Source organism: Hevea brasiliensis, chromosome 7, assembly GCF_030052815.1.
Source record: "Hevea brasiliensis isolate MT/VB/25A 57/8 chromosome 7, ASM3005281v1, whole genome shotgun sequence".
Taxonomy (NCBI): domain Eukaryota; kingdom Viridiplantae; phylum Streptophyta; class Magnoliopsida; order Malpighiales; family Euphorbiaceae; genus Hevea; species Hevea brasiliensis.
Genome location: NC_079499.1, coordinates 95,774,171 through 95,846,259, shown reverse-complemented (window position 1 = coordinate 95,846,259; position 72,089 = coordinate 95,774,171). Strand labels below are relative to the sequence as shown.

At 36.1% G+C, this 72,089-nt stretch overlaps 2 protein-coding genes across 4 annotated transcripts; one reads left to right on the top strand and one right to left on the bottom strand.

Annotated features, from left to right (window-relative positions):
* Positions 1-27,833: 27,833 nt before the first annotated feature.
* On the top strand, positions 27,834-32,394 carry LOC110665135 (protein CONSERVED IN THE GREEN LINEAGE AND DIATOMS 27, chloroplastic). Of its 2 annotated transcripts, none has more exons than XM_021825138.2 (7): positions 27,834-28,242; positions 28,507-28,659; positions 28,991-29,068; positions 30,183-30,278; positions 31,413-31,448; positions 31,865-32,046; positions 32,130-32,394. In XM_021825138.2, the coding sequence occupies exons 1-7, from the start codon at positions 28,009-28,011 to the stop codon at positions 32,164-32,166; spliced, it is 816 nt and encodes a 271-aa protein (XP_021680830.2). In that variant the 5' UTR covers positions 27,834-28,008; the 3' UTR covers positions 32,167-32,394. The 2 variants fall into 2 exon arrangements, with proteins under 2 accessions (XP_021680830.2, XP_021680828.2); XM_021825136.2 differs by having other exon boundaries at positions 32,125-32,394.
* Positions 32,395-32,922: 528 nt separating this feature from the next.
* On the bottom strand, positions 32,923-41,749 carry LOC110665136 (uncharacterized). Of its 2 annotated transcripts, none has more exons than XM_021825139.2 (5): positions 41,294-41,747; positions 39,802-40,695; positions 38,917-39,002; positions 38,333-38,473; positions 32,923-34,432 (listed from the first exon to the last, which is right to left on the bottom strand). In XM_021825139.2, exons 1-5 carry the CDS (start codon positions 41,597-41,599, stop codon positions 34,288-34,290), a joined length of 1,572 nt encoding a protein of 523 aa, XP_021680831.2. In that variant the 5' UTR covers positions 41,600-41,747; the 3' UTR covers positions 32,923-34,287. The 2 variants fall into 2 exon arrangements, with proteins under 2 accessions (XP_021680831.2, XP_021680832.2); XM_021825140.2 differs by lacking the exon at positions 32,923-34,432 and adding an exon at positions 34,465-34,671 and having other exon boundaries at positions 41,294-41,749.
* Positions 41,750-72,089: the final 30,340 nt, after the last annotated feature.

Below are 72,089 nucleotides of genomic sequence, written 5' to 3'. Positions count from 1 at the left end.
GAACTTCTTCTGCCGACTGACTCGAGGATGCCATGTTAAAAATGATGCTTATCCTTTTACAGACCTTAATTTGGTGATGCCTGCGGGAAAAACTTGTTAGCATGATAAATTCAGGTAATCTTGAATTATACTATTGGCAGAGTGACACCTGCACATTTATCAAAGTAGGAAAATGTGTAGGTTTTCTTAACAGTATGATTCAAGATTACCCTTAAAAATAAGAACAAAATAAAATAAACAGAATAGGGTAAGAGTAAGTATGCCCCTTTTGTCCTAAAGTAAAGGAAAGTCCTAATACCGGCTGGGTGCTACCTAATCGGGTAGTTCTATCTTATAAGGTAGCTTACTACGGCTTTCAGCTATTGCGATAGTTTAGCTCAAGGTCTAATTTTCTAAAAGCCACAGGTTCCCAAATTGCCCCTACTGTAACAGTAGAGCCCCATTCTATAACCATGATATTATCGGGAAAATTCCACAAGTATCACAGTGGATAGAACGAGTTTCAATCTGAGCAGAAGCCTTCACGAATACTAACGGGATAAAACCCACGGGTACCGCTACATGACCCCCTCCTACTTTCCTAAAAGGGTAAGAAAGCCCGGGTATAGGGCCGAAGTGTGTGAGGACATCGTGTGAGTGTTCAGTGTGTGAAGGGACACCTTTACCTCTTCCCAATTCAGGGGGATTTTATTCTTCCCATTTTTCCTTTTTCCTTTTTTTCCGAAACGAAGGGCACTGTAGGGAATAAAACAAGCAAAACAAGCAAAACAAGCGGAATAGTTAGTAGGAATAAACAAAAATTAACACATAAAATATTGCCGGGTGAGCCCACCTAACTATAATTTGATTGAAAAATTAAATCTACTTTTGGACCTCTAGACCGGGGTTAAATCCCAAATGTCCCCAGCGGAGTCGCCAAGCTGTCGCAAGGGATTTTGCGGTCGCCTGAACGAACCCTCACCGAAGTGGAAAAGAGTGAGGAGTCGCCACTTTAATTTTGAGGGAAATTAAAGAAAACCGTTTATGAAGATAAATTGAAATGAAACCACTTCAAGACAGAGATTCTAGGTTCGGGGTCCGTAAACGGGTGGGGAAGGTGTTAAGCACCCCACCACGTCCCTCAATAAGGGCAAGTAGATTTAACTTCGCGTTTTTCATAAATTAGTTAGGGGGGGGGGGCTTGGATGGAAAATGTTAATCCTTTTGATAAAGGAATATTTGATTTTTTACTAAATTTGGATTACCCAGATACATAAGTAAATGAGACAACCTTAGTGAACTGACGTCGCATATCATTTTTGATTTTGGGATTATTTTGCGTACAGGTTAACATTTGGTGTGAGAATCGGATAAGAACTCTCATCCGATCTCTTTTAAATATTTATTAAAATTCTGGGTGGAGATCGGGTAAGAACCCTCCTCCGATCTCTTTTGAAGTATTTAAAATTTAGGATTGAGAATCGGATAAGAACTCTCCTCCGATCTCTTTTAAATATCTATTGGAATTTTAAGTTGAGAATCGGATAAGAACTCTCCTCCGATCTCTTTTAAATACTTATTAAAATTTTGAGCTGAGAATCGGATAAGAACTCTCCTCCGATCTCTGTTAAATATTTATTAAAATTTTGAGTTGAGACCGGATAAGAACTCTCCTCTGATCTCTGTTAAATATTTATTAAAATTTTGAGTTGAGACTGGATAAAAACCCTCCTCTGATCTTTTTAATACTTTGATGGGTATAGGATAAGGACTTTTCCGACCTCCTAAAATTTTACATATCGTGGGAGCCTAAGGTCAAGGGTTTTGGCATTCAAAGATTCCGAGGGCCAGAAAGAAGGTTCTTTTTAACCCTTTGACACCTCATAATTAGACAGGGGACCTTAAACCGAACTCCATAGACCTCCTATGTGGTTGCCATGCCAATAACTTTCGACGGGCAATTCTCGATCTATTTTCTTTATTTAACTGAGATTCGGTTTTATTTCGCTTTATGGCGTTTAACCCAATCACATTTCGTACTAGCCTAGTAATTCAACTTATCCATTTCCCTGACTTATTGCCCAGACCTTTTATTATTTTAAAGGAGCGCTTAAGATACAGTTGTTTACAGTTTATCCAACTACTTGCAGGTTGCTCGGGGCTAGAACTCTTGTATTTAGAGGTAACAAGGAATGATAAAAGAACGAACTGATCAACTCAAGAATGAACTCGGGAATAACTTTCTTCGTGAAATGTAAACTTGGTAAAAATTATAAACGTAAAAGCAATAGAAGTACGTGAAATGAAAAGAACACTCGATAAAGCTACGATATAAATACTTACCTGTAGGGAGCCAAATCTACTGAACCGACAACGAAACCACCAGACGTGATAGGACGGCGAGCTGATAGCCCGATGACTAAAGTTCACCGTGAAATGAAGGATACTTTGCTAAAATGAAGATGACAAAGATAGCGAGAGTATCACAGGATAATGAACAGCCTCAAAATGGAGTTTCAGTATTCAAAAATCCCCTTTTGCAAGAAAATACTTTAGAAAACTAGTTTCAAAAGTCTTTCCACTAGCAGAGTAACAAGCTGAATTAATTTTCAGAGTTCTTCCACTATAATTACCACCTCTTCAATATTTTTTTGTCCGTCCCTTGAACAGTTTTTCATGCAGGTATTTATAGGGACCGGGTGCTTCCCCCTGAAGGGTCAGGATCTATCTTGAGGGAGATGGAGGGTCAGGATTTCAAAGGACATGATCGGATGCTTGAGAATTAAAGCGAATCAAAATGAACGGCCGAGATCATTCTCAGGATACCTGTCCTTTTCTTCTTCTGATCTGACGGTCCAAAACTTTGTTGACCTGGGCGATCCGAGGGCTGGCAATAAAAGGCGCCGGTCTTGTCGTCTTCCTCTTTGATCCAAAGGCTCCGGACTCGTCCTTGCAAGTGATACCAATGGTGGAGATTGGGATGTACAGGACTGTCATGACATACTCTGGCATCTGTCAGCATTGTGGGCGATTCTCAGGCGTGCGGTGGAGATTTCGTCTGCGATGCTTTAACTACCTTGGCTCTGATTCTGACGACGGTTATTGGGATTTGTCTTAATCTCTTTGCCTTCCGATCTTCCCTCTTTCTGATCTCTTTTACATGCTCCTTTTCCGATCTTTCATGCTGGTCTTCCATCTTCCGATCTATTATTCCGATCTTTTCCTTACTCAGGTCCGGTCCGGTCAAAGCATTAATTTCCCCTCGATTCCCGAAGCGTCCGCTTCGTTTTCTGCTTAGCAATAAATGCCTGGTTCTCCCCTATATATACCCCTAACATAAGAAACTTCCCTCATTCGGTTTTCCTCTCTTCCTTCTTACTTTCCCGTTCTAACTGTTCCGGCAATAGTTCCGGCCATGATTGTGGCTTTTGATCCCTTTCCGATGGACTTCCTTATTCCCCGATTGAAAATTTATGATCCCGGTGAATGGGAAATTATGATAACTGCACTTAATGACCGTGAGAGAACCGGACTAACTTACCAATATGGATTGAGGACCTCGATCTTATTGACCTCGAATCGTTCGACTGATACAAACGGCGAACTGATTTCGGGCGAGAAGACTGCTAATATTCCCCTCAACACCGGTGACTGCCCCTTGGTGTTCATCTGGCTCCTTTCCGCACTGGGTGTTCCGACAGCAGCTCGGTTTTGACCGGTAACATTGATGACGACGTCTCTCATCTTCATGGGAGTCATAGTCACCCCATCTGAGCTGTACATCTATCCGATGTCAACAGCCGGTCTCCTGGTCAAACACATCTTTTGATTCAGCCACGAGACTAGGCTTTGACATAGGCCTTTTAGATAGGATGTTCCACCGGTCTCTAGAGATCGCCCAAAGGATGTAATCTTTTAATGTAATCCGATCTCTAGAGATCGCCCAAATGATGTAGTCAGACCTTTAATGTAATCCGATCCCTAGAGATCGCCCAAATGATGTAATCCGATCTTTTGGAAATAAAAATTTTATTTTGTCAATTATCATCTTATTATTATTGCATTGATTATTTTCCGATCTCTGATGTGTTTATCCGATCTGGTTCCTAACTGAACAACCCTTAACTGATCCGCAATTCGAAATATTTATCTTAATATGCCGATCTCTAATTAGCCGTTCTCTTTATGGAATTTGGAGTGTTTGAGAGACGTGTCAGAACAGCTGGCGAATCCCGTTAACCGATGCATTGCCTGGGACATCGTGAGCATTAAATGCTCGGACGAGTATAAATAGGGGTAGGGTTTAGCCAGTTTCTTACTTATGCCATTTTCTGTCTCTCGCAAGCAATTCCAAAACTCTCCCAGTTTTCAAGCTCTTCCGACTCCGTTCAAGCTCCGGTAAGGGTTTTAATCCTTCTTTTAGCTTTAAGTTCTTTGTTTTCCTTAAAAATGAGCGGCGCCAAAGGTCAGAGAGCGGCAAGCCCACCTTCCGTCCATGTTTCATGGTCGTCTGATGAAGTAGAGGTGGTTGGGCCAAGCGCACGACCAGAACCTTCTAGGGTCTCCGTTCCAGCTCAGGGGCGAATCGCACCATCGAGGCTTGTACCTTCCTCAGGGAGGGAGAATCTTCCTATGGACGAGCTGCCATCGATCTTGCAAGAAACCGATCTGCAGTCATTTAGCCAGGAGTACAACATTGAGCCTGATTCATATGAACTTATCCGGTGTCACGACGATCACCGAGCCGATCACTTCTTTGAAGAGAATGACATGGTTATGGTATACGAGGAACAGTTAAAGGCCGGTCTTCGGTTCCCTCTGGACGACTTCTTCAAAGAGGTCCTAAAATATCACCGAGTGTGCATTGCCCAAATTCACCCTAACTCGTGGCGGATCTTGGTAGCCTTCCGAGGCCTGTGCCGAGCTAAGGGAATCAGACCTACGGCTAAGGTGTTCGCCGAACTGCACAGGCTAACTCGCCGAAAGGACAACGAGCACTGGTTCTTTCAGGCGAAGCCTCATTGTAGGCTCTTTACCGATCTGCCCTCCTCCCTTAAGAATTGGAAGAACCGCTTCTTCATTCTGAGGAGCAGAGATCCGAAATGCTTTGAGGACTTCCCCCATAGCTGGTGGCACCAGGGGCCCTTGATTCCGAGGCGTATTACCCTGAACAAGGAGGAAGGCCTAATAGTGATGGAATTGAAGAATCAAGCTGCCACTCAAAAGTACTCCTGTTTAGATGCGGTGACTGCAGAGCTGCATCATTGGACGATGGAGTTGATCACGGGCGAAAATCGCGGGCTTCAGCTCTCTGATCTAGGCATTGGTATTTTCTATTTCTCAGATTTTTGGACCTTAGCGATCTCACTGACCTCTTTTTTGTGCAGGTATGGCGGGTGGTGAGGGTTCCAAGAAGCGGAAGAAAGAAAGAGAGATTTCCCGGAAGATAAAAGAGATGAAGCATTCGGAACTGCTTCGAACACCCAGCCATGAACCTGGGGAGATACAAAGAGGCCCACCTCGATCTTCGGGACCACCGATCGCAGAAGCTGTCCGATCTCCTCCTCGACGAGAAGAGCCGCCTCAACCTCCTCCAACTGCTCCAAGCACAGAAGGAGGTCCTTTTCAACCTTCTGCGAGGCCCCCTTCTCGTGACGCTCAAGTGCTGATTGCTTCCTTGGAGAAGAACCGGACTGTTCGGGAGAACCCAGGTTTTGCCAAAGTCTTGGGGTCTTCTATTTGCCTTCGGGAGGATCGGGAAAGACTGTCTCCGGACAATCTTGACGACATCCTGACCCGATCCATGAGTCTGAATGTAGAGTGCCTGGTGAACCAGCACATAGTCCGGGAAAAGGCTCACTGCCTGGGTAAGGAGGTCGAGAAGAAGAGTCAAGAAGTGGCATCCCTCCGATTCCAACTCTCATCCGCTCAAAACTATATATCCGAGATCGAGGGGCAGATGAAACTTTATGAGGATAAGCTAGCCGAGCAGAGTCATGTTCTGGCCGAAAGGGATCATGCTCTTGGAGAAGTCCAGGTGCTCCGGGCCAACGAAGCTGCTCAGGTCACTCACCTTATTGAGGAGCTTAAGGCAAAAGATGAAGAGATGGTGACAGGAATAGCCGGTGCTTATGTGAATGCTCATAAGGATCTCTTGGCCGAGCTCTGGAAGCGTTACCCAGAGGAGGACTTCTCTTGGATGGCCGACCTGGCTCCCGGAGGCGAGGGTGAGGATAGTGAGGAGGAGGCTGAGGGTGAGGGAGAAGACGGACAAAATGTAGACCAGGCTGGGGGTGATCCTCCAGCTGAATAACTTGTACAAATTTTTGAAATGAAATGAAATGGAATGCCTCTTTTTGTTCGATGAATGGTTGTGATCGGAAAATTTCTAAATTATTAAACACTTGATTATTTGAGCATCTTGAAATAACTGAAAGTGATTATCAACCCAAGTGTGAGAGATCGGAAAACGCAATGAACATAAGATCAACGCTAAACGGAACTTGATTAAAATTGGAAATTTGGCTTGAACATTTAAGATCGGAATCATCTTTAAACCGGAACGGAGCCTTTAATTATTCTTCAACTTTTTGAAAGGGAGATCGGCAATAAAACTGGCAAGAAAAGATTGTCAGTTCAATTTCATTTGTCCAAAGAGATCCAGAATATACTTGACTGGTCCGGAGATTCGACAATGGGTTTGAGAGATCGGTGAGTGATTTAATAGACTGGTAAGGCTTTGACTGATGAGAGGACTTAGCATTGGTTCAATTCTTTGTGAGGAGAGATCGGAAATGTGACTGTCTATTAAAGAGAGATCGGAAATGTGATTAGCTGTCAAAGGGAGACTTAGTTCTGGGGATCGGTTTCAAAGTTTTATTGATTTTGGAGATCGACCAAAATATGGTGTCGACATTACTATTCACCTCATTGGTCAACAAAAATGTTGACTTTTGGATAGACAATATGTACATTGACTTTGGCACTCCCAATACACCACATTTTACATTTAAAACTTGTTAGAATTGGTCACCATTACCATTTCTAACTTAAAACCAAGAGGGCAGAAAATTTCAGTTTTTGAAGCATAAGTTTACTGTTCCATTAAGCACTGTTGCAGTGGGAATTTGAAGAAATAACAAACATGAAAGTTGTTCCTTATTTTGTCTAGTTGAATTTCGTTTTTTGAATCACTCCATTTGGAGTTTTGTAGCTCCAGATATGGCCCAAAAACCACAGCTGGCCGGATTTCCAAAACTGCAGAATTACCAAATCTATAGTACCATGAACAATGACTGTGATTGCATGTTTGAATAGGTTCTGGCCATAATTTGGGGTAGGTTTCTTCATGAAAGTTGTTTTTCTATGTCTTAACTTGTTGCTGTAAAAATTTCAGGTCAATTGACAATATCTACAGTAAGTTATGGCCAAATGAACAGTTACTGTTCATTTGGTCATTCTGCAGTCTTTGTGCGAGTATCCGGATTGGGGCCAACTTCTGGTCCTCTTGCTTTGGTCTTTTGGGCATGGTTTCTTCAGCAAAAATGTGCCATTATAAGCCTAGTTTCATGTCCAATTGGACCAATACAGCCAAAGATATGGCAGTCCAAGTGGACTGAAATCTCAGCCACTCTGCTGCTGTCCTTAGGCAGCCTACACATTCACTTTTCCATGCTATATTTCAGTCCAAATTGTGGTCAACTTACCTAAAATGGTCACTAATTGACCATTAAAATGTTCTCTAACAATTTCCTAAGCCAAGTCAAATTTTCACTTCTCAAAACCCTAATTTCCATTTCCATTTCACACTAGTTACCCTAGTTAACTAGCTAAGTCATTATCCACATAATTATGTACTTCAAACATGATCTCTAGTCCACTTTAAGTCCATCAAAACTATCAAACCCATTCCTTCCATAGGGCTGCCAAAATCCATAGTATGTATACACATAATTTTTTTTCATTTTAGTTACAAATTCTTACTTAATTCAAGCTACTAACATGGAAAATAAAGGTTTTAAGTAGATAGGTGCACTAACCTCACTTAAGAGCTTTTCAAAAGCTCAAATTCTTCACTTTCTTCTCTTCTTCTTACTATCAATCTTCTTCTCAAGGTGAAATAATTAATTTTTGTACTTAGAGGGTAGGGAAATATGGTGGAAATGATGGAAATCTAAAGCTTGAAAAAGCTTTAATGGAGGGTGGCTATGGGAATGGGTTTCGGCTGGCTTTTGGGGAGGGAGATGGCTGCTGTATTTTTGGTTATTTTGGTCTTCATTTAGTCTCTTTTATTAGTTGGTCAAATGGTTGCTTAATTGTGATTGGTGGAAAATTTTAAATGACATCACAATGATGTCATAAATTGCATATATTGTATTTTTCTTTTCTTTCCTCCACTACTCATTTCCAATTTAATTTCTAGTAATGTTTATTCATATTTTATGTCATATTAATTATTTACTCAACTGGACAAGTCGGCCAAAAATCACCTCTGAAGGCGAAATGACCAAAATGCCCTCCGTTTGGCTTAACGGGTCAAAATTGTCTGTACCGATTGAAAAATTTTTCTAGGTATTTTCTTGGCATTCTAATGCCATAGGAACCTCAATGACCCTTCTCTGGAGTACCAAAATTATTTTATGAATTTTTCCCCGGGTCTAGGGCTCCTCGTTAAGCTGCAACTTTCCTGCAGTTACCCATCGCTAGAACAGCTCGTTTAACTTGGTTGTATTTTTTTTAAAAAATTTTTAACAAATTTTTGATATTAATAATTGAATTAATTATGGTCCTCCCGTTACTTTAAATATTTTTCCGGATATTCTAACTGTCCGGACCGACACTGGTCACCGGAACAGCAGGATGTACGGAGTAGTTACCGGGAGGGTGTTACAACTCTTCCCCTCTAATTTAAATTTCGTCCTCGAAATTTACCTGATGCAAACAGTTGAGGGAACTGTTGCCTCATCATCTCTTCACTTTCCCAAGTTGCCTCTTCGGTGTTGTGGTGCCTCCATAGCACTTTCATCAGTGGAATCTGCTTGTTCCTCAACTCTTTCACTTCCCGAGCCAGGATCCGTAGAGGTTCTTCTTCATACGTCAAATCCGGTTGTATTTCAATTTCTTCCCTGGAGATGACATGTGAAGGATCTGAGCGGTATCTTCTGAGCATGGATACGTGAAACACATTGTGGATCTTGTCCAGCTCTGGAGGTAAAGCTAGCCTATAGGCCACTGGACCCACACGTTCAATGACTTCATATGGGCCAATGAACCTAGGGCTTAACTTATCTTTCCTTCCAAACCTCAATACCTTCTTCCACGATGACACCTTGAGGAACACTTTGTCGCCAACTGCATATTCTATTTCTTTTCTCTTCAGATCGGCATAAGATTTACATGCATGCGAGGCAACCTTCAGATTGGCTTTGATTAGTTTCACTTTCTCCTCGATCTGTTTCACAGTGTCAGCCCTACCGATTTGTCTTCGCCCAATTCAGTCGGCCTGCTGAGTTCTACATTTTCTCCCATACAGTGCTTCATATGGAGCCATTTGGATACTAGCTTGGTAGCTATTGTTGTATGCAAATTCTGCCAGTGGGAGGTATCTATCCCAACTTCCCTCAAACTCAATGACACAACTCCTCAGCATATCCTCAAGGACCTGACATATATTTCATGTTATTATTATCATTTCAATTCAATATGTGTATTTGTTTAATTTGTTTCAATTGTTTACCTGGATTACTCTTTCAGATTGCCCATCCGTCTGAGGATGGAAGACTGTGCTAAAGTGGAGTTGTGTACCCAAGGATTCATGCAACTTCTTCCAAAATCTCGATGTAAACCTTGGGTCCCGATCAGATATGATGGAAAGTGGAATTCCATGCAGTCTAACTATCTCACTGATATACAATTCTGCTAACTTCTCCAGTGAGTAGTCAGTCCTAACTGGCAGAAAGTGTGCTAACTTTGTCAATCTATCAACTATCACCCATACTGCATCGTGTTTCTTCTGGGTGAGAGGTAGACCACTTACAAAATCCATGGTGACCTGATCCCATTTCCATTCAGGTATGCGTATGAAAGTCGAGCAATCTCGATGGAACTTGATGTTCTGCCTTGACTTGCTGACATGTCAAGCATTTAGTCACATAGTAAGATATGTCGTTCTTCATAACAGGCCACCAATATCAAAGCTTGGATCATGATACATCTTTGTACTTCCTGGGTGCATAGCATATACACTGGTGTGTGCCTCTTTTAGAATACTGGCCTTCAATTCCCCATTATCTGGTACACACAGTCTTCCTTTGTAATACAAACACCCATCTGCTTTCACCTCATGGCCAGTTGCTTTTCCCTCTGGGATTTTGCTCATAATAGCCAGTAACTTTTCATCTACTTTTTGCCCATCTAAAATCTACTGTAGCAGGTTTGGCCTCACTTGCAACTCAGCCAAAATAGCTCCATCTCGAATCAAAGATAGACGGGCATTCAATAATCTCAAAGCTGTGATGGACTTTCTGCTCAAAACATCAGCAACTACATTTGCCTTCCCAGGATGGTAGTCAATCACACAATCATAATCCTTCAGGAACTCAATCCATCGCCTCTGTCTAAGGTTGAGCTCCCTCTGAGTTGGCAAATATTTCAGGCTTTTGTGGTCTGTGTAAATGTAGCACTTTTCACCATACAAGTAATGCCACCATATCTTCAGTGCGAAGATAATTGCTGCAAGCTCTAGATCATGGGTAAAGTAATTCTGTTCATGTGGCCTTAGCTGCTTGGAAGCATAAGCGACCACCTTTCCCTCTTGCATCAATACACACCCTAGCCCATTATGTGAGGCATCACTGTAGACCACAAAGTCTTTTCTCGACCTTGGTGTGTGCTGCTGGTGCCTCTGTCAACATAGCCTTCAACTTCTCAAAACTGGTCTGACACTTGTCATTCCAGTCAAATCTGACATTCTTGTGTAACAACTTGGTCATTGGAGTAGCTATTAAGGAAAATCCCTTCACAAATCTCCTGTAATACCCAGCTAGCCCCAAGAAGCTTCTGACCTCGGTTGTATTCCTGGGAGGCTTCCATTCCATTACTGCTTCTATTTTCTTGGGATCCACCCTAATCCCATCGGCTGACACTATGTGTCCAAGGAATGCAATCTCATTTAACCAGAAGTCACACTTGGACAACTTAGCATACAGCTTCTTTTCTTTCAGAGTTTGCAGAATAATCCTCAAATGCTCATCATGTTCTTCACTGGTCTTGGAATACACCAAAATATCGTCAATAAAGACCACTACGAACCGATCTAGGTATGGATGGAAGATACGGTTCATAAAGTCCATAAATGCTGCTAGTGCATTTGTTAGGCCAAAGGGCATCACCAGAAACTCATAATGCCCATACCGGGTCCTGAATGCAGTCTTGGGCACATCTACATCCTTCACCCTGATCTGAGATCAATCTTAGAAAATACTCCTGCTCCCTTCAACTGATCAAACAGATCATCAATTCTAGGCAACGGATATTTGTTCTTCACAGTCACTTTATTCAACTGCCGGTAATCAATACAAAGCCTCAAAGTCCCATCCTTCTTTTTCACAAACAGCACTGGAGCTCCCCATGGTGACACACTGGGGCGTATGAACCCCTTATCAAGCAACTCTTGCAACTGAGTTTTCAACTCCCTCAATTCAGTGGGTGCCATCCTATAAGGAGCAATGGAAATGGGTCTTTGTACCGCGGTGTCTCAATAGCAAATTCAACTTCCCTTTCTGGCGGCAAACCAGGCAATTCTTCAGGAAATACTTCTGGGAAGTCTCTCACTGTGGGTATATCACTCAGGTTTGGCTTAGCCTGCCTAGTATCCATCACATGTGCTAGGTAGGCTTCACAGCCTTTTCTCATCATTCTTCTTGCAACTGTGGCTGAGATGACATTGGACAAGAAATCTGTCCTTTCACCCACAACAGTGATCTCATTACCCTCAGGAGTTTTCAAAGAAATTCTCTTCAATTTGCAATCAACCATTGCCTGATGGCGTGACAACTAGTCCATTCCCAAAATCACGTCAAACTCGTGGAAGGGCAACTCAATCAGGTCTGCCAAGAATTCATACCCCTGAATCCTTAACGGGCAACCCTTGTATACTTTGTTCACCACTACACTGTGGCCCAATGGATTAGTGACCAGAATGTCTTGGTCACTCTCCCCTACTAGTATCCCCCTTTCTACGGGTAGGTTGATGCAGGTGTATGAGTGAGTGGATCCTGGATCCACCAATGCATGCACAAGTGTAGTGTAGAGGGAGAACGTACCCCTGATGACGTCCAGGGCATCTTGCTCCTCCTGAGCTCTAATAGCATAGGCTCTTGCTGGTGGTCTGCTATCAGGCCTCTCTGCTAGCTCAGATGCAGGCCTCTGTAATGGTCCTCTGACCTCGGACTTGCGATTTTCTACCCCTGCGTAGTGCGAGGCAGTGCATGCGCTTGTGTTGGAGCGATTGTAATAGTTACGTGTGGGCGGTTCCTTAGCGATGCTCATCGACCCATATCTTAGCGAGCACGATTACTCTCCAACACTCCCCTTATGCCATTTCAGCGGTGTGGACATGCGAGAAGATGCGGCTGGTCCCTGAACCCCATCCTGAGAGCGCCCACCGATGGTGTGGATGACCTCTCCTAGGGGTGAGCGTGGCACAGGCCCTTGAGATCGACCACGACCTTATGGCTAACCGAACTCGTGCGGTGGACCTCGAACTTCTTCCAGTGCAGGAGATGAGCTAGACGACCAGTCCTCTTCTGCTGTCTCTCCTTCAGTCCGCTCACTTATTCTTACTTTTTCAACCCTTATTGCAGCTTCCACTAACTTGCTAAATGCAGTGATTCCCAAGGCGGTGAGCTGAATCTTTATGTTGTCATTTAGTCCTCTTGAATCTCTTGCACCTTTCGACTTCATTAGGGACTATCTCCTTCCATAGCGGCTTAATCGTACAAATTCCTTTTCATACTCACCACCGATACTGTCTCGCCTCAGTTAATAAACTCTCTTCTTCTCTCTTCCGTATACAAGACCACATATTTCTTCTTGAATTCTGAGAGAAAGAAGTCCCAAGTTATAGCTTCTGGCTGCACTTCACTGGATACCGTGTCCCACCATTCATAGGCATCATCTTGCAACAAAGATATGGCAGCCTCTAAGTTTTGCTCCGGGGTGCAGTGGAGATGTTTTAGAACTCTGCCCGTTCTGTTCAACCAATTCTCGGCTGCAACAGAGTCATCTTCTCTCTTACCGAAAAAGTCCACTGCTCCAAACTTTCTTAGCCTTTCCAGGTGTGATTTCTGCTATGGAGCTGGTGGTGGTGGTGGTGGTGCTGGCATTACTCCAGCCATTTGTCTAAAGAAATCGGCCATTTGCTGGAACATGGCCTGTGGAGGCTGAGCAGCTCGCTTGAGCCGGTGGAGTAGGTTCTCCCTACCCCAGCCTCACCGCTGCAGGTGGAGCATGACTCTCCACTTCCTCCTCGACTGCTCTCTGTGATGAAGGGTCCATATCCTATTCAAAATAAGAAAGATAAACAGATCTGCATTAGTGTCACCTCGACTCTTACAAATGCAATGCATGGCATGGACTCAATCTAGGCCCAGAAACGCCTAAACCGTGCTCTGATACCACTAAATGTGACACCCCTTACCCGGCTACAGTGTATCCGAGTAAGCTATGTCACACGGTGTACCGGCACACTCTATTTTACCTTAATTAATTTTTTTTTTCAAAGTTTTGAATATAGTTTGTGAAATATGGTTCATTTATTGAAATTATAATTTATTTGAGGTTCCGAAAAATTTTAAAGAAAATCCGGCAGAGTACTGGCTAAAAATGGAGAAAACAGTTCTTCGGAACCTGTTAAAAACACTTCCAAATAATTTTCAAACAATCCTAACTTTAATTCATCAACAAAATCTCAATATCAAGATATCCACAACATTTCTCAATTTCAGTTCTCAATAACCATTTCATTTCTCAAACATCCATTTCTTATAATACTCATATACAAACAATAAATAAATGCTCAAATTTTGCATTCATAGCCATAACTTTCATTATTTACATGAACATCAGAATACATTACATAAGTTCAAATACATATGAGAAAGTAAAAATTAGCTACAAAATATCAAAATGACACCTAGTGTCCTACCAATGCACTGCAGAAGTTGAGGTGACACGGACATCGTGCGTAATCGCGGACAGACTCACCCGGTTATGCCTCACTGGGCTCACGATCTGTATCTCCAGTACCTACGCGTGGCAAAAGCAACGCGCTAAGCAATAATGCTTAGTGGTGCAATAGTATAATAAAAGAAAATAGCAAAAAAAATAAGTATGTATAGAATGTGTATGATTTCTTTGTTTGGTATTGGTGTATCCATTATTTCATTATCTTTGTCCACTTTCATTCATTTGGTTGCCCAAGTAACCTACACTAGATGACTGGACTGGATAACGGGTAAACTGGCACTGGGTATCAAGTACCTTGGGCCGTCACACCATCGGTCACATATGCATCTCCTGGTGTGCAAATGCAGCCTAACAAGCTGTGATAACATCAGGCACAAGGCCAAAGCTCAATACAAGGTCAGAATGGCTAAAAGCCATAAAATCACAGAATGGCAAATTGCCATGTGCAGTACTGCTAACTGAACCCTATTGGCATGCCAAACTATCCAAACCAATCTTGTTAGGTATACTAGGGCATTTGAAACTTTTAAATTCTTCAATTTGTGAATTTCAAGTTTTGGTGTTACTATTCACCTCATTAGTCAACAAAAATGTTGACTTTTGGATAGACAATATGTACATTGACTTTGGCACTCCCAATATACCACATTTTACATTTAAAACTTGTTAGAATTGGTCACCATTACCATTTCTAACTTAAAACCAAGAGGGCAGAAAATTTCAGTTTTTGAAGCATAAGTTTACTGTTCCATTAAGCACTGTTGCAGTGGGAATTTGAAGAAATGAAAAACATGAAAGTTGTTCCTTATTTTGTCTAGTTGAATTTCTTTTTTTGAATCACTCCATTTGGAGTTTTGTAGCTCCAGATATGGCCCAAAAACCACAGCTGGCCGGATTTCCAAAACTGCAGAATTACCAAATCTACAGTACCATGAACAGTGACTGTGATTGCATATTTGAATAGGTTCTGGCCATAATTTGGGGTAGGTTTCTTCATGAAAGTTGTTTACTATGTCTTAACTTGTTGCTGTAAAAATTTTAGTTCAATTGACCATATCTATAGTAAGTTATGGCCAAATGAACAGTTACTGTTCATTTGGTCATTTCTGCAGGTGCTGTTGCAGGGTATCCGGATTGGGGCCAACTTCTGGTCCTCTTGCTTTGGTCTTTTGGGCATGGTTTCTTCAGCAAAAATGTGCCATTATAAGCCTAGTTTCATGTCCAATTGGACCAATACAGCCAAAGATATGGCAGTCCAAGTGGACTGAAATCTCAGCCACTGGCTTTGTCCCAGCCTACACATTCACTTTTCCATGCTATATTTCAGTCCAAATTGTGGTCAACTTACCTAAAATGGTCACTAATTGACCATTAAAATGTTCTCTAACAATTTCCTAAGCCAAGTCAAATTTTCACTTCTCAAAACCCTAATTTCCATTTCCATTTCACACTAGTTACCCTAGTTAACTAGCTAAGTCATTATTCACATAATTATGTACTTCAAACATGATCTCTAGTCCACTTTAAGTCCATCAAAACTATCAAACCCATTCCTTCCATAGGGATGCCGAAATCCATAGTATGTATACACATAATTTTTTTTCATTTTAGTTACAAATTCTTACTTAATTCAAGTTACTAACATGGAAAATAAAGGTTTTAAGTAGATAGGTGCACTAACCTCACTTAAGAGCTTTTCAAAAGCTCAAATTCTTCACTTTCTTCTCTTCTTCTTACTATCAATCTTCTTCTCAAGGTGAAATAATTAATTTTTGTACTTAGAGGGTAGGGAAATATGGTGGAAATGATGGAAATCTAAAGCTTGAAAAAGCTTTAATGGAGGGTGGCTATGGGAATGGGTTTCGGCTGGCTTTTGGGGAGGGAGATGGCTGCTGTATTTTTGGTTATTTTGGTCTTCATTTAGTCTCTTTTATTAGTTGGTCAAATGGTTGCTTAATTGTGATTGGTGGAAAATTTTAAATGACATCACAATGATGTCATAAATTGCATATATTGTATTTTTCTTTTCTTTCCTCCACTACTCATTTCCAATTTAATTTCTAGTAATGTTTATTCATATTTTATGTCATATTAATTATTTACTCAACTGGACAAGTCGGCCAAAAATCACCTCTGAAGGCGAAATGACCAAAATGCCCTCCGTTTGGCTTAACAAGTCAAAATTGTCTGTACCGATTGAAAAATTTTTCTAGGTATTTTCTTGGCATTCTAATGCCATAGGAACCTCAATGACCCTTCTCTGGAGTCTCAAAAATTATTTTATGAATTTTTCCCCGGGTTTAGGGCTCCTCGTTGCGAGAACCGCAACTTCCCTCTGGTTACCCATCGCTAGGGCACCGGCTCATTTAACTTGGTTGTATTTTATTTCTAAAATTTTTACCAAATTTTTCTTATTAATATTTGAGTTAATTATGGTCCCTCACTTTAGTTTAAATATTTTTCCGGACATTCTAGTTGTCCGGACCGACATTGGTCACCGGAACAGCAGGATGTACGGAGTAGTGACCGGGAGGGTGTTACAAGAACCCTAGATTAAATCAAGAACGATTACACTAACCTCTTGATGCACTGCAGCGTGTCTGCGCCTTTGAGATTTGTCTTCAGGACACTAGATGTTGTCTCTCTAGTTTGTCTACACCAAGAACACCTATGGCAGCCCTTGAACAGCTTCTAAAGCTTTATCTATTAATTAGAAATTCAAGTTCTGCCTTTTAAGAGATTAGAGATGTAAACAGGACACTAGAAACAATTTCTAGTGTTCTTAATTCAAGAGATTGATGGCTAATCTCTTTGAATTGATGAGAGATGAAGAAGAATAGATGGAGAACCTCAAAATGGCGTGACAAAGGAGAGGAGTGGCTGCTGGTTATTTTTCTTTTTCATAACAACACTTATATAGCTAGGTTAACACATTAAACCCTTGCCACATGTCACCCTTTGATTAGCTCTAGTTTTAAGTGACCCAATCACATTGTGCCAAGTGTTAAACCTATATTTAATCTTGATTTTAATCATCTTACATGATTAAAAAAAACATTTGGCAAGCTTATGTGTAATCCCATGTGTCACCATCTCATGGTGCCACGTGTCACACTGTGAAATAACCAAAATGCCCCTGTGTCTTAATTTTGAGTTCTTAACCCAAAATAATTATTTTTCTTCTTCTAATTTATATCAAATATAAATTAATTAATTAATCTCTATTAATTAATTTCTCGTTAATTAAATTCATATTTAAACACTTTAAATATAAATTTTACTTATACTATACATCCAATAATCTAGATTTGGTTTCAAATCATGCTAGAGACTTTGCAATTTAATTGCAAACCAAACCTATTTAATTAATCAATTAAACTCTTTAATTAATTAATTAAATTATATTTAAATAGGTGATAACTTGTGTATGTGTGTGACTTACTAGGCTCATCACTAATTGGCAATGAGACATGATATCAACTCTTAATATCATCAGAACTCTTTCTTACCATAAATGATTTCTCTAAATCATTTTATGAACCTCATAGACCATGGTTAACACCTAGCATTGTATGCCATGGCCACCCAATTAGTAATAAGGTTTACCTAAATGAACCTATAATCATATGTTACCATGCACTAGAATCTCTCTGTTACAAAATCCCAACTCAAGCTGGAGTCATGGTTTATGTCAAACTCCATTTTCTATGAATATTATGTTCTCTTTTAATTTCAGTTTTTGATTAAAAAGATTTTCTTATCAGAAACTCTTTTCTGAATAAATCTATCTGTCTTGGCCAGGAACTTGAAACATCAAGAACAATTAAATGAACATAGGATTTTATCTCTATTTACTTAGAGGAATAGATTCCATCTTGATCAACACCTACCTCCATATATAACTAGTAGGAGCCAACAGATGCCCATATACCCATACACAGTACAAGTATGAAAGCGGTATCAAACTCAAACTACCTATATACAAGATAAGCTGTTATCTCGTGTCTAAAGATTATATGCACTGATATGATTTATGACAAAACATTGACAAAAGTAAACTCCATGTGCTTGTCATAAGTATCACTGGTTCGGCCTACTTATCATTTATAAGTGCCTATCATGTTTGTCATATGGCATGAGACTCATCATTCCATCTTATTTATATCTCATATAAATAACTTGGTAACAAACATGAATACAATCTTTTTGGATAAGTCATGTCCTTATTATGAAGTATCCTCGATTGTGAACCTATTTATGATACTTTGTGCTAGAAATATTATCACTCATATTCTTAACAACTTAAGAATAATATTTCTAACAAAATATCAATGGACCTTTTCTATTACACATAAATATATTATGTAAACGGAAAAGTGGAAATGCCTTTTATTAATAAAAATATATACAAGATACATACTAAATGATATGCTCTAGGGCATACTACTAACAGGTTGGAGTCCGATCGTTACAATTGAATCACTAGAGGTGCCTTTTGGTGGAATGGCCTGGAGAGTTGGAAGAACTCTAGGGTTAAACATGCTCACTTGAGAGAAATCCTAGGATGGGTGACCTCCTGGGAAGTTCTCCATTCCACCTATAGGACAAAACCATGAGGCTTATGGTCAAAGTGGAAAATTCCTCTAGTGGTTGGAGTCCAATCGTTACAATTGGTATCAGAGCCGCTCGCGTGTCCTCTTAGGTGATGGTGGGGCAAACCTCAGCGAAGACGCTGAGTCCCGAAAGGGGGGGAGAAAGGTCCCTTAAGTAAATCCCACATCGGCAAAGCACGGAGATGGTCTTGGGCTCAAAAAGTAATGATATATAAAATGGGGGAACTAATCACTAGAGGCGACTTTTGGTGGAATGGCCTGGAGAGTTAGAAGAACTCCAGGGTTAAGCATGCTCGCTTGAGAGAAATCCTAGGATGGGTGACCTCCTGGGAAGTTCTCTATTCCACCTATGGGACAAAACCGTGAGGCTCATGGCCAAAGCGGACAATTCCTCTAGTGGTTGGAGTCCGATCGTTACAGGAGTCTTGTTTATCTCATAGTTACTCGACCTGATATTTTATATGCTGTTCATCTGGTCAGCTAGTTTATGTCTGCTCCTCGCTCAACTCATTTCTCTGCAGTACTTCGAATCCTTCGTTATATCAAAGGCACTCTTTTTCATGGTTTGCACTTTTCCGCTACCTCCTCCCTACTATTATTTGGCTACTCTAATGCTGATTGGGCTGGTGATCTGACAGATCGTCGCTCTACAACTAGTTATTGTTTCTTCTTGGGTAATTCTCTTATCTCTTGGAGTAGCAAAAAGCAAACTGTTGTTGCACATTCTAGCACAGAATTTGAATATTGTGCTCTTGCTGATGCTACATCTGAATTACTTTGGTTACAATGGTTATTAACTAATTTGGGTGTCACTCATTCTTCTACCACAATGCTTCATTGTGATAATAGAAGTGCCATACAGATTTCTCATAATGATGTATTTCATGAGCGTACCAAACACATCAAAATTGATTATCATTTTGTACGTCATCATGTTGCTCATGGCACCATATGTTTGATTTCTGTCTCCTCTGTCAGCCAAACCGCTGATATATTCACCAAAATGCATCCTCCTGCTCACTTTCAGAATCTCTTAAGCAAACTCAAGTTGGCACCTGTGTTATCACCTTGAGTTTGAGGGGGGGGGGGGTGTTAGTATAATTACAGCAATTAGCATGATTATAGGAGATTTATGTAGCATAATTACAGCAATTATTATTCTTGTCTAAATTAGCTCATATTCTCATATATAAATAGATGTAATATCTCTATAAATAAGACACAGACAAATACACAATCCTTTTCTTCATTACTTGTATTCTTTTTTCTAACATAAAGAAACTGGTGAGAGCAACTTAGAAACTTGTATTGGATGGGAGTGATTTGGCTAGCTAGGCGTGGCATGTTCTAGTGTGATGGGAGGGTGCGATGTTTTGAGGAGTCTACCGACTTGCATGCCACTGGTTAACCCAAGGCTATGAGAGATTGAAATGCTTTGGACCTCTATGTGTTATGCCCACTTTCGCTTCCAATGGACATTTTGTTTGACTTTGAGGTCCAGCGGTAGGCTAGGTGTTTTGATCCAAAAGTTGTAAGTACAGATACATGCTCCATTCTATTGTAAATCTTATCTATAGGAAATTTACTATGAAAATAATTAGTTGGCTAACGACTTAAATTTTATTAGCGTGTCAGATATTGAGTGTAGAGAAGCAACAATTCTTGCCAAGCACAAGGGATTCCAGCATGTCATTTTCGAAGGAGATTCTTAGGCTGTTATTGACAACATTAAGGGCGGACCCAGTCCTCAAGACATTCAAGGCATCATTCATGACATTTCCTGTATGGCCAGCTCCTTTCAGTATTCTGCCTTCCAGTTTGTTAAAGGAGAAGGAAATAGGGCAGCCCATACTTTAGCAGTTAAAGTCATTAAGGATGAATCCTTTTTATTGAATCCCTTAGACCAATATTACTTTGTAATATCAGCCTTACCTTCTTAAGGCTTTTATGAATTCATCTTTCGAAAAAAAAAAAAAACCTTATTATTATGCTCTATAACTTCTAAATCAAACAGAAAGAAAACTAATTACACTTAATGTAACTTCACCTTGAAATCTTCATTCAACTTAAAATAAATGTATATTGAAATGAGAAAATTGTATCTACTAGAATGAAACCGAAAATTGATTGCTAGAACAGAACATACAATGCTTGAAAAATTAAATAAGGCTTTTGGAATTAAAATTGACAGAATAAGTGAAAGATAAATTGACTGAATTGAGTCTATATTGTTAATGTTGATTGGTTGAGGGTAGGGGTGTACGAAGAAACTACCAAACCGATCAACCTAATCAAATCTAAATCGAAATTAGGGGTTTTATACATTTAAATATTGATTATAATTTGAAAATAATTATAAACTGAATTTTTAATTTGAGTTTCGGATTAACATAATAAAAATTTAACTCAAATCTAATCAAACCGAATGTGTGTATCTATATTATTTATTTCTTTTATTTTTACTGAAATTTCTTTTAAGCTTATCCCCGGGAAGGCTTTGGATTCCACACTCCCCTACTTTTCCACATTTTGTACATAGCAGTGATTATCTGACTCTTGGCTCCTTCACTTCCCACTCCCAGCAATTGTTTCCTGTTAGCTAACTTTTTCTTATCTCTAAATAACTACCAATTAATTTATTAAATTATTTTAGGCCTTCTAACTTAATTAATAAAATAGAATTAATTTAAAAATAATTAAATTAATCATTGGCTTAAAATTGATTTTTAATATCAATAAAGTGCAAACAGATGCAAATTTACTTTTTTTTTAAAATAATTTTTTTATTTAATTTTAATTAAAAATTGAACTCAAAATCTTACGATACTGAAAATAATTCCATTAATTTAAACTAAAACCCATTAATTAAAAAAGAAATCATTCTAAATGTCATTAAAACAAGAAAAGCAAGTTTGGAAAATCTGTTTAGCTTATTTAAAACTTTTATGATTAAAATATGTTAAATTCAATTTTTAATGATCTCTAATAAATATATTTAAAATAATGTTTTTTTCTTACTATCTTAAATAACCATGTCAAATAGATTATAATTAATATATACTTAAGAGAATATGCATAATTAGTGACTCCATGAAGTATGATATAGCGGTAGTCATAATTGTATAAGCTATTGAGGCTCTATTTGGTTTAACTATTGGGTGCATATGATAACTTATAGTTAATAGCTGTTGTTATTAGCTGATAATTGATAATTGATAGTAACTGATTGATATTAAGTATTTGGTAAAATTATGTTAGCTGCTGCTGTTAATATGTAAAATGACCAATAAGGGTATGTATCATGTAATTTATTTTATTATTAAAATAATTATATAATTATTAATTTATTATTTCAACAAATTTATTTTATTATCGAAATATATAAATAAAAATTAAATAATTTAAAGTAAAATATATTTGAAACTATAGTAAATAATATTTATTTAAAAAAATTAATAATCATTGTTTGCCAACATTAAACTATGAGCAATTTGATCACGTAAGGCATTCATTTGAAGTGCTCTACTTTCTTGACTACTTTCTTCCGCTTGAATGTTATCTACATCACCAAATACATCTGGTGGTATAAAATTTGGATTTTATCCAATCGCTCAAATGCTGGATCAGCCAATGCTTTTCTTCGAATGTAATTATGTAATGCCATGGACACAACTGCTATATCTCTTTGTACATGAAATGAATAAGAATGTATTGTTCGCAATATCTTCCATCTTGCCTTTCAAACTCCAAAAGTTCGCTCAATGCAACATCTTAAAGATGAATGCCAACACTTAAAAATTTCTTTGAGTCCTCTTGATCTTCCACCACGTTGAAAATCAAGTAAATGATATATAACCCCTTTATAAGGTGCAAGATATCCTTCCATCTGTTGATATCCAGCATTTACTACATAATATTTTCCTATATATGAAATAAATTTTACTAAAAAAACAAATCACTAATGTATAATAGTACAAGGTTTGTATGTATATATTTGTGTACATCTATGTACTTGCCTTTTCATGACCAATTGGAAAAGGTAATGAAAAAAATAAAAATAAATATGCATTTACCTGGTGGTGGTTTAGGGAAGTTTAATTTTTTTTTTTTATTGATAGCATAGGCACCCCTTTTCTACTAATAAATCAAATCAAAATTTCTTCTTGAACACAAGTAGACAAATGAGTTCTATCAATTGCTCTATTGCAGTCCTATTTTTAAAATGTTTAGATTTTAAAATTAAAATAGTTAATGATTTTTAATGATATTTGTAATATAGTAAACACATAAAGATAAGAAAGAAATTTGAAAAATATACCTTGAAATGAGGTATATATCTGTCATCATTCAGTATCTCAAGAGGAATATTACTGAACGTGGGGTCTGTCGGTTTTATCATATCAATTGACAAGCACAACATTACTTTTAATACTTCATGAAAGTTCCTACTGACAGTTTCTCCTGAATGCTGAACTTGCCTATTTAAAGCTCCCAAAGTGAGAACATATAAAAACATGCCTACTTTTTCCAAAATAGTTATCTTTTTTAGAATATTTTAATTTTATAATGATGCTCTAAGTCTAGACAAAGTTTTATTAATTTGTCTTTATCTATTCTGAATAAATTAACACATCTTCCCTAATTACCTCTCATTATTTCATGTAACCATACAAATCCTGTATGGAATGAATCCATACAAGGTTCTTTATGAATATAAGACAAGTAATAGCTACATATAATATCAATTGTATATGTGGTTGTCTGCCAAACTTCATCATCATCGTCATCACAAATCATTCGCTGAACAATATCCATTTCTATCAAGAAAAAAATAAAAACAAATAAACCTCAAATATAAATTAATATAAAATGCTAAATATTTTAACTTTAAATGTTCATGATTACACTAAAACTTTATTACAATGCCAAACTTGATAATTAAGAGTTCAAACAAGTAATGAAAAATAAGAAAAATAGCAAATACAAGTAATGGCATCTACTAAGTAGAAGACATCCATATACCATTTGTCCATAATGAGAAATGAAATTGCAACTATTTCCACTTTATTTCTATATCTTCGAGAGTATTGTACATCTCTCTTTTTGACTTTTGATCAAGTAACAGTATGCATAAAAAATGAATATCGCTTCCTTTCTCTACAACTATCAAAGTTAATACATCTTTCATAACTTCTTCAATAGAACAACCTAGGCGATCTCCCAAAAGACTACACATAGTTGCAGTCTTAGATTCCATGGTCTCTTTTGTAGTCATCTGTGTAGCACGTGAAACCTTTTTGCCCTTGTTATCTTTTTTTTTTCTTTATTGCAGGGTTATTAGTCAACTCTCTCCTCTTTTGTTTTCGCAAGTTATGTTGACTATTATCATTTTTTGTATTCTCTAAACCCACATTTTCACCTACTGCTTGACTGAATGAACCTCCAGATCCAAAACCAAGATTCATCATTTCATATAAATCATCATCAAAATTAGACTCTGCATTAATATTCTCCTCAATATGATCTACGGTATTAAATTGTTGCTTCTCCTAAGTTTCATTAGGTAAAACTCCAAATCATGGTGCATATGCAAATTCTCCAGTAGCCATAGTTTCTAAAAATAATTCTAAATATTTTTCATAAAGTCCTTTCTCTCAAAAGCTTGCAAATTTTGAATTTTCCTAATACATATAAAAATCAAAACACTAATGTCAATAAATAATTAAATGCCTATTTGTTTAATGAAGCCTTGAAAGCTAGTTCTTTCTTTATTTAACTTACCTTAATTTTTTCGTTCCACCACTCCTCAAGAGTAGCAACTGTGCCTTTATGGGATCCCATCCTAATCCTATTTCATTCCCTTTTAATGTTTTCCACATCTTCTATTGATCTTTCAACCAATCCCACTTGTGCCTTAATTGCTCTTTAGTATACTCTACACCAACTTCCTTCAATTCATTTAGTAACCATGTATGTCTTTTGTCACCCCATCCACCACCATTTCTCTTGCCCAAATTAGTGCCTTGAATACAAATTTTAACAAACAAATTAAATTGTTCACTGCTCCATGCAATCCTTCCAACGCCCTTATTTTTTGTAGCCATATCAACTTGTAAAGATGAATGCTATTAACTCCAAGTAAAAATAACATTCAAGTAAATAAAAGTATGCAAGAGTATTAAACATAAACTCCCATTTTGAGATTAATTCAAGAAAAAAAGCATGAAAGTAAGTTTCCTATATTTGTAAGAATTCAAGCTTTTGAAAGGCAAATAAAATTAAAAATAATAATCTAGACCTTCAGTATTGCATGAGTTTATCATGAGATAACTAATAATAACGCTTTCCATAATCTCCAAATTCCAGTGATAAGCATCAAATAATTCCTAGTACTATAGTTAATTTCAGCATTAAAATTGATCATGAGAATTGGAAATTGACTTGTTTAGTTAATAAAGGAACTGTACAACCAACTTCTATTACAAATTGACCTCTTGAAAAAATACCAAGAAACATGAAATCACCATATTCTCGACTTTAGTTTGGATGTTAATGTTTTTTTTTTCACTGAAATCACCATATTTTGATAAAATAATTTCAGTTACATATTTTAGTAAATTGATTTTTTAAAACATATACTGGTAAATATCCAGTTTAATGATTATGTAGAGGCAACATATAATGACTTCTTTCAATATATTCATATGTGGAGCAGTAGATAATAATATAAGAGAATATGTACAAAAATTTTAAAAATTAGGTAAATCATTTACACAGCTTAAGTGGATGAACACTATTTACATGAAAATAAAACAAGAAACAAAGAATAAAAATGAAAAAAAATAATAATAATAAAGGAAGAAAACAGGGGAGTGGATGAGATCACAGTCCATGGCTACAAAAGGTCCAAAATCTCACTGTCTAAAAACTTATTTATATCAAACTTACACAGCTATATAGGGTCATGAACTTTTTAGACTGAAATGATTTATGAGGTTTCAATTTGGTTACTAATTATCAAGATAAAGAGATATTGTTTTTTATTTCTTTAAGTTCAAGACCTGCAATGGACTAAAATTTGATTTGAATGGGAAATGTTGATTAGTAAAATTAAATACTGATTTAAAATTTATATACTGAAAAAACAGTTTTTTTTTAATTGTGAAATGATTAATATTGTAAGAATATATAATCTGTTTTACTTTTTTAAGAATTTTTAATATATGAAAAGAATTGAGAAAATCTTGACTAATAAATTAAAATTTTTTTAGCAGAGCTAATAAATTAATTATTGGATATCAAGAAATGGGAAGATGAATCATGTTCATAATTATAGTGATTGCTTTTCAGATTTTGTGAGGTTGATGCTTTTTTATTGCTCAGATTGAACGTCATATATAAAATCAATTAGGAAATCAATCAAATCTTGATAGCATATATATATATATATATATATATATATATATATATATATATATATATATATATATATATATATATAAAGCAACCTTGACAGCATATAACATATATATAAAAAAAGCAACCTTGATATTAGATTTTGCATGTGCTTTCTTCATGTATACTTAGCTCTCTAAATTTGATGGGTTGAAGCAATAACGGAAATTGAATTGAATTTATAAACAGTGACAAAAATTAAAGTTTGGAGACACAGTAATAGTATAAACATCAGCAAGAATCAAATTAAATTCAAAACCAAAAAAGGAGACATAACAGTATTATAAATAGAATTAGAAATAAGAAAATCATAGCTTCTTGAATCAATAAAGGATAATCTGATGCACTTTAATGTCACAAACCAATTCTACATTGCGAAGAAATCAGAATTTCAATTGACAAGCTCAAGAAGGAGATACAATAATGGCACAGAAATTGAAAAGAAATCACAGCTTTGATCAAAATAGGAGTAAGAAAGTAAAATACGGAAGATGACAAATTGAAAAAAAATCGATATTTTGATTCAAATAGGAGCAAGAAGATAATACAGTAAAGGATTGCGTAAACATTAGACAATGGATATTTCAGTCAAAAAATAAAAATATATATAGAGCAGTATTAAACAGCTCCTATTTCAGAGCTGATAGAATCTGCAGCCGATAGGTATCCTATCAACTGTCTTTCAATTATCAGCTAATTTTTTGGAGTTTTACCAAACACTTTGATTCAGATTCAGCTGTTTGGATATCCATTAGCTATCAGCTGCATCCAACAGCTGAACACCCCATGAGTTAGTGTTTAAAGAATTCTACAGCGGCATTTAACTTGGGGGGAGGGGGAAACTATTTTACAATTTTCAGGTATTAATATATGATGAATTGAAAGTGATTTTGCAATTACATTTCATTTTTAATGAATTAAATTGAAAGAAAGGGCATGCAAAATTCGGAATAAATATATCATTACCCCTACAATTTCTTCCATCAAATTACGGATATAAGATTTATGTATTCGACGCGGTTCTGTTTTCTCTACCCCTAGAAGCCACTGCAATTTCTAGAGTTAAAGGTGACTTGCTGCCTTGGTAGTGGAGGTTTTGTTGCCATCGCTATCGTAAGTTAGAGTTGCAGTTATTGGTTTCTTGCTTTTCTGATTTATCTGAACCACCTCAATGAATGACATGGATTAACAGTTCACTCAAAGGCCTTGGCGTAGCGGAAGAGTGTCAAAGGCAATGACCCAGATCTCTCTGGAGCCCGTGGAAAATTGAGAAGTACACACAAAATTGCGTGCGAGTTAACAGTAGCCACGTTGTGCAAGCTACTACTCTCTCCAGCCACATAAAATATCGCATCGATGCCCTCAAATTAGGATAATCCTATGACTCATCAAATTAACGGTAAGAAATAAGGGCACGTGGACAGATGTCATGAACAAATCCACAATCTTATGGGGGACCATCTATGAATTTTTTTTTTTTTTTTGGGTTATTAAGATGTTCCTGTCTTAAGAACCCTCTCCTTCAAAGAAATAAATACAAGGATGTTTCCATTGTTTTTCATCCACGTAAATAATGCATGGTCACAAACAAGTTCGCAGCCATCAGATCAACTAGTGAACTCTAAGTCTCTGCCAAAGAGGCAAAAACTCGACAGGGAAATTTGTTCAGAACTTGGGTGCTACAGCAGCCAGTTCCAATTCGACCGGAAATTAAATGCTCAGGCTAAATGTCTACTGCTCTTTAATCCCTTGTCCAAGGGAAATCAAACTTGGAAGCTGCCACAGATCATGGATCATTAAGTACCATCTAGCTCAATCTGCTCAAAAACCATTTTCTTCAGTTTCTGTCAAGGCCTTGAAGGATGAGACAGATGGAGGCACAAGCAGCTTTCCAGGCCGGAGATGGGATCCTGGCTTGGAAATTGAGGTCCCTTTCGAACAAAGACCGGTATGTCTATTCCATGTCTGCTCTATTAACATATACATATGCAGGTATTGAACAGAGAAGTAAAAACACATGATTTGCTATAGTCACGCAAGTTCCACTAAAATCTGGATATGATGAAGGAAACATATGGAAAAATGAAATAGGATGGTGGATTAATGGCATTATAACCTGAACAGATTCTAGTGGATTCAGGTGTATCTCAACATCTAGCTTTAAAGACAACTGTATTCGTACTTAAATTAGTTCATTTCTTGTCTGTAATAGGTGAATGAGTATGCATCTCTGAAAGATGGAGTCTTGTATTCTTGGGGTGAACTGGGTCCACAATCACTTTTTCTTCGTCTTGGAGGTCTCTGGTTAGTAACCTTCGCAACTCTTGGAGTCCCAATTGCAGCTGCAAGTTTCAATCCTGAAAAGGTACGCTAAAAATAAAGACCTCATTTAAAATAAATGTCAAAAACACCATCTAGATTAGAACAAAACTGGCTTATCCCACAATAGATCTTAAAAGAATGCCTTCATTATTACAAGTTTTGTAACAAATGGAACGAGGCAGTTATATATCTCCAAGCCTTCGACTCTGAAACTAGATTTCAAACTTCTTAAAATCAGTTACTAAGAATCACATAGCAGAGAAACCAACATTTGACAATGTGAAGCATCAATATGATGCCAGATATATTTCAATAATGAAGAGATTTTAACTGCTATCTATATGAAAGCCTCATTATGTGCTCCAAATTTGCAGGAGCCCTTACGATTTGTTCTGGCTGCTGGAACCGGAACTCTGCTCCTTGTTTCACTGATAGTCCTAAGAATTTATCTGGTATGATCATCATCATCATCCTCCAAATCTTCTGTCTTTTCATGAACTTCATTCCATTATTAGAGAATATAACATGGCTTTTAGCCTGGCTACATATGTGAACTCGTTTACAAGAGAGCAGTTGCTCCAGGAAACACTCCATATATTTGATTCAAAAGATGGTGTAAATGATTTTGATGTTTAAAAAATACTGGGGGAATCAGTACAAGAAGCCCACCAGACTACATTTTAGTTATTTGTCTTTCTGGTAATGCATATCACAAAATAACTTAATTTAGTAAACGCTTCCTTGTTTGTGTACCAAAAAGCTATTTCCCTAAATGCCACAAAGCCAAGCAGCAGTTGCAGAACTTCTCTAAATATCTAGGTTCAATGATCTCGTTGACAGACCAACAAGATAAAGAGCTTCAATATCAATTCTCTTAATTAGCCTAGACAATAGAAGTACATTCCCTATACAGGGCACAACAAATAAGTGGTTGTAGAACTTCTCTACATATTAAAGCTAGTTTTACCTTGCTGGTAGACCACTATATAGGTCTTGATGAAGTAGAGCTTCTGGATCAATTTGGAAAAGAGCACACACGGATTTCCTTGACCATGTTACAAGTACAGAAAACTCTATACGTAGTACAAGCAGCAGACCATTCATTGATCCAATAAAGCTGGAGGCAGAGTGACCATACAACAAAGTTACCTACATATATTAAAGGGATAATTATGACAAATGGCAGCTTTCAAGGCTATTTTACAGTTGAGGGCAGAATTTGATAGTTAATCTGCATCAGTATGCTCTTGACATTGAACTTAACAATTACCAAAACTGAAACTCAAACTAACATACTCGCTTAAATCCACCAAATACCACTTAAAGATAATTGTCCCTCTAGAAAACTACTTATGGAAACCAGATTTGTGCATGATATAATGAAGATCTAGCCCAGGATTTGAAATGGATACTATACAAAGGAATGTTGTATCTACCACATATAATTAGTAGAACTACTTTATCAAAATGGAGTACCTTTATACGAGTAATTGCTGTTTTAAATTTTAATTGACCACAAATTCATAATATTCCCATTTATTAACTCATTTCAACATGCATATGAAGGGATGGAGTTATGTTGGAGATAGACTTCTATCGGCAGTGATTCCCTATGAGGAGAGTGGATGGTATGATGGACAAATGTGGGTCAAGCCACCGGAGGTTAGCACCCTCTCTCTCTAAGCAAGCATTTTCCATTGGAAGGAAGCATCAAGGGCTCAAGGCATCATAATAGGTTTATAGCTCATGCATACACACATGCACACACACATACACAGTCACACACATACGCTGACACATACACACACATATAAGAACTAAGCCTATACAACATGCTTTAATGTTTAAGAATGCAGGAAGTAAAATATAAGTTCAAGTTACCAGTTTGCTATAGTTGTACCCAACTAGCAGCAAAAAATGTCCTCAATTGAGCATACTGATAGGGTGAGGGTGTGCAAATGGTCGATTCGGTTCTGAACTGAACAGAACCGATAAAACTGAAAATCGAAAATTAAGAATTTTGAAAACCGAACCAAACTGATCACTAAGAGGGAACCGAACAGAATCAAGCTGATAAATATCGGTTTGGTTTAGTTTTAAATTGATTAAACCGAATTTTGTAAGATTTCATATTTTTAACATTAAATCTCAATAATAAAAATATTAAAAAAAAAATTTAAAAATCAGAACTCAAAAATCTTGGAATTTCCTTGATATAGATATATATATATATATATATATATATATATATATATATATATATATATAAAATTTCGGTTCGGTTTGTTTTTTTTTTTTTTATGAAAATAATCGAACTGAATCGATTAACTGAAATTATCAAAATTTATAAACTGAATCGAACCGATTGAATTTTAAAATCAAACCGATTGAATTGAATTGACTCAGTTCGATTCGGTTATTCAATTCAGACCGAAATCTGGTCACCCCTACTGATAGGTGCTAACTAGATATAATGTCAAACAAGTAAAAGTGCCAATCTTGTGAAAAAAAAAAACGTAAATTAACAAAAAAAAAAAATTATCAAAATCTATGTTACAAATTTCAGAAACGTTCCACTAAAGTTGTTAACTAATTTGATAGGCTGGAGATGGATAGATGTAATGACTAAAGCAACTAAGTAAAACATATGGATTATCGTTCATTTTGCTAAGTAAAACATATGGATTATCGTTCATTTTGCTTTGGCCCAAAATATGTAAAGCATAAGCAGATGTTATATCTGCTCATTAGACTGATATAGGAAAATAATAAAAAATCTTCTTTTTCCTCTGGCAGGTCCTGGCTCGTGACAGATTGTTGGGCTCTTACAAGGTAAGAAACCATCATCAATCCATTTCATAATATTGTACACACAAACAAAATGAAATAAGAAATGTTGTCTAAACTAGACAAAACAAGATAAACCACACACTCACGATTCAACATAAGAAGCAAAGAGAATTAAAGATGAAGGCTTCAATGGCACATAAATATGTTATAAGTACAGGTCAAAGCGTCATAAATGATCAGATATGAAGACAGCCGGACAGGTATGAATGCACAAATGTACAGGACAAGGCACAGTACTTCCAATAGCAAGCAATCAAACAATGTTGTGTACTTTTGTTTGTCGTGAAGACTTCAGATAATTTGCTTATTAAGTCTTTCCAGATTCCAAAGCATCATAAAATAAAGTTTTGAACTTCTTTAGCACAAATGGGATTCAAAAGGAAATTTTATGCCTTCAGGTTAAACCAGTCATAAAACTGCTGAAACAAACATTAGTAGGAACAGGTGCATTACTCGTTACAGGAGTATTACTATTTATCTTTGCCACACCAGTGGAGAATTTCTTTCAAAACAATTTTGCCACAAAAGAGAGGCCATCAAGTGGTCCAACTTCAAATATCAACACAAAGTATAATGTCAGGTATGAGTACAAATATAAAGATTGCAGTTCCTATTTACACATAGTTTACACCCTCACACTTTCTTTTACATGTCCTAGAAAAGAGGAATTGCTCAGTTTGCCAGTGGAGGTTATGGCTGATGATGATTTGGCAGAAGCTGCAGCCAAGGCTGCTGATGGAAGACCAGTCTACTGCCGAGATAGATATTATCGCGCATTAGCAGGTGGGCAGTACTGCAAATGGGAAGATCTTCTTAAATAATGGGCAAAAAAGAGGAATGGGTTGTCCTTAATTTCATACATTTGTAATTTGAGCCCACTGGAGTACAAGTTTGAAGTTTATCTAAAGTTTTATCCTTTTATTTTCAAGGAACCAATTAGATTTTTAAAAATCATAAAACACAAGATCCTGCAAAAGAAAGAAACAAGGTTAGTTATTAAAGGCCAAAGGCGTAACAAAGCGACAAGGATCCTGAGACCTAGATGCAACGCACAAGATGTGAGCCTTAGCAAGACAAGGCGAGACGTAAAAATTAAAAAAAAATTAAATAAAATAAAGGGCAGAACTTAAAATAACATAAAGTTAAATATAATAATAATTAGCATTCAAGTAATAATAAATTTACAATTCAAATAAAGTAAAAATAAATTACTCAATAGTCATAGTTTAAGACTATATATATATAATGTCTCAAAATGAGAGTCAGATAACTATTCTTCAAGATCAAAATGAAATGCAGTTAAAAATTTTAATTTAATAATATCTTATTAATCGTAACTTAAAATAATTTAAATTGAATTTTATAAACTCATTAAGAATAACTAGGTTACATTTATTTTTAACTTGTTTAAAATAGGATTTTAAAACATAAAAAACATGTAAATGCAGAAAAGCACTAAAAAAAAATCTCTAAATTAGATTTAAACCCATTAACTATTGGCCCATTTTAAGCACCATCCATTAGCTACATTGGAGATACACAGCCGATACACAAACATAGCCACGTTTTATCATCAAGAGCAAAGGCAGCCAGAGCCAGCCAGGTACATCTAATTTCTGTCTTCTCTTCTTCCTCTTCTCCTTCTCCCTTTCTATATATTTTTTTTGGCAGTGTTTGTCTTTGATGGGCAGGCAGCTTCTTCTTCTTCTTCTTGTCCTCTTGCCTTTTTCCTTTCTTCCCCACCTCACTCAGGCCCACCTAGGCACACCTTGCCCCTCGCTGCGCCTCGCTGCGCCTTGGTGAGGTTACCCACCTTTCGGTGCCTGAGGCAATCCCCTTTGAGCCCGATGCGCCATGCACCTTAAGCACACCTTTGACAACCACGCAAACAAGAATGGCATTGCGGGGAGATCAAATAAACTGATATATTGACTCTTCATCAACTTCAAGGAACAAAGCATGTCTGTTTCCTAGCCTATACATTAAAGCCTTTAAAGGGAAAAGAAAATATAGCAAAGCTTTCAATTTGGCCCTCAATTTTTTCTGACAAGAAATACATGAATGACATGGAAAGCAGTATAAGCAGAACCACATTAGCGCAACTGACTTGTTTGTAACATCTATTTCATGCTTAATAAGCCATTTGCTGGGATAATCTGCATCCCAATTAGCTGCCAAGAGACATAGTTGCCTGATACTTGAATTAGCAGAGTTGGGAGATTCAGGAATATCACCTTCCCTTCCATGCCTCTCAAACAATTTCTGAGAAAAACTTCTAGAACATCTTCTGCAAAAGTTGGCAATACGATGTGATCTTTAGAGTAGATGGCAGACACAACAGAAAAGGTAAGCCCTCGAAGATAGACAATAAGTCATCTTTGTAGATCTACTTGCAGAATTAAAGGTAACCATATTTTCTGCGCACCACTGAAGTAATCCACAATAGCAGGATTCACTATTATAGATTCTGAAGAAATTGCTGGCAATTAATGTGATCTTGATAAACTGACACTAAAGCAAGTTATTAGCTTCTTCTTCTACCTTGGAACCAAATCATTTCAATATTCCAGATTCAAAGCATTTATAGTATCAGATATTCAACATCCGAAGTGGCTACCCTCAAACAAACTTCTTGCAGTGAGAATTCTGATGAATTATCCTTTGAATACTGCAAGAATCATCCTCCAGAATGTTTTCCTACTTGCTAGTGCAATTGGCTTAACCAATTAAATGGTAATGCACAACCACCTAAGAAAAGAAGTATTTAACCAAGCCAGAGAGGTAAACCAGATATTGAATCTTTAAGATCTAGAAATCACTCCTAAACAAGTTTCTTGCACCAATGGAAAACTCTAAACAGTTGGCTTTCAACAAAATTCTTGAATGCTCGTTTTCTTCTTTTTGTATCTTCAAGATCTAGTGTTCTATATGCAAGAGCAAGTAAATACATTGCTGGATGGAGTCTCCTGCAATCATATAAATAACAAAAGAGAATTGTTCAATGTTTCCTAAAGATTCCAATGTTAATTATACAACATAATTCAATTCACCTACAACTGGTGCTTCAACAATACAAGGAAAGAGAAAAAAAAAGTCCTTGCATAAAGTGTACCATTACACACCCTTCCTTTCCATGCTTCCTCTTGTTCTTTTATCAGCCAAGAACCAGTACCCACACCTCAAACTCAGAAATTTCAATCTTTGACTGGACCATTTCAAATATTTATTAACGATGAATTACATTATGTTTGGGAAAGATCACATAAGGTGAAAATACTTTCATCACATTAATTAAAATCCAATATCTCAAGTCAATCAATAACCCATGATAGTATAGAAGATACATTGTGCTAGTGTTTAATAGTGATGAAAAAAATAATACAGTACAATATCCATACAAATAATATGAATAACTAGGTTTTCCTGGATGAATAATTTGTTTCCTTTTCTTTGTTTACCTTTCAGCTTTTTTGTGTTTACTAAGTACCTCATCATATGACAACTCAACTCAACTCAATTAAGGCTTTATCCCAAAAATTTGGGATCGGCTATATGGATTCGCTTTCTCCACTCTAAACGATTTTAGGTTAAATCCTCAGAAATGTGTACTGCTTCTAGGTCATGTTGTACTACTCTCCTCCAAGTCAATTTAGATCTACTCCTTTTTTTTCTTTCTATCCTCTAACCTAATGTGCTCTATTTGTCTAACTGGAGCCTCCGTATGTCTACGCTTCACAAGACCAAACCACTCAATCTCCCTTCTCTCAACTTATCCTCAATTAGCACCACTCTTACCTTTTCTCTAATACTTTCATTACGGACTTTATCTAGTCTAGTATAGCCACTCATCCACCTTAACATTCTCATCTCTGCAACTCTTATCTTAGACGCATACGACTCCTTCAGTGCCCAACACTCACTACCATATAACATAGCCGGTCGTATGGCTGTACGGTAAAATTTTCCTTTCAACTTATTAGGAATCTTGCGATCACATAAAACTCCCGTAGCACGTCTCCACTTCAACTATCCGGCTTTAATCCTATAACTAACATCCTCCTCACATCCCCCATCTACTTGAAGGACTGAGCCGAGATATTTAAAGTGCTTACTTTGGGACAGTACTACTCCATCCAAACTAACTCCTTCCCTATCACTAGTTTGGCCTTCACTGAACTTGCAATGCTCGTATTCTGTCTTCGTTCTACTTAACTTAAAGCTCTTTGATTCTAGAGTACTTCTCCAAAACTCTAACTTTCTATTGACTCCTTCTCGCGTCTCATCTATCAGAACAATATTATCCGCAAACATCATGCACCAAAGAATACTCTCTTGTATATGTTTCGTCAATTCATCTAAAACTAATGTAAAAAGGTAGGGGCTTATAGCTAATCCTTGGTGTAATCCAATTGAGATCGAAAAATCTCTTGTATCCCCTCCCACTGTGCGCACAATAGTAGTTGCTCCTTCATACATATCTTTCAACACTTGTATGTGCCTAATAGATACCCTCTTTTGTTCTAACACGCTCCATAAGACATCTCTTGGAATACTACCATAAGTCTTCTCCAAATCAATAAAAACCATGTGTAGATCTTTCTTCACTTCTCTATATTTCTCCATCAAGCTTCTAATGAGAAAGATCGCTTCCATAGTTGAATGATCGGGCATGAAGCCAAATTTTTTGAGAGAATAAAAGTATCATGACGTAGTCGATGCTCCATAACTCTCTTCCACAACTTCATAATATAGCTCATGAGTTTAATTCCCCTATAGTTTGAGCAACTCTGTATGTTTCCCTTATTTTTAAAAATATGTACTAAAATACTCCTCCTCTATTCATCAGGCATTTTCTTTGAGTTTAGAATCTTATTAAATAATTTAGTTAACCATGCCACTCTCATATCCCCCAAACACTTCCACACTTCAATTAGTATTCCATCGAGTCCACAGGCTTTACCCATTTTCATTCTCTTAAGTGCTTCATTTACTTCTAAAGATCTAATCCTTCTAGTATAATTCACATTCTTTTCTATTGTTCTATAGTCTATATTCACGCTATTATCATTTTGACTATTATTAAAGAGATCATTAAAATAATTTCTCCATCTTTCTTTAATGTCCTCATCTTTCACCAACACTTTTCCTTCTTTATCCTTAATGCACCTAACTTGATTGAGATCTTGACATTTCCTTTCTCTCTGCCTTGCTAATCTATAAATATCTTTTTCCCCTTCTTTAGTTCCAAGTTTCTCATATAACTTTTCAAAAGCCTGTGCTCTTGCATGACTAACTGCTTTTTTTGCCTCTTTCTTTGCTATCTTATACTGTTCATATGCCTCATTATTATCACATTTAGGTAATTTCTTATACCATTCTCTTTTTCTCTTCACTGCCTTTTGTACTTCCTCATTCCACCACCATCTCTCTTTTGAGGGTGATCCATATCCTTTAGACTCTCCAAGTACTTTTCTAGCTACTTCTCTAATCTTTGATGCCATCTGTATCCACATATCATTGGTCTCCATATCCAGCTTCCATGCTTCGAACTCGAAAAGCTCATTTTTGAACTTCACTTACTTTACTCCTTTGAACTCCCACCACTTTGTTCGAGCTATACTATTTCTTCTGACCTTAATTGAATTGTTCTTAAACTTGACATCCAAGACCACTAATCGATGTTGACTTGTTAAAGCCTCTCCTAGAATGACCTTGCAATCCTTGCATAGAGCTCTATTTGTCTTCCTGGTTAAGAGGAAGTTGATTTGGCTTCTATGTTGCCCACTTTTGAAAGTCACTAAATGTGACTCTCTTTTTATAAAGTAGGTATTTGTGAGTATTAGGTCGTATGCAATAGCAAAATCCAGGATGCTTTTTCCCTCCTCATTTTGACTGTCAAAACCAAAACCTCCATGAACATTCTCATAACCTTGCCTATCACTTCCTACATATTCATTCAAATCTCTACCAATGAAAACATTCTCTTCATTCGGTATGCTTTACATTAAATCATCCATATCTTCTCAAAATATTTGTTTACTCTCACTATCTAGTCCTATACGTGGGGCATAAGCACTAACTACATTTATTGTTTCTCCTTCTAGTACTAGTTTTACTAGTATAATTCTATCTCCTACTATTTTCACAGTTATTACAGCGTCTTTCAATATCCTGTCCATGATTATGCCCACTCCGTTCTTATTTCTCTCATTTCCGGTAAACCACAGTTTGTATCCTGAATTACCCACTTCCTTACTTTTCTCTCCTACCCATTTAGTTTCCTGAATGCAAGCAATATTCACTCTTCTCATTTTCAAGGTATCCACAAGCTCCATTAATTTTCCTGTAAGTGATACAACATTCCAAGTACCAACCCTGACCCTCCTCCTATCCTGTTCCTTCCTAATTGATCTCCTTCTATGATATCTTTCATTGTTTTCTATGTCTATCTTGTGTTCTGTTCCACTATCTGTTTTACTATCTGTACCTCATCATATGACAAATAGGTGAAATGTGCTTGTGCTCAATTGTTGGTTCATAGTAAGAACTAATCCTAAATAAAGATACTAAATAGGGGGAACCTTCAGAACAAATTCAAGTTCATTTTTTTAAAGTAATTTCCGATATTAAATGACCCAGCCTTTTTTCTATTTATTTTTTTTGGAACTTTTCAACAATTCTAGCATTTCAACTATTTATGTAAATATATTAGTTCAAATGAAGTCAAACTTTGATGTTAGAATAGTTGCTAAAGCCAACAAGTGCAAAGTAAAAGCCCTTATCCTCAACAAAAGGTTAGTGATGCAAAATAGGAGAAGAATTATGCAATTTGGCTCAGATTTTTGTGAAGTCTGTCGTTGACTTACTTGTCATATTGTTCACTTTCATCAAAGCCATCCCAATGCCTCTGAGATGGAACCGTTCGACCTTTCTTATCTCTACCAAATGTTTCGATGTACCAACCACCTATATCATGCATGCCACAACGAGGCTCAAACAGCCAAAATCTGCAGCAACAATACATTTCACAAAAATTAATAGCCAAAAATTTCTTAGGGAGCTTAATGATTTCACATGGTGTTATCATCATGAAACACAAAATAATATTAGTTGCAATTTACTATCTACAAGAAGAAGGAAGTTTCAAAGTTCAAACCATTTCAACAGTGTATCAAAACAATTAAGGTAAATATTATTGAAATGTTCACTAAAGCAAGCTCAATCTTCAAAGTATCTATACTATCAGCCAGAATGTCAGATAATTGAAATGCTAATGAAATTGCCAAAAAAATGGTAAATATGCTGTAACTAAGGCCAAGGCTGCCTATCAAAAAAACAACAAAATATAAAGTTGAACAAAATATACAACTTAAACAATTGAAAACAAATGGGGTGAAGTTTATTGTGTTGCACCATAAGTATAATGAATAATTGAAATTTCATTTCTTACCTGCTTGGTGGTAATCGAGCTCTACTGCACCTACATTCACAAACAGAAACTTTATCCCCCACTGCATACCAGTGCATATGCTTTACCTGAAAAGTTTTCAGTGAAATCATCAATAAAGACCAAACAAAAAATAATGAAGATGCATATACAGTCAATAGGCACTAATGGCTAATTCGCTATTGATATGCAATGATAATGACTTGCAAGATGTAGGCAGATGGGCTTATTTGTTTCCTCCCATATGTAGTCTAACCTATTTTATCAGAAAATCGGCTTATCCAAATTTAAAGAATGAATGGTTAATCATCCCAGGGTACAAGGAATTAACATATACCACAGAAAATCTCACCAAAAGTTTGAAAATTAATCACAATAAATTTCACTTAAGTTGGAAAATTATTAATTATCTCCAAAAAAGGGAAAAAAAAAGGGGAAAAAAAAAAGAACCTAAGCAAAAACTAAATGCATTGCCAAAAATAATTGTAAAGAAATTAAGAAGGAAAATGTCACAGCTTGCATATGGATTTCAACAGAGATCACAAAATAATATTCAATGATATACAATCAAAACTATACTCTTTGAGCTATTACTCTTCTATTAAGTAACCAAGGGAAAAAAAAAACACCCAAAGGTCACAGACCCCAAAAGAAGACATTCCAAATACCAATTCAGTTCAGAAGCCCATTAATCTAGTCGACAAACTATACAAGAGAGAAGCTCGATCAGGTAGGAACCTTGTATACTCTGTACTATTCCACATAAACTAACAGCAAAATGAAACATCGATTATCAAGCTGAATCAGGGAAATTAGAGCCCAATATGTATCTCAATAATCATGGAACCAAAGAAAATATGATACAGACAGAAGAAGAGAAATACAAACCAGTAAAGTCCTATGTTTCATTATAACATGGGTTTTTGTACCACTCCTATCATAGACAAAGCATGATCCCTCTTCAGGACTGGTTCCCAATCCGGTTATTGTTCCCAGTGGAATCTTAAGTCCAACTGCACCGTCCAAAATGGAATCCTGGGAACAACCTCTTCTAATATGAGTGGAATTACCATCTGAATTAAGAAAAACATGTATTTGATCTTGAGAATCTTCATTCTGTACTCCATTAAATTGCCCTTTAGGAGGAACTCTAGTGGCCACAGCAACCACCCTTCCATTTACATGCAATTCCAAATCTTTATATGCATCTGATATTTGACTTAGAATATTCCTTGCATTCATATGAGACAGTCCATCCTTGTTCACTTCAACATAATTCATGAAGATGCTTGTGTTCTCAATAGATCCACAGTTATCCAAACAAGCAGATGTAAAAGAATTCAACTTCTTGTTGCAAGAAGAAGATAATTCAGGAATTTTATTGACTAGGCAGACCATCCCAAAAAGATCACGTCCAGAAACCAAGTGTAGAACCTCTGGAGTTTCACAAACAGACCTTTCCTCTGCTTCAAAACGGTCAGGAAGAAGATCCATAGACTCAATTATAGGGCCATAGTAAGCTGCATGTATGGCTGAATAAAAATCAGCTTCAAGTACATCAAAATAGCTTGCTCCAACCACCACTTTCTTCTCTAACAATATGTCATTTATGGCCAATCGATACCACTTCAACCATTCAACAACTTCCATCTGTTTACGTGCAGTCATTTGGGTTTTATACATGTACAATGTTGAACCTTCTCCAGAATGGTTCTGCATGACTCTTCTCTGAGACATCAGATACCGGTCATAGTGGGCTCTCCTCTCAGAATCTGAAAGAATCTGAAATTCATTATTTAACATTGATTACACTTGTCAAATCATCAACACTCAAAAGCCAAAACACGCTGTAATTCAAACACCAAAAGCAAAACACATGCAAAAACAAGATAAATTACCAATACCGTCACCCATAATATATGCACATTGTTATATAAAACATGTATCCAGCATAAAAAATCTACCAAAATTGATTGGTCAATAGAAAATATCAGTTTCTTCATAGAATACTGATTTCCCATAAAGAAAAGCACTTGTAATGTATAAAATTTTATGCACCGTCTCTTCCTTTGAGGATTAAAACATGAGACACCTTTCAAATCTGTACTTTTTCCAATTGAATTTCAGTTCTGTTCTGTGCCTCCACAAAGCCAACAGTTAATCATGACTGAGAAAAGCAGCCGAATTTTCTAGCCTTTATTTAAGGGGGAAAAAAAAAAAAAAAAGAGCTGCTTTTGTAGAATATCTATAATCAGAATCCCTTTCTCGCAATAAAATAGAAATACTCACCAGAAGCAATAATCAAACTCAATTACGAACTCGATATACTATACATTAATCCACAGAAATGAAAATTAGAGGTTCAACTAATCAACAGTACCTCGTAAGCGGCGAGAATTTGAACGAAACGGTGAGAGGTGGAGGAACCGTTCTTACACTCGGCGAGGTCCGGGTGAGTTTCTTTAGCTAATTTCCGAAACGATGCTTTGATTTCGGCGAATGAGCTGATCTCGGAAACTCCTAAGATATCGTACGCGTTCACTCCCGGGAACTCGGACTTAGTCCAGTCAGTGCCAGAGCTGAACCAGTGAGTTATAGAACTCGGATTCGAGTACAGCAATATATAACAGCGCCTTTTTCTGTGGCAGCTGTGATTTGATCGAATTGAGATAAAAAAGAAAACCATTTTCCTTTGTGTTTCTCTTTATTCCTAGGGAAGAATCAGACATTGTGATGATACTACCGAGTCTGAGAAGGATTGCCATCAGCCATCCAGGTCTGGTGTGTTGGGAAGTGATACAATAACGGCTTGGTGCACGGAGTTTGAAAAATGTATAGTTTTTGGTGAGCCAGGGAAGATATTTCAGGGTTATTTGGTGAAACGTGGATAGTTCTGCCGTTTACAGTTAGATTTTTATATCATTATTTTTGAAATTTAGTTTTTCAACTTTATTTTTTACTAATTTGATTTGGTTGTATTATTATTAATTATTTTATTTTTAAATTTAATTTTAATTGAATTAATTGAGCTTTATATATATATATATATATATATATATATATATATATATATATTATAACATGCATCCATGCATTAAAAAGCTTATAAAGGGGTAAAAAATACAATCTTGATTTAGCTACTAAAGAGACGAAAAAAACTTACTTTGTGTGGCAAGTAACAAGCCCAACAAATTAAAATAATCCAAACCCAACTAACTCAAACCCACAAATCAACAAATCAAACCCAAAAAATAAAATTATCTCCAACCTAAAAACCCTACGCACATAGAGAAGAGCATAAATAGAAGACCATGTTGTCGACCACCTTCAAACACAATGTTGCCCACCTTCAGGTTTGCCACCACTAGAAAAAGCCATACAAAAATTGAAGTCAACTCACTACTAGCTCCACAAGGAGCAAGTTCATCACCCATCAAAGCACAACATCTCACCTAATAACACCGGCCACCAGTTTTCTCCACAAAACACATAGCTTAGCTCTACCACCTATAAGATGATGCTAACATAGAGCTCTCTGACCCTTGTAGACCATCAGAACAACCTTCTCAGCAATGTGGTAGAAGTAAGTCCCAGAGTTACAAACCAGTCGAAGCAAGAAAAGTCATATTACCATGTAGAGTAAACCTTTAGACTTAGATGCCATAAGTGGATTTAAGAAAGCAAACCAAAGCTAACTTCAATTTATCAGTCCCACCGAAGCAGATCTTCTCTAACAACTCCCTCTTCATGCTCAAACCAAGATTTGTTGCCCAAACTATAGGCCCTATAAGCTACAATGAGTTTAATTTTGATGATAGCAAATTTAATGAAATATACATCAACCCTTTGTATATAGTATTTGAAGTTATCTTATAGGTCATTATATACAAAAATATTGATGAAAGGACTATTCTATTGAAATGGCTGATCTAAAATGAGATTGTCATATTGTATAACATAAGATGAATTTAAGTCCATGAAGAAATAAGATAGAAATTAAGTTCTTAGGTCTATTATACAAGATTAAAGAGATTATGCCATTTAAGACTTAAAATCAATTTTGTTTTTAGATTCGAGTATTTAGAAAGTGTTTTTACATCATTCCTAATATTTTTGAATGATCAAAATAAATTTTTACAACTTTTTTTCAAAAATTCAAAATTTCAAAATTCAAGTCAGACAGTAGCTAAATTAGTTAACTAGTTCTGTTGACTAAATTTTCTATCTTACGAAACTAGTTAACCTATGAAAATTTTAGTTAACTATTTTTATGCTTTGACCTAATATAAATCTACTGTACGACTTTCAATGAACTAACGGTTAGTTTTTTAAAATTTAAAGAGATGTTAGACACACTCTTTAGCAGACTTTTTTGCCATGAAAAGCACCTATCAAAGGCCTCATTTACTATAATTTTACCTAATGAAAGTACTCTTATTCATTAAGAATTTTTTGTGCTAATTTTACAAATCTTTCATTCAATACTCTTGAGCTTGAGTGGCAGATCTTCTCTCTCAATCTTCTAGCATTTATTTATGTATTTGAGAGTTATTGAGAGTGATTTCATCTATACCAAAACATTTTTAAGGTTGTGTAAGTGTGAGGGTACACTTGTGAAAGGTTTTTAAGCACCTAGTGAGGCTTATGGTCATTTGTGGGAAGCAAAGACATTGTAAAAGTTTCAAGCACCTGGGAAGCTTGCTAAGATTGTAAAGGCTTTGAATCTTACCTGTTGAAAAATATTAAATAGTAGAGTGACTCTCAAAGTGGGACTTTGGAAAGAGTGGATGTAGGCCAAGAAAGTTGAATCATTATAAGCATTGCGTTTGATAATCTTCTTCCCTTAACTCTTTAATTTTCAGTGCTTTATTACTCTATTATATATTGAATGTGTTAAGAATTTATTTTATTAAGTTAATATTGAGTTTGAACAATTAGACCTGCATATTTTGAACTATATGTTAATGGAAATACTTGATATTAAGTTATCATCTTGTGATTCAGCTGCTGTTTTGTGGAAAACTTGTTAGATTACTTAGATTACACTTTGAAAATAGAGTAATACGCATATTTATAAGTGCTTAGCCACAAATTTTCACTAAGTGTCACACCTTACCCTTCTGTAAGGCATAACATGATCCCGTAGAATACTTAATGAACTACCTAACTTCACCTACCGATAACTCATTAAGTACCCTACAAGGGATTTTAAAACAATTTTCTTACATTTTGGAAGTAGTGAGCATTTTGATAAGAATTTAAAATCATTTATTCAAGTTTAAATACTAATAAAAATTTTTGTCTATTTTAATTTTTCCGCAAATTTTATAAAAATTTTGACAGAGTTCCCTCTGTATTTTGAGAAACCAGTTCTTCAAAAACCTGTAAAAAAAACACTCCCAAATATGTTTCACAATTTCCAATCTCTAATAAATCACAATTCAACTCCAATCAATTCATTTCAAAACAGTTCCACAATCCAAATCAAATTTATCAACTTAGAATAGTTAATAATTCCATTCACAAAGCATAAAGTAGGAATTTCATATGTACAAATATTAAATTTACAGAAGAAAGTCCAAAATAATATCATTACCATTTATTTACAACTGCTCAACTTACATTGATATAAATAACATTTCTATATTTACATCAAGATTATCTACAACGGTATAAAATAATATCCGTACAAAATGATCAGAGTAGTCCTCGATTTAACAGCAGCTCACTCTGCTGCTTTCTCCTTGCTCTTATCTGCGACAACAAAATAAGCTATCGCTGAGTATAAAAATACTCAGTGGTACACAATAAAAATTTAAAATGCAATAATTAAATCATTCATTGCCAAACACAATTCAAATGTTTCTCAAACACATTTCAACAATTATCAAAGTTCCTAATAACACTATTTTGTCAAATAATCTATTAAACACAGTTTAGTCAAACAATTTCATAAACACAGTGTTGCCAAAGTCATACACAACTTAAGCAATGACACAAAATTTCTGATCAATGCCGCGTTGTATATCACGACAAAGCAATCTCAACCCCATTAATCGAAATCAATGAGGGAGGTGGCTAGCTAGCTAATGAGTACTCATCCGATCTACAACCTCAACTGGCAAGCCAGAGAGGGAGGAAAATAAACGATCTCAACCCCATAAATGGAGGAGGAAATGTGATATTGTCATGCTAAGTGTGAATCCAAAATCAATTTAAAACAATTATTTTCAATAATTTATAAGAGATCCCAAACAATTTTCAAAGTTATTTTTGTAGTCACAAAGTGGCAACACAATTCATAAATAACACAGCGACTTCATAAAGTATAGCAATTCAAATTTTCAATTGGAAAACAATTACATAAATTTATTGTGCACAAACCTAACTGGAGTCGCCTCTAGGCCTTGACTCAGTCTTTAAGGGCTTCCAAGTCTTTTTCAGCTGAAACACACAATTTCACAGTGTTTCAGTACCATAACTTAACATAAATCCAAAAATAAATTTCAATTCATTTTAACTAGCTCTATTGCATTAAATTCGACGTTCTCGAAGTTTTTGTGTTTCGGGTTACTATTCACTATACTATTCAAGTCAAATTATTGACTTTTTAAGGTTTAATAGGTATGGGAACTCCAACTTCACCCACATACCACATTTTGGTCATTAAACTTGTTGGTTTTGGTTATTTTCTCAAAGCTTAGGTCATTTTGGCAAAATTGCCAATTTTCGGTTTTGGTGCTCCAAAGTTGCACTGTTCCATTGGTCAATCTACTGTTGGAATTTGGCAAAACTTCCTTCATAGAAAATGTTCCTTATTGTCTTAAGTGTATTATCATTTTTGGATCACCCCAATCAGAGTTTTGTAGCTCAAGTTATAGCCAAAATACAGTTACTGTTCACGTGCACTGTTCATGCTGCAACTATGGTTCTGGCAGGTTTTTGATCCAAAATTGTTCAGTAATTTGATCAAGTTAAGTTCATAATTTGGTCTAACTTTCTTCATATGAAATGTTCTACTATGTCTTAGGTTTCCATCGGTTTAAGAATCACCTAAATCAGAGTTTTCTAGAGAGAGTTATAGCCATCCAAACATTACTGCTCAAACGGCAATCCTGCAGTTTTGCAGGTACAGTAACTCAACTTTGCTCAATAATTTGAATGGGTTAATGGCATAATTTGGGTTGGTGTTCTTCATGAAAGTTTTAGATCTATATCTTATCTAATTTCTGGTAAAATTTCAGGTCAATTTGACCTGTCTAGCTCGAATTATGACCAAATGAACAGTTACTATTCATTTGGTCAGTTTGGTGCAGTGGCAGCCTGCTCTCATTTCACTTTGGTCAATTGGTTCACCAAGTTTTAGTCAGTTTTTGGCCATGGTTCCTTAATGAAAATTGTGCTATTTTATGTCTATTTTCATCTCCAATTGGTGGCATATCAATTGGGCTTGTAAAATTCCCGTTTTGGTCCTTCAAAGTAGGTTTGGTCATGCTGCCAGCAGCATGACCATGTGACCTACGAATTTGACTCCCATGCTAATAATTCCCACACATTTCCTTTGGTCATTATTGACCATTTTTCAGTCCACAATAGGTCAAAGATATCATTTATGCATTTTTCCAAAATTTGGTTCACAAACCCTAATATTCAAACCCTAATCTCACTAATTCATTGTATTTAACTACATTAATGGTTTTAATGCTAATCATTCAACTAATTAAGGTTTCTACACTCATTCAAACTCATTAAATTCATGCAATTCATACTCCCTTCAACTAGACCAAAATTTCAGCAATGGTCCTTCCCCCATATTTGTTTCATTTAATCAAGTTCCAAGCTCATTTCAAACACTAATTATGCATTTAAATGGAAAACAAGGAGTTAACATACTAACCTTAACTTAAAGCTTCAATCTCTAGCTTTAGCCCTTCTTTCTTCTTATACTCTTCTTCCTAAGTTGAGATTACAAGTTCTAGTGAGGTATTTAAGGGAGTTATGTTGATTAAGTGGAGAAAATCAAGCTTAATTGTAAGCTTAAATGGAAGAATTCCATGGAGATGAGAGGGAGAAGGTGGGGCGGCAAACCAAGGGAAGAAGAAGACACTTTTCTAATTTTTTTTTTGTTTTATTTTCTTTAGTCTTATCCCCTTTTTGAAGACCAAAAATCCCATTTAATAAATAATTTAATTAATCCTTTATGACATCATGCATGATGTCATCACCTTTGACTTTTCCATCTTTTTTTTTCTATTTATTTTTTTTCTATTAGTTCTTTAATTTAATTCTCGATTCCGAAATTTTTTTTTGTCCAATTTTATTTGACAGTTAGGTCAGGAGTCAGCTCTCGGGGTCAATTGACCACATTGCCCCTCGTCGGTTCATCCCGATTTGCAAATAATCCAATATTTCTTCCAGCTCCCTGACCTAATTATTTGACTGACTTAACAGTTCTTTTTTGTGATTTTCTCTTTTCCACTGTGTTCATAAGGGTCCTAAGGACAGCAGCGTTACTTTTTACGGTTCGAAATTTGAGTTTAAAATGACTTCGCAGTCGTTCCCGAGGAGGTCACCCATCGCTGTGCCTCTCGGCTCATTTAATTTCTTATGTTCTGTTTTTCTTATTTATACTTAACTAATTGAACATTACTAATTATTTGTGTTTATGGTTTCTCTATTTGTCTTAAGTATGGTTCTAATCCCCTTAATTGTCCGGACCGACACCGGTCACCGGAACAGTGAAATCTACCAGGCTATGCAAACGAGGGTGTTACACTAAGTCTTAGGTAAGTACTGAAAAATTGCTAAAGTGTCCAATTCACCCCCCCTCTTGGTCACTTTCTTTGAGACAACACAAACAACAAAAAAGCAAAACTATGCAATCCAAATCTGGAAAGGGAGGGAACCCAAACCCAGAATTGAAAAACATCACCTTCCCCTATCATAAGGGCATGGAAGGGCCACCAAAAGGATAAAGAGCTCGGCGAAAACCCAATAGAACAACAATGCTAATGAACTTCTTTAAAGAGGGTTCGAGAAATAAGTCATTCCCCACAAATTATACCCTTTAAAACTTTATACATATATATGTAAGTGTGTGTCTTGTTTAATAATGGAAACTACTAGTTTATTTAATTCATGTTCCTCATTTTTAAAGGCCTAACTACTCTAAAACTCTCAGATCTTAGTGTAACACCCCCATACTAAGTAGTCTATACATTCTACTGTTCTAGTGACTAGTGTCCGTCCGGACAGTTAGGATGTTTAGAACTATATTTTTGCCATCTAGAAAAGTCATACATAAAAATTAATAGAAATTATATGAAGGTAAAATGGAAATAAGAAAAATAAAGCATAATCAGTTAAATGAGCCAAGGTCCCCGCGATGGGTGATCGAACCGGGAGTGACTGCGAGCTCAGTTGTTACCCTAAATTCTTGTGGGACCTTGTGACACCCCAGGCCTAAGGATAATTGCGAAGCTAATAGTAATGTGAAAACCATAGAAAAGAATAGAGAACAAGTTCAAATAATTGAATCAAAGTTCAGGAAGTAACTCAGTATTACTAGAAAAATTGATCAGACTGATAAGGGACAATATGGTCAATTCACTCTTAGAGTGACTCTTGGCCTAAATATCCATTAAAATGTAGGAAATTAAAATTATGAAAAATAGATTTAAATTGAAGATGTGTATGGAAGGAAAAGGTGAGGAAAAAGAAAATTTTAATTTTAAAGTGAATTATGACATCATTTATTATGTAAGTATGACATAATAAAATTATAATTTTAAATTTACATAAAGGTGGGGATAATTATGCATAAATAGAGACAAAAAAATTAGAAAGGAAAAAAAATTTTCTTTCTTTCTTCTTCCTTGCCGTCTCTCTCTCTCTCTTTCTCTCTCTCTCTCTCATGTTCTCTCTCAACATTTCACCATTAACACTCAATTTCAAGCTTCCAAACTTCCAAACTTAACCCTAATTTTTATAGTCTCTCCACTAAAAACCCTTAATTAGACTTTGGTAAGAAGAATTGAAGAGAGAATTTTAAGAAATAAGTGGAGATTAAGAAGATTGAAAAGCTCCATATAAGGTAAGTCTCTTTCTCCTAAGTTAAATTGATTATTACTTATGGAAATGATGTGAGCAAGTAGAAATTAACTTTAAAAATTGAAAAATTATGCATGTTGGGAAGAGATGAAATTTCGGCCAGCCATGAAATTCTAGGGTTTTGAAGTATTTCAATTTAATTAAACATGAATTTGAACTTGTTGGGAGTAGTAGACATGATTGAGATAGCTAGTATGCATGATTGGTGACAATTGGAAAAATTAGGGTTTATGGTGATTATGGTTTTAGGAGAAATTAGGAATTTTTAAGAATTGATGACCAATTGATGTTTTGATGCTTAATTTTGGTCATTTGGTGTGCTTATAATTGTGAATTGATGATTGGAATTGAGATAAGTCATGAATGTTGAAGTGTTAAATTCTGGACTAATGAGTCCAGCTAGGTTAAAGGGCCATAAGTTAAATTGTGTTGCTCCAATTGGTGTGAAGCCAATTGAAGATGAAATTAGGGTTATAATGCTACATTTTTTATGAAAAAACCTTGCCCAAAAACTGACCATAAGTTGGTTTAAAATTGGGTTGAATCCGGAATTAGTACCCTGTTTCTGGGTAGAATTGACCAAATGAACAATACATGTTCAAATGGTCATAACTTTGTGTAAAGAGGTCCAAATGACCTAATTTTTGAACCATTGGAAAGCTTAGACATAGTAGAACAACTTTCATAAGGAATAGAAATCTAAATTATGACCATAACCTTGTCAAATTGCTAACCAAAATTAGGTTATCAAAACTATCAAAACCAAAATTTGCCCAGAAAATCTGGAAATGACCAATCCGTCCAGTTATGGTAAAAATGCCATAAATTGAGCTACAAAACTCCAAATGGAGTGATTCAAAAAGGGAATTAAATTAGACACATTAAGGAACAACTTTGATGAAGAAAGTTTAGCTAAATTTCTATTGTAAATTGGTCCAATGGAACAGTAAACCTAAGTGACCAAATCTGAAATTTTGGAATTTCATCTAATAGGCCTTGAATTGTAATTGGCAACAAATGCCAACAAATTTGTGACCCAAAATATGGTATGACCATGTGTTTAGAAATGATATACCAATTAATTATGAACAAGTCAAAAATTTGAATAAATAGTATTGTGAATAGTAACCACAATATTATCAAATACAAAGAACTCAACCCTTAGGAGAACTTATAAGTAAAATTAGGTATACAAAATTTAATGGTTGGATTAATTAGTAGAAATGAATTAAATGGGTACTGAAACACTTTAAATTATGTATTTCAATTGGAAAAGAGCCCTCCAAGAAAGGAGGAAAAGTGGACTAAGTCAAGGCAATATAAAAAGTTTATGCACAATAAACTTAAATTCTTTGTTTCTACTTAAAATTTCTTGAAATAAATGTTATGAATAATTTTGATTGTTATGGCTTTGAAAATTTTATTTGAAAAATAGTGTGTTGCCTACTTTGTAAATAAAAAATTGGAATAAAATATGATTTCTGAATTGTATAAAATATTTGAATAAAATGATTTGTGTTGGGTTTTGAATTCACACTTAGCATGGCAAATCTATTGTGTTCCTCCTCCATCTATGGAGTTAAGATTGATTATATTCTTCCCTCTCTGGCTTACCAGTTTGAGGTTGAGATCGGATGAGTACTCATATAGCTAGCCAGCCACCTCCCTCATTAATTTCGGTTAGTGAGGTTGTAGGTTGCTTTGTCGTAGTGTACAACACGGCATTAATCGTGAAATTTTGTGTCATTATCTAAGTTGTCTATTTATTGGCAACACTATTGTTTATCATTTATTTTGATAAATAGTTGGGAAAAATCTTGACTTCAACTTGAGAACTGTGGTTGTGAAAATTTTTAAATTTCTGTTATTAATGAATGATTATATTTTTTGTGACTTTTAAATTTATTGTTGTGCACTACTGAGTAAAATTTACTCAACGATAGCTTTTTCTTTCTATCGCAGATAGAGAGAAGGATAAAGCAGCAAAGTGAGCTGTTGTAACTGCAGGGAATATATTTTGGAATCTTTTACTGGTATAATATTTATACCCTTATACATTCCTTTTTGATGTAAAATATTTTTACATATGTATCTATAGAACTAGTTGATCAGTTGTACAATCAAAATTGTAATAATATTATTTTATTTTCTTTTTCTTGTATTGAGATTTTATTGTGTGAAATGATCTACACTCAATGCTATTAAAATTGCTTGAATTTGTGTTGATTGACTTGGATTGTGTTGACCATAAATGGAGTTGTGAGTATTATATGCATATTGGAAGTGTTTTAACATGTTTTGAAGAACTGTTTTCTTAATTTATAGCCAGCGTTCTAACAAGATTTCTGTAAAATTTTCGAAATCTCAAATTAATCAAAATTTGAGTTCATAACATAAACTTCAATTAAAGGTTGTTAATAATTATTCAAAATTACCTACTATTTTAAAATGGATGAAAATTGGTTTAAAATCCCTTATAGTATATTTAATGGGTTATAGGTAGGTGAAGTTCGATAATTCATTAGGTATACTATGAGATCATGTTATGCCTTACAGATGGGTAGGGTGTGACATGTTTAGTAGTATCAGAGCATTATTTTGAAATGAGTTTTGAACTATAAATTGAAATATTTTCTTGATTAGTACAACTGCTCAAGTGTCCTTAATTGATACATATGATGTATTTACATCATGAATATGAACTAATGGGGATAATTCTCCTTGTGTTGGTTTCCAGGGAATAGAATTTTGTAGATTGAAATGGAAGAAGGGGATCGCTCAGTTGAACAATCAGTTGAGGCTGAGGCACAAGAGGAAGCCCCAGCTCTTCAAAATGTTAGTGGGTCAGCTACACCAGCTCCACCCATGTCGCAGTTTCCTACTCAATTTGCTCAGCAAATGGCTGCCTTATTCCAACAGATAGCTGGAAACATGCCAACACAAGCCCCAACCCAAGCACCAACAGTGCAACCACAACCTTCAGCCAAGTAATATGATAAATTAATGAAATATGGGGCTACTGAGTTTAAGGGTATTGTGGATCTATTAGAGGCAGAGCAGTGGATTGAAAGGATGGAATGAGTATTTAAAAAGCTGCACTGCACAAAAGAATTAAAGTTTGAATAATCAGTTTCTCTACTGTAAGGGGATGCATATGAGTAGTGGAAGACCATTCCACATAGTCTAGTGGAGCCCCCTGTTCTGACTTGGTCAGATTTTCTGAGGGAATTCAGATAGAAATGGGTCCCTAATACATACATTGACATGAAACTACAAGAATTTCTGAGTTTGAAACAAGGGGACAGAACAATAGCAGAATATGAGAGGGATTTCTTCAAGCTCAGTCATTATGTTGGAAGCCTACTTACCACTATTAGAGACAGATGTAAATACTTTGAGTCCTGGTTAAGGCCTAGTTTGAGAATGCAAGTTGTGGGGTTCAAAAATCAGAACTTTTCAGAATTAATTTCGCAAGCCCTGGAGTTAGAGAGAATTGAAATGGAAGGTGTCACACCTTATCCTTATATAAGGCATAATATGATCCCGTAGTATACCTAATGAATTATTGAACTTCGCCTACTGATAACTTATTAAATATACTACTAGGGATTTTAAATCAATTTTTTATCATTTTAAAGTGGTGGGTAATATTTAATGATTATTAAAACCCTTTAATTGGAGTTTAGATCATAAATTAAATTTTTAATTAATTTGAAATCTCCGAAAATTTTACAGAAATTTTGGCAGAGTGCCGTTTATAATTTGAGAAAATAGTTTTAAAAAACCTGTGAAAACACTCCCAATATACATTTAAATCTCAAACTCCAATATTCTTATCACAATCCAATCTCAATTCAACACCATTCCAAGCAATTCATAAAAAAAAACTATGTCAAAAATAAAAGGAGGCATTTCATTAAATAAAATAATAGATTTACATTACAACCATTTACATAGATAAAAAATAAATCCCAAAATTTATTACACAACTGCTCAAGTCTAATGTATATACATACAATTACATATACATCAAAATAAAAATTGACAAGGGTATAATCTATATACCCGATGATGTCTCGAAAATAAGGATCACTGCACGTCAGCCTACTCTGCTGCTTTATCTGTCTCCTTACCTGCGACAGTAATAAGAATATCGCTAAGCCAAAGACTCAGTGGTGCACAACTTAAAGTAAATAGTAAATTACTCAATAATCAATTTATCATTTTTCCAAACTAAATCAATTGAATTTTTAACACATAATAAATCATGCTTTATTTCTAAGGCTAGAAAATCACTTACTAAAAACATTTTTCATTCCATTAATCATAGAATAAATTCAATAAAAGACACACAGTGTTGATCATGATACAATTTCTAATTCATCCCAATAACCATAGGTTAATGGGGAATACCAAGGGTAGCTAGCACAAATATATGAGTACTCATTCAATTCGTTCTCAACTGACACACACCTTAACACTTCATCCAGAGAGGGAATACAAATCCAATTCATCCCACTAGGCATGCTAGTAAGGAATTCAAACATATAGTCATGAAACTGTGGTTTCAAACCACTTCAACAATTTTCTAAATATCAAATATTAAACAATTCACATTCAAACTAGTTTTCCAAAATTTTAGCTAACAACAAAAAATTTTGTCAATCAAGGAATTCATTATAATTTTGGCCATAAAATTTATTTCACCACATTTTCAATTCCAAATTCAATTTGAAAATCAAAAGAAATTTAATTGTTGTGCACAAACCTTTAATGAGTCGCTTCTTTGCCTTGACTCACTGTTTTCTTATTCTTCCCAATGTCTTTTTTTACTGAAATACACAATTTAAAGTATTTCAATACTCATTCAACTTATTTCTAATAAGTAATTCAACATTTAAATTTTGTAGACTTAATCTACCCCAATAAGATTTATAAATTTGAATCCTTTGCATTAGATGCATTTGTGGTTACTATTCATTTGATCAATTGGCTAAAATGTTGACTTTTTCATACTTAATAGGTATGTTAGCTCTAATTACTCCCACATACTACATTTTGGGTAATAATTGTGTAGGCATTAATTGCCAATTGAAATTCTGAACTCCCTAAGTGAAATTCCAAAATTTCAGTTTTGGGTCACTTGGTTCTACTATTCCATTAGACCTCCTACAGTGGAAATTTGGCCAACTTTCCTATATCAACGTTGGTCCTTAATGTGTCTAGTTTAATTCCCTTTTTGAATCACTCCATTTGGAGTTTTGTAGCTCAAGTTATGGCCATTTAACCATAACTGGCCGGATTGGTCAATTCCAGAATTCTGGGCAAATTTTAGGTTCTAGCAGATTTGGTGATCCAATTTTGGTTGGCAATTTGATTTGGTTATGGTCAGAATTTAGGATTATGTTCTGCATGAAAGTTGTTCTAATATGTCATAGCTTTCCAATGGTTCAAAAATCAGGTCATTGGGACCTTTCTACACAAAGTTATGACCATTTGAACATGTAATGTTCATATGGTTAGTTTTGCCCAGTAACAGGGCACCAAATCCGGATTTAACCAAAATTTACACCAACTTATGGCCGGTTTTAGGGTAAGATTTCTACAAAAAAATTGTTGCTTTGGGTCTTAATTATCATCTCTAATTGGCCTCACACCAATTGGAGTAACAAAATTCAACTTATGGCCATTTGAGTGGACCATGGTCAGGCTATCCAGAATTGGACATTACCATTCACAATTCATTTTCAATTTCAATCATTCAATCACACTCCAAATCACATCAATTGACCAATTTAAACATCAATTAGGTCAATTGGCATCAATTCACCAAATCCTCTAATTTTTCCCCAAATTTCCAATTGTCAAAAACCCTAATTCACCAATTAGCACAATTCATGTCAATTCCTCTTTATTAATCATGTCTAGCACCTCACACAACACCATAAAACATCTTTAATTAAATTTAAGTCATCAACTCCCTAACCCTAGCAAGCTGGCTGAATTTCATAACTCCCTAAACATGCATGATTTTTCACGTGTTTAAGTAATTTTCTACTTGCCCACATCATTTCCCTAAGCATAACTTAATTTAAATGAGAAGAGAGGGACTTACCTCAATAGTGCTTATGAATCTTCAATTCTTCTCCCAAATCCTTCAAATTTTCTCCCAATTCTTTCTTCAATTATCTTCTCCTAGGGTAAATTAGGAGTTTTCTATGATTTTTAGGTAGGGTTTATGGTAACAATTCAAGGGTTTAGAAGCTTGAATTGGTTGTTAATGGAGAAGGTGAGAGAGAGTAAGAGAGAGAGGTGGGGCAGCAAAAAGAAGATGATGAAGACCAATTTTTTTCTTTTTTAATTGCTAATTATTCTTTTATATACTTATCCAAAATATATAATTAAATTATAAGTATTTATGATGTCATGCTTGCATCACTATGATGATGTCATAAAACTTTTAATTTTTGATTTATTTCTTTTCTTTTTTATTTTCTTTCACTCACCTCTTCAATTTAGATCTATCTTTCAAAATTTTAATTTTCTAGTTTTTAATGGACAATTAGCTCAAAAGTCACCTTTAAGGGTGAATTGACCAAATTGTCCCTTATCGGTCTGATCCGTTTTTCCAGTAACATTTAATTGCTTTCGGAACTCTGGTTCAATTTTTTGAATTGTTTCTCTATTCTTTTCTGTGGTTTTTACATTACCATTAGTTTCGCAATAATTCTTAGGCCTGGGGTGCCATAAGGTCCCATTCGAAAATAGGGCAGCGATTGACCTAGCAATCACTTCCCGATTCGGTCACCCATCGCGGCAGATTCGGCTCATTTAACCCATTATGTATTATTTTCTTGATTTTTATTTTACCTTCATATGATTATTATAAATTTTTATTTGTGGCTTTTCTAGGTGACTTAAATATGGTTCTAAGCCCCTTGACTGTCCAGATTGACACTGGTCACTGAAACAGTAGATTGTATAGACTACTTAGTATAGAGGTGTTACAATTCTCCCCCCCCCCCCCCCCCAAAAATAAATTTTGTCTCGAAATTTGACTTGATATTAGTCTCTGAACAGCTGTGGTTGCTGCCTCCTCATATCCTTCTCGCGCTCCCAAGTATTCTCCTGGCCTGAGTGATAGTTCCATAGTACCTTAAGCAATGGTATCTGCTTGTTCCTCAGCTGCTTCATCTCATGTGCCAGAATCTCTATGGGTTCTTCCTCATATGTGAGGTCTGGATTCACCTCAATCTCCTCAATAGGTAGAACATGAGATGGGTCTGATCCATACCTCCTCAACATAGACACATGGAAGACATTATGTATCTTTTCTAGCTCTGGAGGTAATGCCAATCTATACGCCAAAAGACCTACTCTTTCTAGAATCTCATACGGTCCAATAAAGTGAGGACTTAGTTTCCCCTTTCTACCAAATCTCATAATCTTCTTCCAAGGAGAAACCTTGAGGAATACCTTATCACCCACTGTATACTCAATATTTGTTCTTTTTAGATCGATGTAGGACTTCTAAAGATCTGATGCAGCCTTGAGTCTGTCTCTAATAAGCCTAATCTTCTACTCTGTTTGTTGAACAATTTTTGGGCCAATCAGTTTCCTTTCACCCACTTCATCCCAACACAGAGGAGTTCTGCACTTCCTGCCATACAGAGCTTCATATGGAGGCATCCCTATGCTGGATTGATAGCTGTTATTGTAAGCAAACTCAATCAAAGGCAAGTGTGTGTCCTAACTACCTTTAAATTCAATCACACAAGCCCGTAGCATATCCTCCAATATCTGAATCACGCTCTCAGACTGGCCGTCTATCTGTGGATGGAATGTCGTACTGAAGTTCAATCTAGTTTCTAGGGCTTTTTGCAAACTATCCCAGAATCTAGAAGTAAACCTTGGATCTCTGTCTGACACAATTGATACCGGCACCCCATGAAGTCTTACTATCTCATCCAGGTACAGTTTAGCTAATCTATCCAAGCTATAATCCATTCTCATAGGCAAAAAATGTGCAGACTTGGTTAATCTATCCACAATGACCCATACTGCATCATGACTCTTCTGTGTTCTCGGAAGTCCCATCACAAAGTCCATTGTGATTCTTTCCCATTTTCACTCAGGTAGAGGCAATGGATGTAGAAAACCAGCTGGCACTTAATGTTCTGCCTTCACTTGCTGACAAGTTAGGCATTTGGCTACAAACTCCGCTATATCTTTCTTCATCCCATTCCACCAATAATGCTTTTCATGGTCCTATACATCTTTCATAACAAAAGGAGACTTATGTGCTTCCTTCATAATGATTTGTCGCAATTCTACATCATTTGGAACACACATTCTGCCCTGGTGTAGCAGTAAGCCATCATCATTTACCGAAAATCCAGGTTTCTTGCCATCCTGAGCTTCCTCCATCAATTTCTGATACTTTTCATCATTTTGTGTAGCTATTTTTATGTGATCAATCAGCACTGGTTTCACTTGCCATGTAGCTCTCATCTGTCCCTCATCATCTATGTCCAAACTAGCATGCAGTGCTCTCAACTCATGTACCATAGACAAAGGAGAAACTCTTAAATTAGCCATAGTCTTGCGACTTAAGGCATCTGCTGCCACATTTGCTTTTCCTGGCTGATAATCTATCAAGCAGTCATAGTCTTTAATCAATTATGACCACCTCCTCTGCCTTAAATTCAGTTCCTTATGGGTGCCCAAATACTTCAGGCTCTTATGATCTGTATAGATGTAGCATTTCTCCCCATATAAATAATGTTTCCAGATCTTCAAAGCAAATACAATAGCTGCAAGCTCCAAGTCATGTGTAGGGTAGTTTCACTCATGTGGTTTCAGCTGACGTGATGTATAAGTAATGACATTTCGGTCTTGTATCGGTACACATCCTAACCCATTGTGAGAAGCATCGCTATAAACAGTGTATTCTTTACCCAGAGTAGGTAAGGTTAAGACTGGAGCTTCAGTCAAACACCTTTTTAATTCATCAAAACTCTGTTGACACTTATCAGTCCACTGAAATTTTACATCTTTCCAAAGCAGCTTGGTAAGTGGAGATGTCAACATAGAAAGTCCTTTAATAAAATGGCGGTAGTATCCAGCTAAACCCAGAAAAACTATGAACTTCTGTAACATTCCTAGGCAGCTTCTAATTGAGGATAGGTTTAACTTTGCTGGGATCTACCTTAATGCCTTCAGCTGACACAATGTGCCCCAAGAAAGAGATTTCTTCCTTTCAAAATTCACACTTCAATAACTTGGCATACAGTTAGTTCTCCCTTAAAGTCTGTAGCACAATCCACAGATGTCTATCATGCTCCTCTGTACTCTTCGAATATACCAATATGTCATCAATAAACACAACAACAAATTGATCTAAATATGGCCTGAAGATAGTGTTCATTAGGTTCATAAAAGCAGCTAGAGCATTAGTTAACCCGAATGGCATAAGCAGAAACTCATAATGGCCATATCGAGTTCTAAAAGCAATTTTTGGAATTCTCTACTCTTACACTCTCAACTGATAATACCCCGATCTCAAGTCAATTTTAGAGAACACGGCTGCACCCTTCAACTGATCAAACAAATCATCTATGTGGGGCAACGGATATCTGTTCTTTATTGTCATCCTATTCAACTGTCTGTAGTCGATACACAGACGGAGAGTACCATATTGCTTCTTAACAAACAACACTGGCACTCCCCAAGGTGACATATTAGGGCGGATGAAGCCCTTATTAAGCAACTCTTGCAACTGCACCTTTAACTCTTTCAATTCAGCAGGTGCCATTCTATACGGAGTAATAGAGATTGGGTTCACACCAGGCATAACCTCTATTTTGAACTGCACCTCTCTTTTCGGAGGTAATCCTGGCAATTCTTCAGGAAACACATCCAGAAAGTCACATATTGTAGGAATGTCCCTCAATGCTGGATTCCCTACTTGGGTGTCTATTACATGGGCCAAATAAGCTTCACAACCTTTTCAAATTATTTTTCTAGCAAGTGTAGTAGAAATAAGGTTTGATGGCAGTAACTGCCTCTCCCCATGTTTCACCACATCACCATATTAAGGAAGACTAAAAGTAACTGTCTTCAATCTACAGTCAATCATGACATGATGCCTGGCTAACTAATCCATGCCCAAGATAATATCATAATCTCTGAAGGGCATTTTAATCAAATCAGATAAGAAGGTATCCTTGGATCACCAAAGGACAATCCTTATACATCTATTGACCCTAACCTCTTGTCCTAATGGACTAGTCACTAACACCTCAAAATTCATTTTCTCATAAGGGACAGCAGTCAAACAAGCAATGCTGGCACTAACATATGAGTGAGTAGAACCCAGGTCAAATAAGGCATATACATCTTGATCGAAGATTGAGAAAGTACCAGCAATAATGTTAGTAGTCTTAGCCTCTTCTCTCTGCCGCATAATGTATACTCTGGCTGGAGCACTACCTTGCTCTGACTGATTAACAGTGCCTTGACTGCCTGAGGTACTACCCCTACCTCTGCCTCTGCCTCTACTAGCTAGTTGTGAACCTCTGGTAGCAGAACTCTGAACAGATCCTTCTGCTGTGGTAGTAGGTGGCCCAGATCTACAGGGACTAGTCTAATCCTTTGCAAAATGTCCTGTATCACCGCAGTTATAACAAACACCGATAGCTTTGTAGCATACCCCACCATGGTTCCTACCATAAGTCTCACAGGGACGGGGAGGAAAGGAACTTTTGGTCGTCTGCTGACCAGATCGAGGGGGTCTCTATCCTGAAAATCTTCCCCAACCAGACTTTTTGCTACTCTGTCCTCCAAAATTTTTCCTCTTACTCGTATTACCACTGGAACTTTGATCCATTGGCTTCCCACTCTTTTCTTTCTCAGGTGCCCCTTCTGATTCTATCCTTTCTAGCTCCAGTGCTTGAGATATGAGTTCAGAGAAGTTATCATACCGGAATCGAACCACTTGTATTCTCAAACTGAACTTCAAACCAGACTCAAACCGCTTACACCGGTCTTTGCTGGTGGTGAGTAGACTCCCAACATAGTGGCTAAGACGGGAGAATTCCCTTTATACTCTACCATTGTTCTATTCCCCTATTTCAAACTTAAGAATTCCTGCAGCATCATATCCACATACGCAACCAGAATATATTTCTGTCTGAATTCTAGAAGAAAATCATCCCATGTCAATACTGGAGGTTCCACCAAACTATGGGGGATAGTCTTCTACCAATCATATGCATCCCCCTATTGTAATGAGACTAAATATTCAAATTTCAACTCCTCCATGCAATGCAGCTTCTTGAAGACTCTTTCCATTCTTTCCAACCACTGCTCTACTTCCAAAGGGTCCACTCTACCTTTGAATTCAGTAGCACCATACTTGATCAACTTATCATACTGTCTAGCTGGAGATTGTGGTTGCACTACAGATGCTGGAATTGGGGCTTGAGTAGGCATGTTCCTAGCCACTTGTTGGAACAATGCAGCCATTGCTGAGCGAATTGAGCAGGAAATCGGTCAGGAAATTGCAGCATAAGTGGAGCTGGTGCAACTGACCCACTCACATTCTGAAGAGATGGGGCTTCCCCTTGTGCCTCAGCTTCAACTAATTGCTCAACTGAGCGATCCCCTTCTTCTATTGTCAATTAGAGGGTATTCTATCTCCTGAACAAACAACACATGGAGATTTTCCTCCGTCAGTTCATATTCATAATGTAATGTACTGTATGTATCAAACAATGACATTGAGCAGTTGTACTTATCAAAAAAAATATTCAAATTCACAGTTCAAAACTCATTCAAAAACAATGCTCTGATACCACTAAAATATGTCACACCTTATCCTTACATAAGACATAATATGATTCCGTAGTATACCTAATAAATTATCAAACTTCGCTTACTGATAATTCATTAAATATATTACTAGGGATTTTAAATCAATTTGTTATCATTTTAAAGTGGAGGGTAAGATTTAATGATTATTAAAACCCTTTAATTGGAGTTTAGATCATAAATCAAATTTTTAATTAATTTGAAATCTCCAAAAATTTTACAGAAATTTTGGCAGAGTGTCGTCTATAATTTGAGAAAAGAGTTCTTAGAAAACCTGTGAAAACACTCCCAATATACATTTAAATCTCAAACTCCAATATTCTCATCACAATCCAATCTCAATTCAACACCATTTCAAGCAATTTATAAAAAAAAAAAAAAAAAACTATGTCAAAAATAAAAGGAGGCATTTCATTAAATAAAATAATAGATTTACATTACAACCATTTACACAGATAAAAAACAAATCCCAAAATTTATTACACAACTGCTCAAGTCTAATGTATATACAAACAATTACATATACATCAAAATAAAAATTTACAAGAATATAATCTATATAGCTGGGGATGTCTCTAAAATAAGGATCACTGTAGCACCCTCAATGTAGCAATTCTGTACATTCTACTGTTCCGGTGACTGGTGTCAGTCCGAACAGCTAGAACGTCTAGAAAAATATTGAAACTAAAGTGAGGAACCATAATTAACTCAAATAATAAAAAGAAAAATATAGGAAAACTTTTAGAAATAAAATACAACAAAGTTAAATGAGCCGGTGCCCTAACGATAGGTAACCCAGTGGGAAGTTGCGGTCCTCACAATTAGGAGCCCTAAACCCAGGAGAAAATTCATAAAATAATTTTTGGGACTCCAGAGAAGAGTCATTGAGGATTCTATGGCATTAGAATGCCAAGAAAAGGCTTAGAGAAAATTTTCAATCGGTACACACAATTTTAGCTTGTTAAGCCAAACAGAGGGTATTTTGGTCATTTCGTCTTCAGAGATGATTTTTGACCAACTTGTCCATTTATGTAAGTGAATTATATGACATAAAATATGAACAAATGTTGATGAAAAATTATTTAAAAATGAATAGCAAGAGAAAGGAAAGAAAATAAAATAAATTGAAATTATGACATTATTATGATGTCATTAAAATCCTCCCACCTAATCAAATATTGACACATGGCATTAATTTAGTTAAAAAGACTTAATGGGCAGAAAAAGAAAAGAAAAAAACTAGATGCTTCTTCTTCCTTCCCTTGGCCGAAATCTCTCCCTCACTCCAAACCTCCATGGAAGCTTAGGAAAGCTTGAAATAACCCACTAAATTACCTTGAAACTCAACTTTGTCTTCACAAAAAATTATTCATACATCTTGGGCAAGCTAAAGATAGCAAAAGGAAATAGAGAGGAGGAGCTTTGATAAGCTTGGAATTTACTTCATTAAAGGTTAGTGACTAAACTCACTCTTCCTCTTTTGATTCATGTTAAAAGAGTGGAGTGGAAAGTAAATTTGTATGAAAATTAAAAATATACCATGTGTAAGCTTTTCTTAAAATTTTAGTAGCTTTGGGATAGGTAGGGTTTGAAGATTTTCTTGAATTAAAATGGTACTCTAGTTGCTCTTAATACTAATCTATTGATTAGGAAGGTGAAGTGCATGTAAATGCAAAAATCTAGAATGGTGGAGCTAGAGTTTGGACCAAAAAATTGAGATTTGATCATGCAATGGTGAAAGTAAGTATTAATGGTCAATTAGTGACCATTTTGTTATGTGTGAATGAGAAATGAAGTGGTTTGTGTAATGGGAATTGAAGTTAGTGTTGCTACCCTTGGTGACCTGCAGGACTGGGCATGAGTCCAGCAGGTTTGGGCAGTAATAACTGGAGTTGTAGAGGTTCAATTGGTACAAGGCCAATTGGACATGAAACTAGACACATGATGGCACAACTTTGGTGAAGAACCATGCCCAGAAAATTAAACCAAGTTGACCTAAAGATTGCCCTAATCTGGGTGACCTGCATTCTGTCTGGGCAAAATGACCAAATGAACAGTGTTTATTCATTTTGTCATAACTCAGTGTAGAAAGGTCCAATTAACTTGAAATTTTACCAGCAAATAGCTGAGACATAGACCTACAACTTTCATGAGAAAGCTAACCCAAATTTTGACTATAACATGTTCAAAAGGTGACCTGCAGTCACTGCACAAAACACTGTAGATTTGGTCAGTCCAGAAAATCTAGGAAGTTGGCAATTCGGCCAGTCATGGTAATTAGGCCATAACTTGAGTTACAAAACTTCAAATGGAGTGATTCAAAAAAAGAAGTATAACTAGACACAATAAGGAACAACTTTCATGTTGATAATTTTTCCAAATTCCCACTGCAAAAATGACTAATGAAACAGTAAATACAAGGTTTAAAATCTGAAAATTTTGAATAACTAACATTAAGCTTAGAAATGGTATTGGCAACCAATACCAACAATTTTAGAATACAAAATGTGGTATGTTGGGAGTATTAAAACCAATGTACCTATTGTCTATGCAAAAGTCAACATTTTTGTTGACTAATGAAATGAATAGTAACACCTAACCTTAAATTTCAAGAATTGTACAATCTAAAAGTGTAACATGCTCTAGTACACCTAGCAAGATTGGTTGGGATAGGTTGGCATGCCAATAGGGTTCTGTTAGTAGTATTGCATATAGCTTCATGCCATTCTGCATTTTATGGCCTTACGTGCCATTTTGTGTTATAATAGCCTTTAGCTATGTTGATTGAGTTGTTATACTTGGGTTTAATTTCTGATAATTATTACAGCTTATTAGCTGTTTTGTTGCACACTGGGAGACACAATGTGACTGATGGTGTGATGGTCCGAGGTACTTGGTACCCAGTGCCAGTTTACCCATTTATCCAGTCCAGTTGACTAGTATGGGTTACTCGGGCAATGAAAATAAATCTTATCAAATTTTAATCGAATAATACTGCAATAAATGTCAGAAATTAAGTCTACCTAAAATGTAAACATACATTCTGCATATATATGTTATTTTATTTATTTTATTTTATATTGTCACCACTAAGCAGAATTGCTTAGCGCATCGCTTTTGTCACGCGCAGGTACTGGAGACATGGCTGTGGAGTCCAGTAGACCTCAGACCGAGTGAACTTTCAGATCTACACACAGAGTCCAGAGTCACCTCACATTTGCAGTGCATTGGTAGGACATTAGGTTACTTTTGGTATTTTGTAAACTTTTGTAATGTATATTATAAACTCATGTAATTATGCTTTTGATATAATTATCTATGAACCATGTTCAGTAATAAATTTGAGCATTTCTTATTGAATTGAGTATGATAAGAAACGAATTGAATTTTGAGATATTGAAGTCATTTGAAAAATTGTTGAAAATATGTTGGTGGTTGACTGAGATTGAAATTATGATTATATTGGAAGTTTTTTTAACAGATTCAGAAGAACTGTTTTTCCAATTTACAGCCGACACTCTGCCAGATTTTCTGTAAAATTTACAAAAAATTCAAATTAATAAAAAATTGTAAATAAATGAATTAAAAAGGGTAAATTACAATGGAAATAGAAATTGGTGCTCCGGCGCAGTGTGTGACATATGTTGCTCGACTACACTGTAGACGGGCAAGGGGTGTCACAATCACTATATGTCATTAGCAGCCTACTTTGCTGCTTTATCTGTCTCCTTACCAGCGATAGTAATAAGAAGCTATCGCTGAGCCAAAGACTCAGTGGTGCACAACTTAAAGTAAATAGTAAATTATGCAACAATCAATTTATCCTTTTTCCAAACTAAATCAATTGAATTTTTAACACATAATAAATCATGCTTTATTTCTAAGGCCAAAAAACCACTTAATAAAAACATTTTTTATTCCATTAATCATAGAATAAATTCAATAAAAGATACATAGTGTTGATCATGACATGATTTTCAATTCATCCCAATAACCATAGGTTAATGGGGAATACTAAGGCTAGCTAGCGTAAATATATAAGTACTCATTCAATTCATTCTCAACTGGCACACACCTCAACACTTCATCCAGAGAGGAAATACAAATCCAATTCATCCCACTAGGCATGCTAATGAGGAATTCAAACATATAGTCATGACAATGTGGTTTCAAACCACTTCAATAATTTTCCAAGTATCAAATATCAAACAATTCACATTCAAACTAGTTTTCCAAAATTTGGGCTAACAACATAAAATTTTGTCAATCAAGGAATTCATTATAATTTTTTCCATAAAATTTATTTCACCACATTTTCAATTCCAAATTTAATTTGAAAATCGAAAGAAATTTAGTTGTTGTGCACAAACCTCTAATGAGTTACCTCTTTACCTTGACTTACTGTTTCCTTATACTTCCCAATGTCTTTTTCTACTGAAACACACAATTTAAAGTGTTTCAATACTCATTTAACTTATTTCTAATAAGTAATTCAATATTTAAATTTTATAGACTTAATCTACCCCAATAAGATTTACAAATTTGAATCTTTTGCATTAGGTGCATTTGTGGTTACTATTCATTTAACCAATTGGCTAAAATGTTGACTTTTTCATACTTAATAGGTATGTTAGTTCTAATTACTCCCACATACCACATTTTGGGTTACTATTGTGTGGGCATTAATTGCCAATTGAAATTCCAAACTCCCTAAGTGAAATTCCAAAATTTCAGTTTTAGGTCACTTGGTTCTACTATTCCATTAGACCTCCTACAGTGAAAATTTGGCTAACTTTTCTCCATCAAAGTTGTTCCTTAATATGTCTAATTTAATTTTCTTTTTGAATCACTCCATTTGGAGTTTTGTAACTCAAGTTATGGCCATTTAACCATACTGGCCAGATTGGTCAATTCCAGAATTTTAGGCAAATTTTAGGTTCTAGCAGATTTAGTGATTCAAATTTGGTTGGCAATTTAATTTAGTTATGGTCAGAATTTGGGATTATGGTCTTCATTAAAGTTGTTCTACTAACTTTCCAATGGTTTAAAAATCAGGTCATTTGGACCTTTCTACATAAAGTTATGACCATTTGAACATATACTGTTCATATGGTCAGTTTTGCCCAGTAACAGGGTACTAAATCCGGATTTAACCAAATTTTACACCAACTTGTGGTCAGTTTTAGGGCAAGGTTTCTACAAAAAAAAAAATTGTTGCTTTGGGTCTTAATTTTTATCTCCATTTAGCCTCACACCAATTGGAGTAACAGAATTCAACTTATGACCATTTGAGTAGACCATGGTCAGGCTGTCCAGAATTGGACATTACCATTCACAATTCAATTTCAATTTAAATCATTCAATCACACTCCCAATCACACCAATTGACTATTTTAAACATCAATTAGGTCAATTGGCATCAATTCACTAAATCCCCCAAATTTTCCCCAAATTTCCAATTTTTAAGAACCCTAATTCACCAATTAGCATAATTCATGTCAATTCCTCTTCATTAATCATGTCTAGCACCTCACACAACACCATAAAACATCTTTAATTAAATTTAACTCATCAACTCCCTAACCCTAGCAAGCTGACCAAATTTCATAACTCTCCAAACATGCATGATTTTTCATGTTTTTAAGTAATTTTCTACTTACCCATATCATTTCCCTAAGCATAACTTAATTTAAATGAGAAGAGAGGGACTTACCTCAATAGTGCTTATGAATCTTCAATTCTTCTCCCAAATCCTTCAAATTTTCTCCCAATTCTTTATTCAATTCTCTTCTCCTAGGGTAAATTAGGATTTTTCTATGATTTTTGGGTACAGTTTATGGTAACAATTCAAGGTTTTAGAAACTTGAATTGGTTGTTAATGGAGGAAGGTGAGAAAGAGTAAGAGAGAGAGGTGGGGCAGCAAGAAGATGATGATGAAGTCCATTTTTTTACTTTTTTAATTGCTAATTATTCTTTTATATACTTATCCAAAATATTTAATTAAACTATAATTATTTATGATGTCATGCTTGCATCACTATGATGATGTCATAAAACTTTTAATTTTTTATTTCTTTCTTTTCTTTTTCATTTTCTTTCACTCACCTCTTCAATTTAAATCTATCTTTCAAAATTTTAATTTTCTAGTTTTTAATAAACAATTAGCCCAAAAGTCACCTCTATGGGTGAATTGACCAAATTGCCCCTTACCGATCTGATCTGTTTTTCTAGTAACATTTAATTGCTTTCGAAATTCTGGTTCAATTTTTCGAATTGGTTCTCTGTTCTTTTCTGTGGTTTTCAAATTACCATTAGCTTCGCAATAATTCTTAGTCCTGGGATGCCATAAGGTCCCATTCGAAAATAGGGCAGTGACTGACCTCGCAGTCACTTCCTGATTCGGTTATCCATCGCTGTGGCCTCGGCTCATTTAACCTATTATGCCTTGTTTTCTTGATTTTTATTTTACCTTCATGTGATTATTATAAATTTTTGTTTGTGACTTTTCTAGGTGACTTAAATATGGTTCTAAGCCCTTTGACTATCCGAACCGACACTGGTCAACGGAACAGTGGATTGTATAGACTACTTAGTATAGGGGTGTTACAGAAAGGGCACCTAAAAAGGGAGTAGAGGAGAAAGAAAAGGGTGGAAATACTACTAGTCAGGCTTCTGATAGTGGATCAGGAAAAAGGAAACACTTTGGAGGAAACAATTTGGAGGATCTAGTACTTGCAAGTCTGGTAGAGGTAGATCCTCAGGACAGAGGCCACCCAAGTCTACCCAACAGAGATCCAAGGGAACCTTGTTAGTCCACACCTGTGAAACCTGTGGAAAGGTGGATGGTGGAATATGCTACAAAGCCATAGGGGCGTGTTATAACTGTGGCGGCACTAGTCATTTTGCTAAGGATTGTATGAGTGCCTGCTGTTTTGGACCACCTACCACTTCAGAGGGATCAGCCCAAGTTTCTACCCCCAGAGGTTCACCATCAATTGGCAGAGGTAGAGGCAGAGGTAGGGGTAGTACAACTAGTAGCCAAAGTATAGTGAATCAGCTAGTGCCTAGTGGCGCACCAGCCAAAGTGTACACTATGCGATAGAGAGAAGAGGCTGAGATATCTGACATTGTAGTTGGTATATTCTCTATCTTTGAACAAGATATGCTTGTGCTATTTGATCTCGAGTCTACTTATTCCTATGTTAGTGCCAGCATCACTTATTGTATTACTGTTCCTTATGTGAAAATGAATTTTGTGGTGCTAGTAACTAGTTCGTTAGGCTAGGAGGTCAGGGTAAATAGAATGTATAAAGATTGTCCTTTGGTGATCCAAGGACATACTTTTCTATCCGACTTGATAGAAATGCCCTTCAGAGATTATGACATCATCTTGGGCATGGATTGGTTAGCCAGGCATCATGCCATGATTGACTGTAGATTGAATACAGTCACTTTTGGTCTACCTCAGTATGGTGATGTGGTAATACATGGGGAGAGATAGTTATTGCCATCAAATCTCATTTCAGTTGTACTTGCTAGAAGGATGATTAGAAAGGGGTGTGAAGTATTTTTGGCCCACGTGTTAGACACCCAAGTAGGGAGTCCAGCATTGAGGGACATTCCTACTGTATGTGATTTTTCAAACGTGTTTCCTGAAGAATTACCAGGGTTACCTCCGGAAAGAGAAGTGCAGTTTGAAATAGAGGTTATGCCTGGTGTGTACCCAATCTCTATTACACCTTATAGAATGGCACATGCTGAGTTGAAGGAGTTGAAGGTGCAGTTACAAGAATTGCTTGACAAGGGCTTCATCTGCCCTAGTGTGTCACCTTGGGGAGCACCAGTGTTGTTTATTAACAATAAAGATGGTACTCTCCATTTGTGTATCGACTATAGATAGTTGAATAAGGTGACTATAAAGAATAGATATCCGTTGCCTTGCATAGATTATCTGTTTGATCAGTTGAAGGGTGCAGTAGTGTTCTGCAAAATTGACTTGAGATTAGGTTATTATCAGTTGAAGGTGCAAGAGCAGAGCATTCCTAAAACTGGTTTTAGAACTTGATATAGCCACTATGAGTTTCTGGTTATGCTATTCGGGTTAACTAATGCTCCAGCTACTTTTATGGACCTAATGTACACTATCTTTAGGCCATATTTAGATCAGTTTGTTATGGCATTCATCGATGACATTTTGGTGTATTCAAAGAGTGTAGAGGAGCATGATAGGCACCTGAGGATTGTGCTACAGACCCTAAGGGAGAAACAGCTATATGCCAAGTTATCGAAGTGTGAATTTTGGCTAAGAGAAATTGCTTTCTTGGGGCATATTGTATTAGCTAAAGGCATTAAGGTAGACCCCAGCAAGGTAGAAGCTATCCTTAATTGGAAGCCACCCAAAAATATTACAAAAGTTTGTAGTTTTCTGAGTTTAGCTGGTTACTACTACCGTTTTGTAAAGGAATTCTCCATGTTAGCCTCTCCACTGATCAAGCTACTTCAGAAGGATGTAAAATTTCAGTGGATTGATAAATGCCAGCAGAGCTTTGATGAACTGAAGAGATGTTTGACTAAAGCTTCAGTCCTGACTTTGCCTACATCGGGCTAGGCTGTGTATTGATGCAAGACCGAAATGTCATTGCTTATGCATCTCGTCAGCTGAAAACCCATGAGAGAAACTATCCTGCACATGACTTGGAGCTTGCTGCCATTGTATTTGCTCTGAAGATCTGGAGGCACTATTTGTATGGGGAGAAATACTATATCTACACAGATCATAAGAGCTTGAAGTAGAAAAAGCTGAATTTGAGGTAGAGGAGATGGTTGGAACTAATTAAAGACTATGATTGCTTGATAGATTATCAGCCAGGGAAAGCAAATATAGTAGTTGATGCCTTAAGTCGCATGACTATGGCTAGTTTAAGGGTTTCGCCTTTGTCCATGGTACACGAGTTAAGGGCACTACATGCTAATTTGGAGATAGATGATGAGGGACAGATGATAACTACTTGGCAAGTAAAGCCATTGCTAATAGATCAAATAAAAATCACAGCACTGAATGATGAAAAGTATGTGAAATTGATGGAGGAAGCTCGGGATGGCAAGAAACCTGGATTTTCAGTGAATGATGATGGCTTCCTGTTACACCAGGGTAGAGTGTGCATCCCAAATGATGCGAAATTGAGACAAATCGTTATGAAGAAAGCACATGACACTCCTTTTGCTATGCACCCTGGTGGGACCAAAATGCATAGATCGGTCAAAGAGCACTATTGGTGGATGGGTATGAAGAGAGATATAGCTAAGTATGTATCCAAATGCCTAACTTTTCAGCAAGTGAAGGCTGAACACCAAGTGCCAGCTGGTTTGCTATAGCCATTGCCAATTCCTGAGTGAAAATGGGAATGAATCACGATGGATTTTGTTATGGGACTTCCTAGAACACAAAAGAACCATGATGCAGTATGGGTCATTGTGGATAGATTGACCAAGTCTGCTCACTTTCTGCCAGTGAGGATGGACTATAGCCTGGACAGATTGGCTAAGCTGTATATTGATGAGATAGTGAGACTTCATGGAGTATCGGTATCGATTGTGTCAGACAGAGATCCAATGTTCACTTCTAGATTCTGGGGTAGTTTGCAAAAAGCCCTGGGAACTAGATTGAACTTCAGCACTGCATTCCATCCACAGACAGGCGGCCAGTCTGAGAGGGTAATTCAAATATTGAAGGATATGCTACGGGCTTGTGTGATTGAGTTTGGAGGTAGTTGAGACATACGCTTGCCTTTGATTGAATTTGCTTATAATAATAGCTATCAATCAAGCATTGGGATGCCTCCATATGAAGCTTTGTATGTGCAGAACTCTCTTGTGTTGGGATGAAGTGGGTGAAAGGAAACTAATTAGCCCAGAAATTGTTCAACAGACAGAGGAGAAGATTAAGCTTATTAAAGATTGACCTAAGGCTGCATCAGACCGTCAAAAGTCCTATATTGACTTAAAAAGAAGAGATATTGAGTATGAAGTGGGTGACAAGGTATTCCTCAAGGTTTCCCCTTGGAAGAAAATTATGAGGTTTGGCAGAAAGGGGAAACTGAGTCCTCGCTTTATTGGGCCGTATGAGGTTCTGGAAACAGTGGGTCCTTTGGCATATAGATTGGCACTACCTCTAGAGCTAGAAAGGATACACAATGTCTTCCATGTTTCTATGCTGAGGAGGTACAGATCAGACCCCTCTCATGTTCTAACAGTAGAAGAAATTAAAGTGAATCCAGACCTCACTTATGAGGAAGAGCCCATAGAAATTTTGGCACATGAGGTGAAGCAGCTGAGGAACAAGCAAATACCTCTAGTGAAAGTACTATGGAACCATCATTCAGGCCAGGACGCTATTTGGGAGTGCAAGGAGGATATGAAGAAACTGCACCCACAGCTGTTCAGAGATTAAAACCAGGTAAAATTTCGAGATGAAATATATTTAAGGGGAGGAGAATTGTAACACTCCCATACTAAGTAGTCTATACATTCTACTGTTCCGGTGACTAGTATCCGTCTGGACAGTCAAGATGTTTAGAACTATATTTATGCCATCTAGAAAAGTCATAAATAAAAATTAATAAAAATTATATGAAGATGAAATAAAAATAAGAAAAATAAAGCATAATTAGTTAAATGAGCAGAAGTCCCGATGATGAGTGATCGAACTGGGAAGTGACTGCAAGCTTAGTTACTACCCTAAATTCGTGTGGGACCCTATGACACTCCAGGCCTAAGGATAATTGCGAAGCTAATGGTAATGTGAAAACCACAGAAAATAATAGAGAACAAGCTCAAATAATTGAATCAGAGTTTAGGAAGTAACTCAGTATTACTAAAAAAATTGATCAGACCGATAAGGGACAATATGGTCAATTTACCCTTAGAGGTGACTGTTAGCCTAAATGTCTATTAAAATGTAGGAAATTAAAATTATAAAAAATAGATTTAAATTGAAGAGATGTATGGAAGGAAAGAATGAGAAAAAAGAAAATTTTAATTTTAAAGTGAATTATGACATCATCTATTATGTCAGCATGACATAATAAAATTATAATTTTAAATTTACATAAACGTGGGGATAATTATGCATAAATAGAGACAAAAAAAATTAGAAAGGAAAAAAATTTTATTTCTTTCTTCTTCCTTGCTGTCTC

Coding starts and splice junctions, on each gene's coding strand:
- LOC110665135 (XM_021825136.2), top strand. CDS start 28,009: ATGCTCAGGCTAAATGTCTACTGCTCTTTAATCCCTTGTCCAAGGGAA. Junction 29,069..30,182: donor TAGTCCTAAGAATTTATCTG/GTATGATCATCA, acceptor ATGCATATGAAG/GGATGGAGTTATGTTGGAGA. Junction 31,449..31,864: donor GATTGTTGGGCTCTTACAAG/GTAAGAAACCAT, acceptor TTATGCCTTCAG/GTTAAACCAGTCATAAAACT.
- LOC110665136 (XM_021825139.2), bottom strand. CDS start 41,599: ATGGTTTTCTTTTTTATCTCAATTCGATCAAATCACAGCTGCCACAGA. Junction 39,003..39,801: donor TGAAACATAGGACTTTACTG/GTTTGTATTTCT, acceptor AAAACTTTTCAG/GTAAAGCATATGCACTGGTA. Junction 38,474..38,916: donor GCTCGATTACCACCAAGCAG/GTAAGAAATGAA, acceptor TTGTTGCTGCAG/ATTTTGGCTGTTTGAGCCTC.